This window comes from Pristiophorus japonicus, chromosome 14 (assembly GCF_044704955.1).
Source record: "Pristiophorus japonicus isolate sPriJap1 chromosome 14, sPriJap1.hap1, whole genome shotgun sequence".
Taxonomy (NCBI): Eukaryota; Metazoa; Chordata; class Chondrichthyes; family Pristiophoridae; genus Pristiophorus; species Pristiophorus japonicus.
The window spans coordinates 221,084-293,172 of NC_091990.1; the positions used below are offsets into that span (position 1 = coordinate 221,084).

General features: G+C 51.1%; 1 protein-coding gene across 1 annotated transcript; it reads right to left on the bottom strand.

The window, feature by feature from the left end:
* Positions 1-13,425: 13,425 nt before the first annotated feature.
* fabp10a (fatty acid binding protein 10a, liver basic) lies at positions 13,426-30,831 on the bottom strand. The gene is made up of 4 exons (XM_070898385.1): positions 30,765-30,831; positions 19,369-19,541; positions 16,479-16,568; positions 13,426-13,476 (listed from the first exon to the last, which is right to left on the bottom strand). Exons 1-4 carry the CDS (start codon positions 30,829-30,831, stop codon positions 13,426-13,428), a joined length of 381 nt encoding a protein of 126 aa, XP_070754486.1.
* Between the last annotated feature and the right edge of the window lie 41,258 nt (positions 30,832-72,089).

Sequence of the window (72,089 nt, forward strand, 5' to 3'; positions counted from 1 at the left end):
CAATGGACACATTTGCAGAAAGCTCCTGGACCAAACGAGGTTGCGGTTCACAGACTGCCCTGAACAACCCACAGCAGACACCACCTTTTTCGAGCCTACAACATACACCCAAAGGATCAACGACACCACGCCGGACCAAGAAATCAAACCCATCACAACCAACAGCCCAACAAGGCCAGGCTCACCCAGCAGCCCTGCAGGGCCAACAACACGCCAGCCCAATGAGGGCACAGCCAACACACCAGAACAGACATTTGTACCGATGCGATCCACCAGGGAAAGAAAAGCTCCCGACCGCCTCACCTTGTTAATAGTTTTCACTTTGACTTTGGGGGGGGGAGTGATGTTGTGTATCTGTAAAGCATGCACTCCCATGTTCTGCCACCAGGGCGCGCATCCCCTGAAGTCCCAAGGGATCCCAGCATCCCTTGGGAGCACTGTATATAAGCCGGCCCCTAAGGCCTGTTACTCACTCTGGAGTGTCTTAATAAAGACTGAGGTCACTGTTACTTTAACTTTCCTGTGTGCAGTCTCATCTGTGTTCGGAACACAACACCCAGAATCCAGGAAATGTTGGTAAATTACAACCGGTGTATCCACTATCCCTGCCATTACTTCTCTTAAGATTCTAGTATGCAAGCCATCAGGTCCAGGGGATTTATCTGCCTTTAGTCCCATTATTTTACTAAGTACTACTTCTTTAGTGATTGTGATTGTGTTAAGTCCCTCCACCCCTATAACCCCTTGACTAGCCACTGTTGGGATATTGTTTGTGTCCTCTACCGTAAAGACTGATACAAAATATTTGTTCAGGGTTTCTGCCATCTCCATGTTCCCCATTACTAATTCCCCGGTCTCGTCCTCTATGGGACCAACATTTACTTTAGCCACTCTTTTCCTTTTTATATACCTATAGAAACTCTTGCTATCTGTTTTTATATTTTGTGCTAGTTAACTTTCATAGTCTATCTTCCCTTTCTTAACCATTTTTTTAGTCATTTTTTGCTGGCTTTTAAAAGCTTCCCAATCTTCTGTCCTCCCACTAGTTTTGGCCACTTTGCATGCCCTTGTTTTTAATTGGATACCATCCTTTATTTCTTTCGTTAGCCATGGATGGCTATCTTTTCTCTTACATGCTTTCCTCCTCACTGGAATATATTTTTCTTGAGAGTTGTGAAATATCTCCTTAAATGTACACCACTGTTCGTCAACCGTCCTACACTTTAATCTATTTTCCCAGTCCACTTTAGCCAACTCTGGCCTCATACCTTCATAGTCTCCTTTATTTAAGCTTAGTACGCTGGTTAGAGATCCAACTTTCTCACCCTCCATCTGAATTGGAAATTCAACCATGCTATGATCACTCATTCCGAGGGGATCCTTTACTAGGACATAGTTTATTAATCCTGTCTCATTACACAGGACCAGATCTAAGATAGCCTGCCCCCTGGTTGGTTCCGTTACATACTGCTCAAGGAACCCATCCCTTGTGCACTCTATGAACTTTTCCTCAAGGCTACCCTGACCAATTTGATTTGTCCGATCAATATGGAGGTTAAAATCACCCATGATTATTGCTGTTCCCTTTTTACAAGTCCCCATTATTTCCTGGTTTATGCTCCGACCAGCAGAGTTGCTACTGTTCTGGGGCCTATAGACTACACCCACCAGTGACTTTTTCCCCTTATTATTCTTTATCTCCACCCAAACTGTTTCAACATTCTGATCATTTGAGCCTAGATCGCTTCTCACTATTGCAGTGATTCCATCCTTTATCAATATAGCTACCCCACCTCCTTTTCCTTTCTGTCTGTCCTTCCGGATTGTCAAATATCCCTGAATATTTAATTCCCAGTCCTGGTCACCTTGCGACCACGCCTCTGTAATGGCTATCAGATAAACTCATTTGTATCTATTTGTGCTGTCAACTCATCTATTTTGTTACAAATGCTACATGCATTTAGACAAAGTGCCTTTAAATTTGTTTTTTTAACCTTTTTTCCTGCTTGTTTCCTCTCTCTCTTTCAAACTCACTTTCTTTATTTTTGCTTTCTAATTCCAGCTTTACTCCCCTCCCTACTGAATCTATTTTCAGGTTCCCATTGGAGCTTAGGAAAATGAGAGGTGATCTTATTGAAACATATAAGATACTGAGGGGGCTCAACAAGGTAGATGCAGAGAGGATGTTTCCCCTCGTGGGGGAATCTAGAACTAGGGGCATAGTTTCAGAATAAGGGGTCGCCCATTTAAAACTGAGATGAGGAGGAATTTCTTCTCTCTGAGGGTTGTAAATCTGTGGAATTCTCTGCCACAGAGAGTTGTGGAGGTTGGGTCATTGAATATATTCAAGGTGGAGATAGACAGATTTTTGAGCGATAAGGGAGTGAAGGGTTATGGGGAGCGGGCGGGGAAGTGGAGTTGAAGCCAAGATCAGATCAGCCATGATCTTATTGAATGGCGGAGCAGACTCGAGGGGCTGAATGGCCGATTCCTGCTCCTATTTCTTATGTTCTTGTGTAAACCACCTGACCTCAATGTAAATGTTTAGAGAGCGAGGGTTCTCCCTCCTTGCACTTTCGAAATATTTGGGAGCTTTTAACTGCTAACAGAGAGCTCTGCGAATGATTATATCCAGGCATCATGCTGCTCCCTCCTGGCTGAGACTTCCAGTTCCAGATACGCAGGAACCAGGCAATGTGAATGCAATTCTGGCAGGAAATGCTGGAAACGCTCCTGCGGAGGGAGAAACAAAGTTAATGTTTCAGGTCGATGACCCTTCATCAGAACTGGAAAAAGTTAGAGATGAGATAGGTTTAAGCGAGTTTTAGACTTGCCTCTGCACTTGCTTGAAACCTGTTACATGTCTAACTTTTTCCAGTTCTGACGAAGGGTCATCGACCTGAAACGTTAACTCTGTTTTTCTCTCCGCAGATATTGTGTATTTCCCGCATTTTTTGTTTTCATTTCAGATTGCCAGCATCTGCAGTATTTTGCTTTTGAACACAATGCTGCCTTGGTTAGAGCCAGAACCACAGTCGCCAGTTCCAGAGAGAGAGCTGCATTGTAATGGCATCTTTAGCCGGGTGGGGGGGCGGTTTATGAACATGCTCACTTCCTGAATCAACAGGCAAACAAACAAGAACTTACATTTCTACAGTGCTGTAATGAGTGGGTAGATGTCCTGGGGTCAATATTTATCCCTCAATCAACATAACAAAAACAGATTATCTGGTCATTATCACGTTGCTGTTTGTGGGAGCTTGCTGTGCACAAATTGTCTGCTGCGTTTCCTACATTACAACAGTGACTACACTCCAAAATCACTTCATTAACTGCAAAAGTAAATGTTGGTCCCTTAGAAGATGAGAAGGGGGATTTAATAATGGGAAATGTGGAAATGGCTGAGACCTTAAACAATTATTTTGCTTTGGTCTTCACAGTGGAAGACACAAAAACAAAAACTTACATTTCTACAGTGCTGTAATGAGTGGGTAGATGTCCTGGGGTCAATATTTATCCCTCAATCAAAAATTGCTGGTCACGGGAATGTGGGAAGGGAGGACCTTGAGATAATCACTATCACTAGGGGGGCAGTGCTGGACAGGCTAATGGGACTGAAGGTAGACAAGTCCCCTGGTCCTGATGAAGTGCATCCCAGGGTATTAAAAGAGATGGCAGAAGTTATAGCAGATGCATTCGATATAATCTACCAAAATTCTCTGGACTCTGGGGACGTACCAGCGGATTGGAAAGCAGCTAATGTAACGCCTCTGTTTAAAAAAGGGGGCAGACAAAAGGCAGGCAACTATAGGCTGGTTAGTTTAACATCTGTAGTGGGGAAAATGCTTGAAGCTATCATTAAGGAAGAAATAGCGGGACATCTAGATAGGAATAGTGCAATCAAACAGACGCAACATGGATTCATGAAGGGGAAATCATCTTTAACTAATTTACTGGAATTCTTTGAGGATATAACGAGCATGGTGGATAGAGGTGTACCGATGGATGTGGTGTATTTAGATTTCCAAAAGGCATTCGATAAGGTGCCACACAAAAGGTTACTGCAGAAGATAAAGGTACGCGGAGTCAGAAGAAATGTATTAGCATGGAGCGAGAATTGGCTGGCTAACAGAAAGCAGAGAGTCAGGATAAATGGGTCCTTTTCGGGTTGGAAATCGGTGGTTAGTGGTGTGCCACAGGGATCGGTGCTGGGACCACGACTGTTTACAATATACATAGATGACCTGGAAGAGGGGACAGAGTGTAGTGTAACAAAATTTGCAGATGACACAAAGATTAGTGGGAAAGCGGGTTGTGTAGAGAACACAGAGAGGCTGCAAAGAGATTTAGATAGGTTAAGCGAATGGACTAAGGTTTGGCAGATGGTATACAATGTCGGAAAATGTGAGGTCATCCACCTTGGAAAAATAAACAGTAAAAGGGAATATTATTTTAATGGGGAGAAATTACAACATGCTGCGGTGCAGAGGGACCTGGGAGTCCTTGTGCATGAATCCCAAAAAAGTTAGTTTGCAGGTGCAGCAGATAATCAGGAAGGTGAATGGAATGTTGGCCTTCATTGCGAGAGGGATGGAGTACAAAAGCAGGGAGGTCCTGCTGAAACTGTACAGGGTATTGGTGAGGCCGCACCTAGAGTACTGCGTGCAGTTTTGGTCACCTTACTTAAGGAAGGATACACTAGCTTTGGAGGGAGTACAGAGACGATTCACTAGGCTGATTCCGGAGATGTGGGGGTTACCTTATGATGATAGATTGAGTAGACTGGGTCTTTACTCGTTGGAGTTCAGAAGGATGAGGGGTGATCTTATAGAAACATTTCAAATAATGAAAGGGATAGACAAGATAGAGGCAGAGAGGTTGTTTCCACTGGTCGGGGAGACTAGAACTAGGGGGCACAGCCTCAAAATATGGGGGAACCAATTTAAAACCAAGTTGAGAAGAAATTTCTTCTCCCAGAGGGTTGTGAATCTGTGGAATTCTCTGCCCAAGGAAGCAGTTGAGGCTAGCTCATTGAATGTATTCAAATCACAGATAGATAGATTTTTAACCAATAAAGGAATTAAGGGTTATGGAGAGCGGGCGGGTAAGTGGAGCTGAGTCCACGGCCAGATCAGCCATGATCTTGTTGAATGGCGGAGCAGGCTTGAGGGGCTAGATGGCCTACTCCTGTTCCTAATTCTTATGTTCTTATTTTCTTATGTTCTTATGAGATGCCTGGTGGTCGTGAAAGGCATTATATAATTGCAAGTATTTCTTTCTTCTTGTTATGTAAGTCATTACATTTTGGGAGGAAGAATAGGGAGGTCACTTATTACTGGGAGGGTGCAAGTCTGGGTGGGGTTTGGGAAAAAAGGGATCTCGGATACAAATACACAAATCACTAAAACACTAAACGTTGCGACACGGGTTAGCAAGGCCATGAAAAGCAAACCAAGCACTAGGGTTTATTTCTAGAGAGATAGAATTGAACAGTAGGGAAGTTATGCTAACCCTGTATGGAACCTTGGTTAGACCACACTTGGAGCACTGCGTACAGTTCTGGTCGCCATATTATAAAAAGGATATAGAGGCACTGGAAAGGGTGCAGAGAAGATTTACAAGGATAATACCAGAAATGGGAGGTATACATATCGGGACAAGATGAAAAGGCTGGGTTTCTTTTCTCTTCAAAAGAGAAGGCTGAGGGGTAACCTAATACAGGTCTTTAAAATGATGAAAAGTTTTGATTGTGGGGAAGAGCAAAACTAGAGGCCATCTATATAAGATAGTCACCAAGAAATCCAATGGGTAATTCAAAAGATAATCCTTTACACAGAGTGTCATGTATGTAGACCATGTACACTAACTGTATAGTCACATAAGGTGTGCCACCAAAGGGCACTGTGGTGGGAGACCTGAGGGTCACCTGCCCAGGTGTGCAGGGCCCAGTATAAAAGGCTGCACACCATGCTTGTGCCCCACTCTGGAGTTACAATAAATGGGAGTAAGGTCACAACAGCTCAAGTACAATAGTAGACCTTGTGGAGTCATTCATAAGAATATCAAAGACATAACAATTGGCGATGAGATTACGAACTTTCACGCAAAAATGACTAACATTGGTGCATTAGAAAAGTTCTCAGAGGGTGAAAATTGGGAAGCCTTTATGGAGCGGCTCGACCAATATTTCGTAGCAAACGACCTGGTCAGCGATGATCCGGCCATGCTGCAGATAAGTGCAGAGCTATCCCGTCGACCAGTTGTGGGCCCGCAGTCTACAGCCTTGTCAGGGACGTGCTTGCACCAGAGACAACAATGACCAAGTTGTACGAGGAGCTGAACATGCTAATTCAGGACCAACTCAAACCAAAGGAGAGCATCCTCACGGCAAGGCATCGATTTTATATACACTGCCGCCCCGAGGGCCAGGAAATCGCGAAGTACGCTGCCGACCTCAGGAGGCTGGCAGGACCGTGTGAATTCGGTTTACCCTCGCCGAAGCATTGCGGGACATCTTTGTAATTGGCATCGGTCATGAGGCCCTTCTTCACAGGCTACTGTCTGCCGAAACTATCGTCACTATGCAGAAGGCCATCAGTATCAGCCAGGCATTCATGACCTCAAGCTGCAGCTCCAAGCAGATGATGACTCACTCTCAGGACTCAAACCCGGCAAGTACTGTAAATAGAATGGCGCCTTTCACAGCCAGAACTTTGAACGTGAATCTGCCCAGGGCAGAGTGTACAGGCCCCCGAGTCCTTCAACTCAGAGTACGCCGAGGGGTGCAAACATAAGTTGAGTAGCACCATGCTGGCATTGCGGAGGTAATCACAGGGCTCATCAGTGTTGGTTCAGAGACTATGTGTGCAAAGGCTGCAGCACAAAGGGCCACCTCCAGTGAATGTGCAAAAGAGCTGTGACTCACCACGTGGAAGAGGAGTCAGCAGATGGCTGTGAATCCAGCGCAAATTACGAGGAGATGGCTAGAGAGGCAGCTCAGTCCGAGGACAAAGTGTATGGAGTATATACCTGCACCACAGATTGTCCTCCAGTGCTAATGGAAGTCGAGATAAATGGCGTTCCATAGAAACATAGAAACATAGAACCATAGAAAATAGGTGCAGGAGTAGGCAATTCGGCCCTTCGAGCCTGCACCACCATTCAATAAGATCATGGTTGATCATTTCCTCAGTACCCCTTTCCTGCTTTCTCTCTATACCCCTTGATCCCTTTAGCCATAAGGGCCCATATCTAACTCCCTCTTGAATATATCCAATGAACTGGCATCAACAACTCTCTGCGGCAGGGAATTCCACAGGTTAACAACTCTCTGAGTGAAGAAGTTTCTCCTCATCTCAGTCCTAAATGGTCTATCCCTTATCCTAAGACTGTGTCCCCTGGTTCTGGACTTCCCCAACACCGGGAACATTCTACCCGCATCTAACCTGTCCCGTCCCGTCAGAATCTTATATGTTTCTATGAGATCCCCTCTCATCCTTCTAAACTCCAATGGATAAAGGCCCAGTTGATCCAATCTCTCCCCATATGTCAGTCCTGCCATCCCGGGAATCAGTCTGGTGAACCTTCGCTGCACGTCCTCAATAGCAAGAACGTCCTTCCTCAGATTAGGAGACCAAAACTAACACAATATTCCAGGTGAGGCCTCACCAAGGCCCTGTACATCTGCAGTAAGACCTCCCTGCTCCTATACTCAAATCCCCTAGCTATGAAGGCCAACATACCATTTGCCTTCTTCACCACCTGCTGTACCTGTATGCCAACTTTCAATGACACCCAGGTCTCGCTGCACCTCCCCTTTTCCTAATCTGCCGCCATTCAGATAATATTCTGACTTCACGTTTTTGCTCCCAAAGTGGATAACCTCACATTTATCCACATTATACTGCATCTGCCATGCATTTGCCCACTCACCTAACCTGTCCAAGTCACCCTGCAGCCTCCTAGCGTCCCCCTCACAGCTCACACCGCCACCCAGTTTGGTGTCATCTACAAACTTGGAGATATTACACTCAATTCCTTCATCCAGTCTTCATGGAAATGGACACGGGGCGAGTCAGTCAGTAAGGAGCCAGGAAGCCTTTGAGAGGCTATGGAACGATCAAGCTGAATAACCCAAGCTGGTTCCGGTTCAGGCAAAGCTGCGCACCTACACCAAGGAACTGATGTCATTTGTTGGTAGTGCGGATGTAAGTGTATCCCATGGTTCACAATTTACCATTGTGGATTGTTTCAGGTGATGAACCAACGCTACTTGGAAGAAGATGGATGGGGAAGATTCATTGAAACTGGGAAGACTTCATCCCTCCAGCAATCGACGTCCCCCGTGCTCAGAGGCAGAGCAAGCCCCCACCTTCGGGTGGACCAGGCACCGGAGAGCAGATCCGCGCAGCCCCCGAGGCACAGACCGCTCAGCACGACTGTGTGGTGATGATCCGGCTGAGATGACCCGAACGCACCTTCCCGGTTTCAGTGGCAGGACTCCTGGGGAGGAAGATTGGAACCGAGGGCGCCTTCCCAGCTTCAGTGGCAGAATCCCTGGGAAAGAAGATCGCGGCAGTCGACATCATGGACAGGGAAAAGATGGCGTCCAAACCACGAGGTGCAGCGCTAAAGGAGCAACGACACGTGGTTCCATGCAAGGAAGACGACTGGGGTAAAAGTAGTAAGGCCATTTTAAAGGAGGCCAGCAACCTGCCATTTTTGAATGAACTGCTTGAAATTGGTAACCAATGTAAAAGTCCAGCTGTAATGAGCAAAATGTTGTTGAGCGATGTCGGGTGCAAATTGCAATCAGCCAATGTAGTGGGCGAACACCTAACGGTCATATTCAGGTCCAGCGGACAACCCAATGCTGTAGGCTGTGTCCCCGGGACCAGAACGATGTATCATAAAGTGTCCCCACAGCTGACAGAAGTAGACAAGCCGCAGAGTAAACGATCCCCAGAGAGCAGAGGCACCGGTAGCAATACCCTGCCTCAGATCGGTTTAACATTGCCGGCACCCAATGGCATGAACCGCCACGGGCCAGAAACATTAAACTATGCCTATGCTCGCAGTCGGCTACCGTCGCCCACCACCCGGATGGAAAAGGCGCAGCCCACAAACCCACTCACCACCACGGCAATGCCCAAGAGCGAAGGGTCACCCGCAACGGCTCCTCCGAACGGGACCTGGACCAGCCAGGATCCCAGGATCTGAGAGTGCTCACAATGGTGCCCTCAAGGAAAGCGAGTCAGCAGTCTGCTGCGAACTGCTAGACAAGACGAGGCAGCCCCACTGTCGCTTAGACGAAACGCTCACTCACTCAGATCGCTTCCCAGGGAGCAGCAGCGACACTGTGCAAACGAAAAGGACAGGGAGGTCACAGACACATCAGCTGTCTTTGGGCCTGCCCGACACTAGGAGTAATGGCAAGAGCCCTGAGCTTCGGCAATTGAAGCAAAATGAGCTCACCTCGCCCACAGACCCACCAGCATGGGCCGCTGCACCGTCACCAGACGACCCGGATCTCATCCGGCCGTGCTGGAACTAGACTGTCCTTGTGTACCTGTACTGATATACCTGTACTGATCATGTAAATGTACCACACAAACAGAAACGCAACTGTAATCCACCCAACAACTGTACCAAGATGTAAATGTAAAACCCATGTGATGAACTTGAATGCAACTTGCATGTAACGGGCCATGAGCATGATCTCTGTGTGGGGGTGGGGGAGAATGGAGCAGTCATCGACTCACAACCAGAAACCACTGGAACCTCCACTGGTAACAAATCTCACTACCAACCCACCCAAGCTAAATGCGACCCTCCAATGTTCAACCAGGAAGAGCAAAGCCCAGGTCACCATTAATGTACGAGTCAATTTGCATTAAAGACTTGGAGGGAAGTGATGTCATGTATGCAGACCATGTGTACTAACTGTATAGTCACATAAGGTGTGCCACCAGAGGGCACTGCGGTGGGAGACCTGAGGGTCACCTGCCCAGGTATGCAGGGCCCAGTATAAAAGGCTGCCCACCATGCTTGTGCCTCACTCTGGAGTTACAATAAATGGGACTAAGGTCACAACAGCTCAAGTACAATACTAGACCTTGTGGAGTCATTCATACGTGTATTAAAAGACATAACAGAGAGCGGTGAGAATGTGGAACTCGCTGCCACAGGGAGGGGTTGAAGCGAATAGTATTGATGTATTTAAGGGGAGGCTAGACAAGCATATGGGGGAGAAGGGAATAGAGGGTTATGCTGATAGATTTTGATGAGGAAAGATGGAAGGAGGCTCGAGTGGAGCATAAACGCCGGCATGGACTGGGTGGGAAGAATGGCCTGTTTCTGGGCCGTATATCCTGTGTAATAACTGAGGAAGAAACAGTGGACCACAATGACTTACGTTTATGTAGCGCATTTAACATTCAAAATATCTCAAGGAACTTTACAATAAAGAACACAAAGTAGTGGATGCCGAGCAGGGAGGGAAAAAAGAGGGTTAGGGAGGTTGAATGAAAGTACAGTCAAAGGGAAGAGTTCTGAGGGTGTTTTTTGAAAGTCGGGAGGGAGGTGACAGAGGGAATGGTGCAGGCATTAGGGCAGAAGCATAGTGGTTGGATAAATGGCCACCAGTTGTGAAATGGTGGAAATGAAGAACAAGGAGATAGCCGATGTTAGAGGACAGTACGGTGCATGTGAGGATATCAGGTGCAAGATTACCAAAAACAATTGAGGGGTGGGCGTGGCGGGGGTGGCGTGAGACCATAGAGTGAGTTGAAAGGGAGGACGAATTTTGGTCAACTTGCTGGGCCATGTGGAATTTTGTGAGGTCAGGGGTGATGCAGTTTAGGACTTTGTGTGGGTGAGCATGGGGCTGAGGTACTTTGGAATAAGTCGAAGCTTGTGGAGGTGTGAGGCAGAGAGGCCAGAGTGTGAGACAATGGGAGCCTCAAGTTGGTGAAGACAAGCAGCACAAAGTTTTGTAGGTGGACTGAGAGATGTTGGCAATGTTGTAAATGTAAAAGAGAGTGGTCTCACTAAAGGAGGGAAAGTGGGAGAAGTCACAGAGCTTGGGATGGGGCGGTGTGCCAAGATTTCCCAATCTCCCGACTCAGTCAGAGGTGGCACCTGGGAAGGTTAATAGAATCAAGGCCAGAGGCACAAAGGTGTTAATGAAAGCCAAAACAAATGGCTGAGAAACTTGGGTGCATCCATTTCTGGGCGGGCGGGCGGGCGGGCGAGGTGGAGGGGGGAGGGGGATGGGGGAGTTGGGTAGCACAGGGTACGATCTCTGTGTCTCAATAGTGAGGTCAGAGGAGCCCATGATACTGGGCCTCGAGTCACTTTAGCACCAAGCTGGTATGGCTGGGAACTACCATAGCTGAAGAGTGAGTCCAGATCAGACCAACATAAGAACATAAGAAGTAGGAGCAGGAGTAGGTCATATGACCCCTTGAGCCTGCTCCACCATTCAATACGATCATGGCTGATCATTGACCTCAACTCCACTTTCTCGCCTAATCCCCATATCCCTTGATTGCCCTAAACTCCAAAAACTATCTATCTTGGCCTTGAATATATTCAGAGAGGCCAAAATTGATGGCCTTACCGCCGACTGCTGCCGAGATCTGACGAGATTCCTCTTCGGGTTCCGCCCTGTGCCAGTTTGCACTTGGGCTGGAGCGGGCGGGCGGGGAAACCGTCGGGAACTGGCCGCTGATGTTAGCGGATGGCCAAGTGGCGCGGGTGAGCTCCTACCTGCCGAGATGCCAGATTGGTGCCGGCGGGAGTCGGTGCCAGAACGGGGAAGGACTGTTGTGAGGAGGCGGGTCTGTCCCCGACGGTGAGTGTGTAGAGCTGCAAAAAAAGCTTAGTGAACATTTAAAAAAACATTTCTTTACAACGACTTACCTGCATGGGGTCCCCTGAAGGTGTTCCGTTTTTTTTGCATTGATTTTTCTTTTCAGCCTTTGACCCTCCGTGGGCACGACTCCATCCTCGACAGCACTTGGGCAGAAAGAGCCTTTGCTGCCGAGATTGGGAGCTCCCACCCACTGCTGCCCAGATTGACAGCGTAAGTTCTTCTTTGCCGCCGGGTGCCCTTTCAAGGATCTTTTTGCCGAAACTCCCACCCAAAGTACCGTCAGGTATCTCGGCGGCCATCGGTGGTCCTTTGGTGGCCCTTTGGCACCAATTTCGGTGCCAGAGACCGAGCCCCCACAATCCTCTGGGGCACAGAATTCCAAAGATTCACCACCCTCTGAGTGAAGAAATTCCTCCTCATCTCAGTCCTAAATGGTGGACCCCTTATCCTGAGACTGTGACCCCTGGTTCTAGACTCTCCAGCCCGGGGGAAACATCCTCCCTGCATCTACCCTGTCAATCCCCCTCAGAATCTTGTATGTTTCAATGAGATCACCTCACATTCTTCTAAACTCTAGAGAGTATCGGCCCATTCTACACAATCTCTCGTCATAGGACAGCTCTCTCACCCCAGGAATCAGTCTGGTGAACCTCCGTTGTACGGGTGGGCGCAAGTGGTTTTAGGCCGTGAGGTGGAAGGATCGCTGACCTCGGGGAGTTGGGCAGGGCTGCGATGGTGGGCTTCGGGCTCAGGGATGTCAGCGATCACGGGCCTCGGGAGCAATGGGGTGCGGGTAGCGAGTACTGGGTGTTGGGACAATCAGTGGCGAGGGGGTGATCGGTACCTCCGAGAGGTAGCGGCAGATGGCAGAGGCCCACATTAAATTTAATGTGTGGTCGGGAGGACCATTCCCCCTCCTGGATCCAAATTCAGGCGGGCACGATTCCTGCACACCATATCAGAGGCTTTGGAGGCCGCTTAGCGGCTGAAAAACAGGCGCTGCCTGGCCGATTATCTCGGCTATTGTCTTTGCCAACATTAAGCAGGAGAAACTTTTGCCTCACTCAGTTTTCGATGTCAGACAAGTAGTTGAAGGCCCCAAGCTCGGGAACTCCCTCCTGGATTGATGCAGGAAGCAGGGAGGTAGAGCTGGGTGTAATGCATACATGTTGAAAATGACCATGTGTTTCCATTCACATGATATCCCTGCTGGAGATCCGGGCAAAATGCAGGCATTACATTGCCTCCAGTAGTGTCTCTTCTGCCCTCTGATATCTCATGGAGAAACTGCCCCCTAAAACTTTCCATAAGTGATATATATGTACAGACATAAATGCATATTTACATAGTGTGGAAATAAAAGAATACCAAATGCTACTAGTTGCTATCTGATTGCGACCTTACCCACTGATCTAAATACAGCGACTTTTCATACTCAGGGTTACTTTACCCAGTCCTTTACTGATGTTTGGCTGAAAGATACAAGCACAGCATGATTTATATTTCTTTCATTTATTATAATCAGTCACAGGAGACAGGTTCCATTACGGTTAAATTCGTTTGCTTTTTCGAATCATGGTGGTGGTGCCTGCAGTAAGTTTCTGTAAAACAAATAGGAATCAGATGAGTCAATGCAATGGAAATCACTATCCAGTGCATGCATATTGTTGTCACATTTTAAACTAGAATAAAGCCAATAGGTGACAGCGACAATATATTAGATCACTGTGAGCCTTTCTGCGTTCCTCTAATTCTGGCCTCTTGACCATCCCTGATTATAATCACTCCACCATCGGTGGCCGTGCCTTCAGTTGCCTGGGCCCCAAGCTCTGGAACTCCCTCCCTAAACCTCTCCGCCTCTCTCTACACCTTAAAGACGCTCCTTAAAACCTACCTCTTCAACCAAGCTTTTGGTCATCTGACCTAATATCTCCTAATGCGGCTTAGAGTAAAATTTTGTTTGATAATCGCTCCTGTGATGCGCCATTGGAACGTTTTCCTTTCATTAAAGGCGCTATATAAATACAAGTTGTTGCTGTTATTCTAATGTGATATAAATGAGAAAAATGCACAATATGCCCACTTTCTTTAAGTGTGGGGTCGCTCCTCCTGGATCCACATTCAGGTGCACAAACTTCCTGCCCATTGTACGCTCTGAGCAACACTGGATGCCATGGACACTTGAGTCTCTGATCTCTAGAGTTCCTAGGGATGCAGAATACCGGGACTGCTTTTAAAGTGACTGTGCTGGTTTCAGCTATTTAAAAATTGTTGAAACCAGCAAAAACAAATGAGCTTTTCAAATAAATTTGTGCTCTGCTCTCCCAGAACCCTGCAGAACCCCCACCTCCCTGACTCAGGAGGGCGTCCCAGTTGTATTGGAACTGGCACCAGGCATTCACTCTCACCTTGGGATGTTGGACAAGGTCCTGGATTTCAGTACTGGTGTTCTGCTCCACCCTAGATCTGTCCCAAGTCCTACCCAGGGGTTTAAATCCCACTACTGCATTGGTGAAACATCTTTCCTTTGTAACATCAGCCACCTGTATTGTATGCAGCTGTTTGTAGAGCTGTTACCACCCGGTGCGGAGGGGAGCGGGCAGGTCTGAGGGCATCCTCGTAGGACTGCTCCTGGGCCTGGCCAAGGTGGCCATTAATCGGTCCAGGCAGCGGGCGGTCGAGGGGATCGTTCAGCCCGACTGCCTGCCTCTCTTCTGCGGCTATATTCGCACCAGGGTGTCCCTGGAGACGGAGCTCGCGATGTCCACCGGTGTGCTCAAGAGGTGGACACTGGAGGGACTGGACTGCATCATTTCAACAGGGAACAAAATTTTAATTTAATTTGATTTGTCAAGTTCCCTTTAATGTTTATTAGTTAATTTGTGAATTTTTGTACCCTTACAAAAGGGGAACTTGGCTTAAAAGTATATTAAAATAGTTATAGAGCTATTGCATTGTGAGTGGCTTAGCCGGATTCAATAAAACCCCAGCCAGTTGGGTTCGGGGGAACCACGATGGGGCAGGTGGTTGTGAGCCTGGTGGATGAACCGGTAATGTGTCGTGTGATTGTTAAACCTTTGCTAATAAACCAACTAGTTCTTAATAGCAACGTGTTGCTAGGAATTTTTAAGCAAAGAACACATTACACCACCCTTATCAACTGTCTGCCTGAAACAGTCACTTTATGAGTAGATTTTCCAATTCTGGACTGCAGTGAAAGAAAGCCTTGCGTTTATATAGCGCCTTTCACAACCACTAGATGACCAAAGTGCTTTACAGCCAATGAAGTACTTTTTTGAAGTGCAGTCACTGTTGCAATGTAGGGAACGCAGAAGTCAATTGGTGCACAGCAAGATCCCATAACCAGCAATGTGATAATGGCCAGATCATCTGTTGATTGAGAGATAAATATTGGCCGGGACACCGGGGCTAACTCCCTTGCTTTTCTTCAAAATAGTGCCGTGGAATCTTTTACATCCACCTGAGAGAGCAGACAGGACCTCGTTTTAATGTCTCATCTGAAAGATGGCACCTCCGACAGTGCGGCACTCCCTCAGCACTGCACTGGGAATGTCAGCCTAGATTTTTGTGCTCAGGTCTCTGGAGTGGGACTTAAACCCACAACCTTCTGACTCAGAGGCGAGGGTGCTGCCCCCTGAGCTACGGCTGACACTGTGACATATCTTGCCCTCTGACAACGTGTTGTGGAAAGGTTTTCCAATATGTGCTGGTGTGGGTGAAATATGTCGGCCACAGCTCAAAGACCGTAAATTTAAATTTTAGAGCAAACTTGTACCTGATTGAGAGTTTAATGTTGTGATCCAGCACCCACCGCAGTTGAATTGAAATTGCCAACATATATTTTGCAGGGAGAGGGAATTTCAGGAAAGTTTTAACAAACTTTTATTTGTAAAACAAAATTTTGGGGACCATTTGCTTGGTGAAAGCGGAATCCAGCCAATTGGCTCACAGTCAAATTTAACCAGAGGGCAGTTTTATCCAGCTCAAATTTCCTGCCACAGGCCTGATCTCACCTATAGATAGATAGATCGATAGATTTTTGGACTCTAAGGGAAATCGAGGGATATGGGGATCAGGCGGGAAAGTGGAGTTGAGGTCGAAGATCAGCCATGATCTCATTGAATGGTGGAGCAGGTTTGAGGGGCCGAATGGCCCACTCCTGCTTCTGATCTTATGTTCTACCAATGAGAACCAAACATTTAAGTGTGAAAAACCTGCTCCTGTCACCAAGGAATTTGTAGTATATATTAATAGCAGCTTATAAGGTTCATAGCAGCCAGTGGGAAATAGCGCTGACAGAGCCAGACTTGGTTTTCCCATTAGTAAGGCCACACAATATTCGCATTGGCACAGACAATAGTCAAAAATGAGAGAAAATGATAATTATGCCCCAGAATCCTCCTGAAACTATTTGATGCAGTTGGCAAAGGGTCTTTTTTCAATTATCATTAACTCCGGAATCATTTAATGCAGGGACGTTACACAACTATTGCCTTATACTGAGGTCCAGCTTATCACCTGCAGTTGTCAAGGGTTGCACAAGATGTTGAATATTTGACGGGATTATAGAACTTGTACTTACTTCAATCATTTGCGACCCTTGCACCTCCTGTACATGGAGGAAGTTTTGCAGCTTACAGACGAGCTTCCCTTCATCCATCAGAACAGTGCACTGTGTAAAACAAAGTTACTGTAAATGTGTGCAACAGAGCTCGGGATCGTGCCGTCTAAAAACTGGGAACGTAAATACCCTGTTTACATTGATACCAGGGAGCTCGGCTCATAGGGAATGGAAGGAAGGCTTGCATTTAGTTGGCACCTTTCACAACCTCAGAACAGCCCAACGTACCTGCCGCCAGTGAAGTGTTGTTTAAAGTGTAGTCACTGTTGCAATGTAGGAAACTGAAAACCAATGCCTAACAATACATGTTCACAGCTTGGATTGAGAGAGAGAAACACAGAAAGGAAAAGTACACTTTGTAAAAAGGAGTTGCTGATGTCACACTGAGATATGGATGAGGGATTTGGCAGCAGATGGGCTGAGGTAGTGGTGGAGGCAAAAAGAAAGAAACATAGAAACATAGAAACATAGAAAATAGGTGCAGGAGTAGGCCATTCGGCCCTTCTAGCCTGCACCGCCATTCAATGAGTTCATGGCTGAACATGCAACTTCAGTACCCCATTCCTGCTTTCTCACCATACCCCTTGATCCCCCTAGTAGTAAGGACTTCATCTAACTCCTTTTTGAATATATTTAGTGAATTGGCCTCAACAACTTTCTGTGGTAGAGAATTCCACAGGTTCACCACTCTCTGGGTGAAGAAATTCCTCCTCATCTCAGTCCTAAATGGCTTCCCCCTTATCCTTAGACTGTGTCCCCTGGTTCTGGACTTCCCCAACATTGGGAACATTCTTCCTGCATCTAACCTGTCTAACCCCGTCAGAATTTTAAACGTTTCTATGAGGTCCCCTCTCATTCTTCTGAACTCCAGTAAATACAAGCCCAGTTGATCCAGTCTTTCTTGATAGGTCAGTCCCGCCATCCCGGGAATCAGTCTGGTGAACCTTCGCTGCACTCCCTCAATAGCAAGAATGTCCTTCCTCAGGTTAGGAGACCAAAACTGTACACAATACTCCAGGTGTGGCCTCACCAAGGCCCTGTACAATTGTAGCAACACCTCCCTGCCCTTGTACTCAAATCCCCTCGCTATGAAGGCCAACATGCCATTTGCTTTCTTAACCGCCTGCTGTACCTGCATGCCAACCTTCAATGACTGATGTACCATGACACCCAGGTCTCGTTGCACCTCTCCTTTTCCTAATCTGTCACCATTCAGATAATAGTCTGTCTCTCTGTTTTTACCACCAAAGTGGATAACCTCACATTTATCCACATTATACTTCATCTGCCATGCATTTGCCGACTCACCTAACCTATCCAAGTCGCTCTGCAGCCTCATAGGATCCTCCTTGCAGCTCACACTGCCACCCAACTTAGTGTCATCCGCAAATTTGGAGATACTACATTTAATCCCCTCATCTAAATCATTAATGTACAGTGTAAACAGCTGGGGCCCCAGCACAGAACCTTGTGGTACCCCACTAGTCACTGCCTGCCATTCTGAAAAGTCCCCATTTACTCCTACTCTTTGCTTCCTGTCTGACAACCAGTTCTCAATCCATGTCAGCACACTACCCCCAATCCCATGTGCTTTAACTTTGCACATTAATCTCTTGTGTGGGACCTTGTCGAAAGCCTTCTGAAAGTCCAAATATACCACATCGACTGGTTCTCCCTTGTCCACTCTACTGGAAACATCCTCAAAAAATTCCAGAAGATTTGTCAAGCATGATTTCCCTTTCACAAATCCATGCTGACTTGGACCTATCATATTACCTCTTTCCAAATGCACTGCGATGACATCCTTAATAATTGATTCCATCATTTTACCCACTACCGATGTCAGGCTGACCGGTCTGTAATTCCCTGTTTTCTCTCTCCCTCCTTTTTTAAAAAGTGGGGTTACATTGGCTACCCTCCACTCCATAGGAACTGATCCAGAGTCAATGGAATGTTGGAAAATGACTGTCAATGCATCCACTATTTCCAAGGCCACCTCCTTAAGTACTCTGGGATGCAGTCCATCAGGCCCTGGGGATTTATCGGCCTTCAATCCCATCAATTTCCCCAACACAATTTCCCGACTAATAAGGATTTCCCTCAGTTCCTCCTCCTTACTAGACCCTCCGACCCCTTTTATATCCGGAAGGTTGTTTGTGTCCTCCTCAGTGAATACCGAGAAGACTTGCATTTATATAGCGCCTTTCATGACCATGGGACGTCTCAAAGTGCTTTACAGCCAATGAAGTACTTTTGGAGTGTAGCCACTGTTGTAATGTGGGAAACGCGGCAGCCAATTTGCGCACAGCAAGCTCCCACAAACAGCAATGTGATAATGACCAGATAATCTGTTTTTTAGTGATTTTGATTGAGGGATAAATATATTGGATAGAAAACCGGGGATAACTCTAAAAACTTCAAAATAGTGCAGTGGAATCTTTTACATCCACCTGAGAGAGCAGACGGGGCCTCGGTTTAACGTCTCATCTGAATGATGGCATCTCTGACAATGCAGCACTCCCTCAGCACTGCACTGGGTGTGTCAGCCTGGATTTTTGTGCTCACGTCTAAGTGGATTTACTGAAACTGTCCTGGTGATACTCAGGGACAGGTCAACTAAATGCATGCATTCATTTAGAAAGGAAGTCTCTGCTGTGCAAAACCGTGTATGTGCACATATTAGGCCAACATTCCCAGCTTATGGATCAGAGCAAAATATTTATAAAATCCATTTTCTACCATGCTCTAGAATTTGAAATAAGCTATGGATGTATAGGTGCACTGCTCCATATCTGACAGTGATACAGGAGGCAGCACAGGGGATCAGAATCAAAAAAGGGGTTCAAAATACCTTTAGCTTTTTGCCATCCATGGAAGTGATTTCCGCTTCTTTTCCGATGGTAAACTGATTTGTTACTGACTGGCGTGGATTTTTTGTTGTGATGACAAAGTCGTCTCCAGTTTGTTTAATTTCAATGGTTGGCTTGATGTCTTTTCCAATTTTTATTACATCTTCTGGAAGAGCTTCAGGATTGAACAAATAGAACTATTGTTACTGAAATGGGCTTTACAGGCATATATCTATTTTTTTTATTCATTCCTGGGATGTGGGCATCACTGGCAAGGCTGGCATTTATTGCCCATCCCTAATTGCCCCTTGAGAAGGTGGTGGTGAACCGCCTTCTTGAACCGCTGCAGTCCGTGTGGTGAAGGTGCTCCCACAGTGCTGTTAGGGAGGGAGTTCCAGGATTGTGACCCAGCGACGATGAAGGAACGGCCGATATATTTCCAAGTCAGGATGGTGTGTGACTTGGAGGGGAACGTGGAGGTGGTAGTTTTTACACAGGATATACGGCCCAGAAACAGGCCATTCGGCCCAACCTGTCCATGCCGGCATTTATGCTCCACTCGAGCCTCCTCCTGTCTTTCCTCATCGAACTCTATCAGCATAACCCTCTATTCCCTTCTTCCTCATGCTTATGTAACCGCTCCTTAAATGCATCGATACTATTCGCTTCAACACCTCCCTCTGGCAGCGAGTTCCACATTCTCACTGCTCTCTGGGTAAAGAAGTTTCTCCTGAATTCCCTACTGGATTTCTTGGTGACGATCTTATATTGATGGCCTCTAGTGATGCTCTTCCCCACAAACATTCTCTCTGTATCCACTCTATCAAAACCTTTGATGGTGTTCCCATGCGCCTGCTGCCCTTGTCCTTCTAGGTGGTGAGGTTCCCATTTGTAAATACAGTTTTGAAGAGGAGGTGAGGGAGTGTTAGGGGGAGACACTATCAAACATCAGAGGCCAGCTATAATCCATTTATCAGATCGTACCTGGCCCAGCGGGAAAAGTAATAGTTTATCATTCTAAAGCACAGTGATTGAGATTTTAACTAAGAAGTGGGGCAGTGATAGTGGCAACTCAAAGCTGTCCTAACTATCCAACCTGCAACAGGTTTCCGCAAAAGCTCAGCCACTTTATCCAATGAGCACCTGACCAATACAGACCATGGAGCTTCCTGCTACAATCCCCATTCTGTGCTGAATTATTCAACCCATGTACATAGATCATTAAAATATCATGGACAGAAGCAAAAAATAATCAAAAAGGCTAATAGAATGTTGGCCTTTCTAGCTAGAGGACTAACATACCAGGCGTTAGAAGTCATGCTACATCATTCCAAAGCCCTGGTTAGACCCCACCTGGAGCACTGTGAGCAGTTCTGGGCATCACACCTTAGGGCAGATATATTGGCCTTGGAGGGAGTGCAGTGTCAATTTATTAGAATGATACCCGGACTCCAAGGGTTAAATTACGAGGAGAGATTACACAAACTGGAATTTAGAAGGTTAAGGAGTGATTCGATCCAAGTTTTCAGGATATCAAGGAGAACTGATAGGGTAAATATTCCCGCTGGTTGTGGAATCTAGGACTAGGGACATAGTCTAAAAATTAGAGCCAGACCTTTCAGGAGTGAAGTTTGGAAACATTTCTCCACATAGAGGGTAGTAGAAGTTTGGAACTCTCTTCCACAAATGGCCATTGATGCTGGGTCAATTGTTAATTTTAAATCTGAGATTGAAGATTTCTGTTAGCCAAAGATATTAAGGATATGGGCCAAAGGCGGGTATATGGAGTTAGGTTGCAGATCAGCCATGATCTCATTGAATGGCAGAACAGACTCGAGGGGCTAACTGGCCTCCTCCTGTTCCGATGTTCCTGATCTTAGCTCGGGTGGTGTTAAGGGTGCTAAAGTTGGCTTCGGAATGAGTGTGTTAGGGAGGGGAAAATTAGTCCAATTTCCGCCTCGGTGCAGAAAGGGGACATCATCGGCGGTTGTGCAGCTACCATCTCAGCTCCTTCACTAAATTCCGCAGGAGGCCACTCCCTCCGGTGAAAACAGTTTCACGCCCTGTTAGTGCCCCTAAGAGGCGCTAATGGGCACCGCAAAACAGAGTAATTTATGGATGCACGCATATATGAAAGAACAGAGTCCCAACAATTAGCTGTATGGATATTTGAATTGTTGAATTATTTAAATACTGATTCTAGATTGTGGCTTGAAAAAATACTCTGGCAAAATAATTCTTCAGTAGGGCCACATTATACATTGAGGTATCAGTCACTGGTCTGGTCAGTCACTGAGTTCGGTTGGTAATGTTGATACTCACCACACATAAAAATAATTATCTGTTTATTAAATAACTATTACAATTTTAATTTTCTATGCCCTGCCCCCTCCACAGATATATTCATTTCATTCTTTAGCGATTCCAATCACACCACAGGCTAAATGTCCTCCAGTATTTCCTGTTCGATAGCTCTCATCTTTTGCACTTTTGCCCAAGTCATCTTCCTTCTCATAAACTACAAGTGCATGTTCAATTAAGGACCTTTCTCCTGAGAGATGGACCATTTTATCCTTCACACTATAACGACTGTCTTATAAATTGGCCAGCCAGATCATCACTGGATTGTCCAGAGATTCCCCTTCCCTTCCCTTCCCCAAACACACAGGGACCTCACAGCTAAAACACAGATGTACAACACACACATGCACATGCACAGATGCAATGCCTATACATGTACCGTATATATGTATGTAGTATCAGTTCATAGAATCAAAGGGCTCAATTTTCCCCAAAGCATTTTTTTGCTGTACTTGAAGAGTTACGCCTGATTTTATTGGGGGGTAAGTACGTCAAAAAAAATGCTCTAAGTTTCCCCGTTGGATTTCTTCATTTTGGTGCGGCGTAACCCGACCTTTAGTTTTGGGGGTGAAGCCTTGATCTGCACCAAAAAGATGGGGTTGCCATGGTAACCAGGGATACAATGTGAGCTGAGGCTGCAAAGTGAAGCATACAGCCAGCTCCCATCACATTGAAAGAATGGAAAACACATAGCAGCAACTTACCTCCAACCCCGCCCGAAGGGCTTGCCGGTCCGTTCTCATTCTCGGTCCCCATTCTCCCAGTCCGGTCTCATTCTCGGTCCCCAAATATTTCTCTCTCTCTCTCTCTCTCTCTCTCTCTAAACTGGCCTAAAGAAATCGTAACTAACTGAGTTACACTGGTGCAAACTGATTGGGGCAACTGTGGTTTTTCAACTTAGGCCAAAAAGAGCGACCTGCTCAAAAAAACCGACGCAAATCACCGGGGGAAATTGAGCCCTTAGAATTACAGAACAGTACAGCACAGAGGAGGCCATTCGGCCCATCGAGTCTGCGCGGCTCTTTTGAAGAGTGATCCCGTCAGTGCCCTTTCCCCGCTCTTCCCCCATATCCTGCAATTTGTTCTCCTTCAAGTATTTATCCAAGTATTTATTCAGTTCAGCTTATACCAAACTGAGCCAAGTCCATTGCAATTGAACCTGGATGGGCTTGCTAAACTTCCAGCTCCCTCCTTCAGCTCAATGACAATGTTTTTGTGCCTTAGTGCAAATCAAAGTTTCTTTCCACATTATCTTTGGAAAGAGATTATATGAACTTCGTCTAAATAAGGAGCGCTTGTGCTTCATTCATTCACATTGAAACAGATTGTGATCTGCTCACCTCTGATGTACAGATAAATATGCCGAGCTTAAGAGCTCAAGAAAGGCTTTAGGCAAGAGTATCAGTGGTTTAAAGAAAAAAAACTGGATTTTCGGCTTTTAGGATTTCGGGGCGTTAATGGCGGCAGGGCGATCCTGATAGCGACCGGGAACAGTTTGCGCCTCAGTCAGCAAAATTCATCCGCTGGGGAGTGTGGGGCGGGGCCCTGAGATTGGGGCGTGGCCTGAGTGTGGGGCGGGGGCGGCGCCCTGAGTGTGGGGCGGGGCCCTGAGTGTGGGGCGGGGGCGGGGCCCTGAGTGTGGGGCGTGGCCTGAGTGTAGGGCGGGGCGGGGCCATGAGTGTGGGGCGAGGCCTGGGCCCTGAGTGTGGGGCAAGGCCCTGAGTGTAGGGAGGGGCCCTGAGTATGGGGCGGGGGCAGGGCCCTGAGTGTGGGGCGTGGCCTGAGTGTGTGGCGAGGCCTGGACCCTGAGTGTCGGGCGGGGCCCTGAGTGTGGGGCGAGGCCCTGAGTGTGGGGCGGGGGCGGGGCCCTGAGTGTGGGGCGTGGCCTGAGTGTGTGGCGAGGCCTGGGCCCTGAGTGTAGGGCAAGGCCCTGAGTGTGGGGCGGGGGCGGGGCCCTGAGTGTCGGGCGGGGCCCTGAGTGTGGGGCGAGGCCCTGAGTGTGGGGCGGGGCCATGAGTGTGGGGCGAGGCTTGGGCCCTGAGTGTGGGGCAGGGCCCTGAGTGTAGGGAGGGGCCCTGAGTATGGGGCGGGGGCAGGGCCCTGAGTGTGGGGCGTGGCCTGAGTGTGGGGCGAGGCCTGGGCCCTGAGTGTCGGGCGGGGCCCTGAGTGTGGGGCGAGGCCCTGAGTGTGGGGCGAGGCCTGGGCCCTGAGTGTCGGGCGGGGCCCTGGGTGTGGGGCGAGGCCTGGGCCCTGAGTGTAGGGCAAGGCCCTGAGTGTGGGGTGGGGGCGGGGCCCTGAGTGTGGGGCGAGGCCTGGGCCCTGAGTGTCGGGCGGGGCCCTGGGTGTGGGGCGAGGCCTGGGCCCTGAGTGTCGGGCGGGGCCCTGAGTGTGGGGCGAGGCCCTGAGTGTGGGGCGGGGGCGGGGCCCTGAGTGTGGGGCGGGGCCCTGAGTGTGGGGCGTGGCCTGAGTGTGGGGCGAGGCCTGGGCCCTGAGTGTCGGGCGGGGCCCTGAGTGTGGGGCGAGGCCCTGTGGGGCGGGGGCGGGGGCGGGGCCCTGAGTGTGGGGCGTGGCCTGAGTGTGGGGCGAGGCCTGGGCCCTGAGTGTCGGGCGAGGCCCTGAGTCTGGGGCGGGGGCGGGGCCCTGAGTGTGGGGCGAGGCCTGGGCCCTGAGTGTAGGGCGGGGCCTTGAGTGTGGGGCGAGGCCCTGAGTGTGGGGCGAGGCCTGGGCCCTGAGTGTAGGGCGAGGCCCTGAGTGTGGGGCGGGGGCGGGGCCCTGAGTGTGGGGCGGGGGCGGGGCCCTGAGTGTGGGGCGGGGGCGGGGCCCTGAGTGTGGGGCGGGGGCGGGGCCTTGAGTGTGGTGCGGGGGCGGGGCCCTGAGTGTGGGGCGGGGCCCTGAGTGTGGTGCGGGGGCGGGGTCCTGAGTGTGGGGCGGGGGCGGGGCCCTGAGTGTGGTGCGGGGCCCTGAGTGTGGTGCGGGGGCGGGGCCCTGAGTGCGGGGCGAGGCCCTGAGTGTGGGGCGGGGGCGGGGCCCTGAGTGTGGGGCGGGGCCCTGAGTGTGGGGCGTGGCCTGAGTGTGGGGCGAGGCCTGGGCCCTGAGTGTCGGGCGGGGCCCTGAGTGTGGGGCGAGGCCCTGTGGGGCGGGGGCGGGGGCGGGGCCCTGAGTGTGGGGCGTGGCCTGAGTGTGGGGCGAGGCCTGGGCCCTGAGTGTCGGGCGAGGCCCTGAGTCTGGGGCGGGGGCGGGGCCCTGAGTGTGGGGCGAGGCCTGGGCCCTGAGTGTAGGGCGGGGCCCTGAGTGTGGGGCGAGGCCCTGAGTGTGGGGCGAGGTCTGGGCCCTGAGTGTAGGGCGAGGCCCTGAGTGTGGGGCGGGGGCGGGGCCCTGAGTGTGGGGCGGGGGCGGGGCCCTGAGTGTGGGGCGGGGGCGGGGCCCTGAGTGTGGGGCGGGGGCGGGGCCTTGAGTGTGGTGCGGGGGCGGGGCCCTGAGTGTGGGGCGGGGCCCTGAGTGTGGTGCGGGGGCGGGGTCCTGAGTGTGGGGCGGGGGCGGGGCCCAGAGTGTGGTGCGGGGCCCTGAGTGTGGTGCGGGGGCGGGGCCCTGAGTGTGGGGCGGGGCCCTGAGTGTGGTGCGGGGGCGGGGTCCTGAGTGTGGTGCGGGGGCGGGGCCCAGAGTGTGGTGCGGGGCCCTGAGTGTGGTGCGGGGGCGGGGCCCTGAGTGTGGGGCGGGGCCCTGAGTGTGGTGCGGGGGCGGGGTCCTGAGTGTGGTGCGGGGGCGGGGCCCTGAGTGTGGTGCGGGGCCCTGAGTGTGGTGCGGGGGCGGGGCCCTGAGTGCGGGGCGGGGGCGAGGCCCTGAGTGTGGAGCGGGGGCGGGGCCCTGAGTGTGGGGCGTGGCCTGGGCCCTGAGTGTGGTGCGGGGGCGGGGCCCTGAGTGTGGGGCGGGGGCGAGGCCCTGAGTGTGGAGCGGGGGCGGGGCCCTGAGTGTGGGGCGTGGCCTGGGCCCTGAGTGTGGGGCGTGGCCTGAGTGTGGGACAATCTCGGGCTAAACAGCCGGCCTTGGAGCGCCCTGAGAGAGGCCTGAGGAGAAAACCGGCCCCTCCATCAAAATCATTCCCAAAAAATAACATAAATCACATAAAATATAAGATAAAACCCAACCACACTGACCCGAGGTGGACATCACTGACCTCACTGTGGCCACTACAGCTCCGGCCGCCCACGTTCCCAGGCGGTCCCACCAGGAGGCACTACAGGTCGGGCGGGAGCCGAATATCAATCCGGTGTCACAACCCGGGCCGTTGTACACCGGCTCACCTCCCGGGGGGTAACACTCCGCGCCCCACCGATACCGGCCCCGAAAACCCCACGGGGCGCTGGGAGCTGGTCGCCCGCCCGGGAGAGCTCACCGCCGCCATTGCCCCTCCTCTGGGGCGCTAACAGAGCAGGCAGGACGGGAAATCCAACCCTTAAGGTTGACTAGCCTCTGTAGTCTTCCCAGCTGTCATTGAAAGTGGGCATGCAGGTACAGCAAGCGATAAAGAAGGCAAATGGCATGTTGGCCTTCATAGCTAGAGGATTTGACTATAGGAGCAGGGAGGTCTTACTGCAGTTGTACAGGGCCTTGGTGAAACCTCACCTGGAATATTGTGTACAGTTTTGGTCTCCTAATCTGAGGAAGGACGTTCTTGCTATTGAGGGAGTGCAGCGAAGGTTCACCAGACTGATTCCAGGGATGGCTGGGCTGTCATATGAGGAGAGACTGGATCAACTGGACCTTTATACATTGGAGCTTAGAAGGATGAGAGGGGATCTCATAAAACATATAAACTTCTGATGGGACTGGACAGGTTAGATGCGGGTAGAATGTTCCCGATGTTGGGGAAGTCCAGAACCAGGGGACACAGTCTAAGGATAAGGGTAAGCCATTTAGGACTGAGGTGAGGAGAAACTTCTTCACTCAGAGAGTTGTTAACCTGTGGAATTCCCTGCCGCAGAGAGTTGTTGATGCCAGTTCACTGGATATATTCAAGAGGGAGTTAGATATGGCCCTTACGGTTAAGGGGATCAAGGGGTATGGAGAGAAAGCAGGAAAGGGGTACTGAGGGAATGATCAGTCATGATCTTATTGAATGGTGGTGCAGGCTCGAAGGGCCGAATGGCCTACTCCTGCACCTATTTTCTCTGTTTCTATATTTCTATCAGCCTTCGTCTATCTGGCTGGTTTACTTTAGGCATATCGATTGCTGTATGAAACCCATGAGTTGGGAGTTGGCGGCAATAACATCAGTTCCATTCCTTAAATACAGCTTTTGCTGCACAAGTCTGGCTTTAATTCAGTTTCCAGGAGACCACCATCAGTGAGACAGCCTGTACTGTGAGCACTGCGAGATCTGGCTCCCTTATCCTGGCAGCAGAGTCAAAGCGTGGAAACTGTGCAGGTAGGCGGTTAAATTTACCAATCCACCTTGGAGCAGCCAGCAGCTGCCAGTTTACCATTCTCACCTGTCCTTTTTAACGTAGGACACGGGGGCTGCTGAGAAACAAACTCAGTCGTTGCCTGGGCACAGACCCATGGCTGCTTCCTGCTGGTTTTCGCCAGAGGAGATTTATCAGGATGTTGCCTGGACTGGAGAATTTTAGCTCTGAGCAAAGATTGGATAGGCTGGGGTTGTTTTCTTTGGAACAGAGGAGACTGAGGGGAGACCAGATTGAGGTGTATAAAATTAGAGGGGCCTGGATAGAGTGGATAGGAAGGACCTGTTTCCCTTAGCAGAGGGGTCAACAACCAGGGGGCATAGATTTACAGTAATTGGTAGGAGGTTTATAGGGAATTTGAGGAGAACATTTTTCACCCAGAGGGTGGTGGGGGTCTGGAACTCACTGCCTGAAAGCGTGGTAGAAACATAGAAACATAGAAAATAGGTGCAGGAGCAGGCCATTCAGCCCTTCCAGCCTGCACCGCCATTCAATGAGTTCATGGCTGAACATGAAACTTCAGTACCCCCTTCCTGCTTTCTCACCATAACCCTTGATCCCCCGAGTAGTAAGGACTTCATCTAACTCCCTTTTGAATATATTTAGTGAATTGGCCTCAACTACTTTCTATGGTAGAGAATTCCACAGGTTCACCACTCTCTGGGTGAAGAGGTTTCTCCTCATCTCGGTCCTAAATGGCTTACCCCTTATCCTCAGACTGTGACCCCTGGTTCTGGACTTCCCCAACATTGGGAACATTCTTCCTGCATCTAACCTGTCTAAACCCGTCAGAATTTTAAACGTTTCTATGAGGTCCCCTCTCATTCTTCTGAACTCCAGTGAATACAAGCCCAGTTGATCCAGTCTTTCTTGATAGGTCAGTCCCGCCATCCCGGGAATCAGTCTGGTGAATCTTCGCTGCACTCCCTCAATAGCAAGAATGTCCTTCCTCAAGTTAGGAGACCAAAACTGTACACAATACTCCAGGTGTGGCCTCACCAAGGCCCTGTACAACTGTAGCAACACCTCCCTGCCCCTGTATTCAAATCCCCTCGCTATGAAGGCCAACATGCCATTTGCTTTCTTAACCGCCTGCTGTACCTGCATGCTAACCTTCAATGACTGATGTACCATGACACCCAGGTCTCTTTGCACCTTCCCTTTTCCTAATCTGTCACCATTCAGATAATAGTCTGTCTCTCTGTTTTTACCACCAAAGTGGATAACCTCACATTTATCCACATTATACTTCATCTGCCATGCATTTGCCCACTCACCTAACCTATCCAAGTCACTCTGCAGCCTAATAGCATCCTCCTCGCAGCTCACACTGCCACCCAACTTAGTGTCATCCGCAAATTTGGAGATACTGCATTTAATCCCCTCGTCTAAATCATTAATGTACAATGTAAACAGCTGGGGCCCCAGCACAGAACCTTGCGGCACCCCACTAGTCACTGCCTGCCATTCTGAAAAGTACCCGTTTACTCCTACTCTTTGCTTCCTGTCTGACAACCAGTTCTCAATCCACGTCAGCACACTACCCCCAATCCCATGTGCTTTAACTTTGCACATTAATCTCTTGTGTGGGACCTTGTCGAAAGCCTTCTGAAAGTCCAAATATACCACATCAACTGGTTCTCCTTTGTCCACTTTACTGGAAACATCCTCAAAAAATTCCAGAAGATTTGTCAAGCATGATTTCCCTTTCACAAATCCATGCTGATTTGGACCTATCATGTCATAATTTTCCAGATGCACTGCTATGACATCTTTAATAATTGATTCCATCATTTTACCCACTACTGAGGTCAGGCTGACTGGTCTATAATTCCCTGTTTTCTCTCTCCCTCCTTTTTTAAAAAGTGGGGTTACATTGGCTACCCTCCACTCCATAGGAACTGATCCAGAGTCAAAGGAATGTTGGAAAATGACTGTCAATGCATCCGCTATTTCCAAGGCCACCTCCTTAAGTACTCTGGGATGCAGTCCATCAGGCCCTGGGGATTTATCGGCCTTCAATCCCATCAATTTCCCCAACACAATTTCCCGACTAATAAAGATTTCCCTCAGTTCCCCCTCCTTACTAGACCCTCTGACCCCTTTTATATCCGGAAGGTTGTTTGTATCCTCCTTAGTGAATACCGAACCAAAGTACTTGTTCAATTGGTCTGCCATTTCTTTGTTCCCCGTTATGACTTCCCCTGATTCTGACTGCAGGGGACCTACGTTTGTCTTTACTAACCTTTTTCTCTTTACATACCTATATACCTGCAAACTTCTTCTCATACTCCATTTTCCCTGCCCTAATCAAACCCTCACCACATTTAAACAAATACTTGGATGTGCACTTGAAGTGTCGTAACCTACAGGGCTACGGACCGAGAGCTGGAAAGTGAGATTAGGCTGGGTAGCTCTTTGTCGGCCGGTGCAGACACGATGGGCCGAATGGCCACCTTGTGTGTCAGACATTAAGCTGCACCTTTTAAATATTAAAATCTTTTAAATATCATTTTTTTCCCCATAATTTTCTAAGAAACTGACCAGTGTAACTAGTAAATGGATCTGTATCATTTTTTAAAGTCATTTCCAGTGGCTTAAAATCAGGTTAGTCCCAGGTGGTAGACAAGTCTAACTCTGATTAATGTAGATATTAGACACTTCAAATCACTGGAGAAATACCACCAACGATGTCTCCGCAAGATCCTGCAAATCCCCTGGGAGGACAGACGCACCGACGTCTGTGTTCTCGCTCAGGCCAACATCCCCAGCATCGAAGCACTGACCAAACTCGACCAGCTCCATTGGGCAGGCCACATTGCCCGCATGCCCGACACAAGACTCCCAAAGCAAGCCCTATACTCAGAACTCCTACATGGCAAGCGAGCCCCAGGTGGGCAGAGGAAACGTTACAAGGACACACTCAAAGCCTCCCTGATAAAGTGCAACATCCCCACCGACACCTGGGAGTCCCTGGCCAAAGACCGCCCTAAGTGGAGGAAGAGCATCCGGGAGGGCGCTGAGCACCTCGAGTCTCGTCGCCGAGAGCATGCAGAAACCAAGCGCAGGCAGCGGAAGGAGCGTGCGGCAAACCAGACTCCCCACCCACCCTTTCCTCCAACCACTGTCTGTCCCACCTGTGACAGAGACTGTAATTCCCGTATTGGACTGTTCAGCCACCTGAGAACTCACTTTTAGAGTGGAAGCAAGTCTTCCTCGATTCCGAGGGACTGCCTATGATGATGATGATCAAAAATGATCATTTTTGGTGATTAAACGCATTTTCAGCTACATTAATAAAGCTGCACCAAGTTACCACTCTTCAACACATCAATGACTATTTTTTAATGTAAAAAAAATTACGTTCTAAAATGCCGCCCGATTGCACTGGTTCATGGCAGATTTTGATGTTCGGTGAGATGCAAATGGGTTTCAGCCGAATCTTAAGCAAAAATACCACTGCGGAAAAGCAGCGGAATTCCGAGCACAATTTGCACCGGATCACCGTGACGCCCAAAGCGGAAACTCTTGGCCCAGATCGTTAGTCATTACTCACAGTCGTTAGTATAACTTACAGAGAGCTCGCAGAAAGTCTTCAATGTTCTCCTGGGAGTAGACCTGCCATGTTCCAGAGAATGCCATTTCCTCAGAGACTTGATTACACTATGCTGCAGGCAAATGGGAAAATGGTTAGCAAAGTAGAACGTGGCTTTTATTTGACCAGTATTTATATCCGGCAGTGAGAATGGGCAGATGCAGATTTGTTAATAATTTGGCTACAAAACGGGTCTAAAGGTTTGAGTCTAATCATTAACTGAAAAGTAATCAAGTAAGGCCGCTTTGAACAAACAAAAAGATAGATTCTTGATGTAAGTAACCTAACATTCATTCTAACTCATTCAATGCTCAAAGTCAGGTGGAAGATTCACTTTTCTTTCAAGGCCAATGCACTTTTTCTAGGAGTACAGGATTAGGATCAGGTAATATCCTGCTTTGTGTTTAGTGGAATATTTTTTGATTTAAACTTATATCTATCAGGAAAGGATGAACAGGCTGGGTCTCAAGGCTGAGGGGTGACCTAATAGAGGTCTTTAAAATGATGAAAGGTTTTGATCGAGTGGATACGGAGAGAATGTTTCCACTTGTGGGGAAGAGTATAACTAGAGGCCATCAATATAAGATAGTCACCCAGAAATCCAATGGGGAATTCAGGAGAAACTTCTTTACCCAGAGAGTGGTGAGAATGTGGAACTCGCTGCCACAGGGAGGGGTTGAAGCAAATAGTATCGATGTATTTAAGGGGAGGCTGGACAAGCATATGAGGGAGAAGGGAATAGAGGGTTATGCTGATAGATTTAGATGGGGAAAGACGGGAGGAGGCTGGAGTGGAGCATCAAAGTCTGCACTGGAAGACTGTTATTTGAGGCATTTCTGGTTGGAGATGATCTTGGTACACGTGGTATGCCTGCAGCAGCCAGGAGCAGCCAAACCCCATTTCTGGCACAATTTGTCAACATAGTAAAGAAAGGGTGGAGGTCCCGACGCACTGGGGTTCAGCCCCCTATTCTGGCTCACACTAAGTGCTCTGCCCCCCGCCTCTCCGCCCACCCCCCAGCCCTAGTCATTGTGGGCCTACAGCTTTTAACTGTGGAACTCGATGGCAATTTACCAGAACGAAAGATTTATTTTGAGGTAAGTTGACGGCATAGCATATTTTGCTGCACAGAATCACAAAAAAAACACATCAAAGATTCACTCTGTTGCTATAGCGATGCGATTCAGCCATTTTTTTCTCCCATTTTACCCCCTCTGCTCTCCTCTGTCCTGAAGAACTGATTGAAATACCTTCCTCTTGTCACTATTACTTAGCAACATTGCAAATAAATGCAAGAATAGTTTTCCTGGCTGGTAGTTCTAGTTAAATTGTAAACGTGTTCTGTTTGAAGGGTTTTTTGTCAACAATTATGCTGGCATAATTTTTTTAAATCTATTTTGAAAAATGAAGGCACCAAATAAACAATTAAAATCTTTGCACTGGATTTTCGACCTTCTGCCACCCCTGTTAGTGCCCCGGGGGGAGTGGCAATAGCGGCGGTGAGCTCGCCCGGGCGACCAGCTCCCGCGGGGTTTTCGGGGCCGGTATCGGTGGGGCGCGGAGCGTTACCGCCCGGGAGAGGCGAGTGGGTGTACAACGCCCCGGGTTGTGACACCGGATCGATATTCGGCTCCCGCCCGACCTGCAGCGCCCCCTGGTGGGACCGCCTGGGAAAGCGGGCGGCCCGAGCTGTAGCGGCCGCAGTGAGGTCAGTGATGTCCACCTCGGGTCAGTGTGGTTGGGTTTTATTTTATATTTTATGTGATTTATGTTGTGTTGGCGTGGGCTATTTATTCGGAATGTTTTTGGTGTTTTTTTCAGGGTTTTATCCCCCCAGACCTCTCTCAGGGCGCTCCGAGGCCGGCTGTTTAGCTCGGGATTGTCCCATGCTCAGCCGGCCTAGCGACCTGAGAGAGGTGTGTAACCCCTCCCCTAGAGCCCCACCCACACTCAGGGCCCCGCCCCACACTCAGGGCCCCGCCCCCGCCCCACACTCAGGGCCCCGCTCCACATTCAGATCCCCGCTCCGCCCCACACTCAGGCCCCGCCCCACACTTGGAGCCCCGCCCACACTCAGACCCCATCTGACACTCAGGGCCCCACCCATACTCAGACCCCGCCCCACACTCAGGGCTCCGCCCACAATCAGGGCCCCGCCCCACACTCGGGGCCCCGCCCACACTCAGGCCCCGCCCCACACTCGGGGCCCCGCCCACACTCAGGGCCCCGTCCGACACTCAGGGCCCCACCCATACTCAGACCCCGCTCCACACTCTGTGCCCCGCCCACACTCAGGCTCCGCCCCACACTCAGGGCCCCGCCCCACACTCAGGGCTCCGCCCACACTCAGGCCCCGCCCCACACTCAGGGCCCCGCCCACATTCAAGCCCCGTCCACACTCAGGTCCCGCCCCACGCTCAGGCACAGCAGATGAATTTTGCTGACTAAGGCACAAACTTTACCGCCCTGCCGCCATTTGGTTGCCTGCTTTTGGCACTGCCTGATATCTGCTTCGGGCCAACACTCTGCTCCATTGTGCATCCCAGCATAGAAAGGAATTTACAAGCGGGGTGGAGTCACAGATACAATAAGCGTTCCTTATCGTGCTGCTTGAACAAAGGAAAAAGCTTATATTTATACACTATTCTCTTTATCAAACTTACCTTATCTTGCCAAACTTGTCAGCTGTGGCTCAGTGGGCAGCCCCTCGCCTCTGAGTCAGAGGGTTGTGGGTTCAAGTCCCACTCCAGGGACTGGAGCACAAAAATCTATGCCAACACTCCCAGTGCAGTGCTGAGGGAGCGCTGCACTGTCGGAGGTGCCACCTTTTGACTGAGACGTTAAACCGAGGCCCTGTCTGCTCCCATGACACTATTTCGAAGAAGAGCAGGGGAGTTATCCCCGGTGTCCTGGTCAATCATCATCATAGGCAGTCCCTCGGAATCGAGGAAGACTTGCTTCCACTCTTAAAATGAGTCCTTAGGTGACTGAACAGTCCAATACGGGAACCACAGTCCCTGTCACAGGTGGGACAGATAGTCGTTGAGGGAAGGGGAGGGTGGGACAGGTTTGCCGCACGCTCCTTCCGCTGCCTGCGCTTGATTTCTACATGCTCTCGGCGATGAGACTCGAGGTGCTCAGTGCTCTCCCAGATGCACTTATCCCACAATCAACATAACAAAAACAGATTATCTGGTCATTATCACATTGCTGTTTGAGGGAGCTTGCTTACAACAGTGACTACACTCCAAAAGTATTTCATTGGCTGTAAAGCACTTTGAGACATCCGATGGTCATGAAAGGTGCTATATAAATGCAAGTCTTTCTTTCTTTTTGCCTCCGCCACTACCTCAGCCCATCTGCTGCCAAATCCCTCATCCATATCTCAGCGTGACATCCGGTGCTTGTGAAAGGCGATATATAAATCTAAGTCTTTCTTTCTCCAATGCCCCTGCGTTGTCAGACTACATACAGTCCTTGATGAGCAGCAATCTCCTCCAGTTAAACATTGGGGAGACCAGATCCATTGTCTTCGGTCCCTGTCACAAACTCCGTTCCCTTCCCACTGATCCCACTTTCCGGCTGTCATGTATCTTACATTATTATATATAACTGTATCCTAGCATGCTATACATGACTGTAATAAGATATGACCTGTAACCACCAGCATACCTTACCAACAGGGGTGCACTTGCAAGAGACAGGTATATAAGGACAGGTCTCAGGCAAGTGCAGTATTCCAGAGCTGTGAAATAAAGGTGCAGGTCCAGAGTGACCTTGACTTCACTACATGCCTCGTGTGAATCTGCACTGAGGGAACAGGACTTTACAGTGGCGACGAGTTACGTGATTACAGAATCCACAGAATGGCGAACAACGGATCAGATGAAAAGTACAATGCGGGAGACAATTTGGAGCACTTTATAGAAAGGCTCCAGCAAAGCTTTGTAACCAAAGACTGGTTAGGCGACGATATGGCAGACAAGAGAAGAGCCCATCTCTTGATCAGCTGTGGCTCGAAAACATACGCTTTAATGAAGGATCTGTTGGCACCCGAGAAACCAGCAAGCAAGTCGTTTGAAGAATTGAGCACGCTGGTAAGAGACCACCTGAAGCCAACGAGCAGCCTACACATGGCCAGATACAGGTTCTACAACTACAGATGCTGTGTGGGCCAGAGCATACCCGACTTCGTGGCGGAACTTCGGAGGTTGGCTAGTTTATGTGAGTTCTCCGATGAACTGAGGAGAGAAATGCTGAGAGACTTTATCATTGAAGGAATAGGCCACGCAGGAATATTCCGGAAGCTCATAGAGACCAAGAACCTGACCTTAGAGGCAGCAGCACTGGTTGCACAGACATTCTTGGTAGGGGAAGAAGAAACGAGCTTGATTTACAATGCAGGTACGACAACTAACGAAATATCGGAAGAAGAAGTTCACAGCAGTAAACAAGCTGCCATCCCCACACACAGACAAAACTGGGAGAACAGGCTCTCGACAGCAGGCAGAGGCCATCAAGCTGCTACCCCCACACACAGACAAAACCGGGAGAACAGGCTCTCGATAGCAGGCAGAGGCCATCAAGGGCCACAGGAACGGCCGTTCACACCTCATCAACCCACAATGCGAGCAATCAACTACAAACTGAGAGAAGCTCAAGAGAGATCAGCCAGACGCAGCTCATTCTTTAGGAACTCTTTGAACAATGGAACAGGTCTGTGCTGGAGGTGTGGGGGTGGGCACTCATCAAGGGGATGTCGATTTCAGCAGGCTGTTTTCAGAAATTGTGAATATACAGGGCATTTGGCCCGCATGTGCAAACAAACGGCAGCTCGGCTGGTATACGAATCGGATGGGTCGGAAAGCGGACCAGAAGTTGGTGGGGACAGTACCCGGAACACCGGTGTACAGCGGGTCAACACAATAAATGGCCGCTGCTCCTACAACAGGATGCCTCCTATAATGCTGAGGGTCCTACTCAACGGGATATCTGTCAACATGGAGCTGAATATGGGAGCGAGTCAATCTCTCATGGGCACTCAACAATTTGAACAACTGTGGCCACATAAAAGAGACAGACCAAAACTCACAAGGGTCGACACCACACTAAGGACCTACCAGTCCTCGGCAGCGCCATACTCTCAGTCACACACAAAGGGACAGGGAACCGACTTCCCCTGTGGATTGTCCCCGGAAACCCCCCAGCACTGCTGGGGAGAAGCTGGCTGGCAAAACTAAACTGGAAATGGGATGATGTTCACGCCATGTCGTCAGAGGAACGGACCTCCTGCTCAACAGTTATAAAGCGATTTGAACATCTCTTTCAGCCAGATGTGAGCACTTTCAAAGGGGCCAAAGTCAAAATCTACATCACACAGGATGCTAGACCGGTCCATCACAAGGCCAGAGCTGTACCCTATGTGATGAGGAAAAAGATTGAACATGAACTAGACAGGATTCTGCGGGAAGGCATTATATCACCTGTGGAATTTAGTGACTGGGCAAGTCCCATCATCCCAGTCATGAAGCCTGATGGATCCATACGAATCTGTGGGGACTACAAATCTACCATAAACAGAGTCTCCCTACAGGACCAGTACCCGCTGCCCAAAGCGGAGGACTTATTTGCCACATTGGCTGGAGGTAAACTTTTCTCAAAATTAGACCTCACATCTGCATATATGACGCAAGAATTGACCGAGGAATCCAAGCTACTCACCACCATCAACACACATCGAGGCCTTTTCATGTACAATCGATGCCCATTCGGCATCAGGTCGGCAACTGCCATATTCCAGGGCAACATGGAGAGTCTGCTCAAGTCCATCCCGGGGACGGTTGTATTTCAAGACGACATACTTATCACGGGCAGGGACACTGACTCCCATCTCCGCAATTTGGAGGAAGTACTAAAGCGGTTGGATCGGGTAGGCATACGAGTCAAGAAATCCAAGTGCCTGTTTCTCGCACCCGAAGTTGAATTTTGAATTTTTGGGCAGAAGGATTTCCGCTGATGGAATCCGCCCAACAGAGTCCAAGACAGAAGCAATTCACCTGGCACCCAGGCCCCGGAATGTCTCAGGACTGCACGCCTTTCTCGGGCTACTCAATTACTTTGGGAACTTTATGCAGAACTTAAGCACGCTGCTGGAGCCCCTCCACGTGCTACTCAGGAAGGGGTGCGATTGGTTTTGGGGGGACGCCCAGGAACGCGCCTTCAATAAGGCACACAACCTTCTGTGTTCCAACAGTGTTTTGACTTTCTTTGACCCAGGTAAAAAGCTAGTTCTCACATGCGATGCGTCAGCGTATGGGGTCGGGTGCGTTTTGCAACATGTCAATAGTGCGGGCAAATTACAACCCATAGCTTATGCCTCCAGGTCACTTTCGCGGGCGGAGTGCGGGTACGGAATGGTAGAGAAGGAGGTGCTCGCGTGCGTTATGGTGTCAAAAAGATGCACCAATACCTTTTCGGGGCCAAGTTTGCATTAGTAACCGACCACAAGCCCCTCATGTCCCTCCTATCCGAGAACAAGGCAATAAACGCCAATGCCTCGGCACGAATTCAACGGTGGGCACTCATGCTGGCGTCCTACAACTATACCATAAGGCATAGACCAGGCACAGACAACTGTGCCGACGCGCTCAGCAGGCTACCCCTGGAGACCACGGAAGGGTCTGATGAACAGGACTGTGAGATAGTCATGGCAATCAATGCCTTTGAGTCCACAGGTTCACCCATGACGGCTCGTCAAATCAGAGCCTGGACGGCCAGCGACCCCACGTTATCCTTAGTAAAAGGATGTGTCCTAACCGATGACTGGGCAGAGGCTCGCGATGCCTGCCCTGAGGAATTAAAACCCTTTCACAGGCGCATGCATGAGCTATCACTACAAGCAGACTGCCTGATGTGGGGCAGTCGAGTAGTCATGCCTCTGCGAGGCAGAGAGGCATTTGTCCGGGAGCTCCACCGCGAGCACCCGGGGATCGTTCTCATGAAGGCCATAGCCAGATCCCACGTCTGGTGGCCTGGTATTGACGCGGACTTGGAGCTCTGCGTCTGAAGGTGCACCATTTGTGCCCAACTCAGCAATGCCCCCAGGGAGGCTCCACTGAGCCCCTGGCCCTGGCCTACCAAACCGTGGTCGCGGGTGCACGTAGACTATGCGGGCCCATTCATGGGCAAAATGTTCCTCGTAGTTGTCGATGCATTTTCAAAATGGATCGAATGTATCATTTTAAACTCGAGCACAACCTCCACCACTGTGGAGAGCCTCGAAACCATGTTTGCAACGCACGGAATCCCTGACATATTGGTCAGTGACAATGGTCCGTGCTTCACCAGCGCAGAATTCCAAGACTTTATAATTGACCACGGCATAAATCACGTCAAGACGGCACCGTTCAAGCCGGCCTCCAATGGCCAGGCGGAGAGAGCAGTGCAAATCATTAAACAAGGCATGCTTAAAATCCAAGGTCCCACGCTGCAGGGTCGCCTGTCGTGACTGCTGCTGGCATACAGATCTCGTCCGCACTCATTGACTGGGATCCCCCCCGCGCAACTGTTGATAAAAAGGACTTTAAAAACAAGGCTCTCATTAATCCTCCCAGACATGCACGAAATCGTTGAGGCAAAGCGCCGTAAGCTGACTGAGTACCATGACAGAAATTCGAGGGGGAGATGGGATGAGATAGGGGACAAAGTGTTTGTACTAAACTATGGCTGGGGTCCCAAATGGCTTGCAGGGACAGTAACGGGCAAGGAAGGAAACAGGCTACTGGTAGTACAAATGGACAATGGCAAAACCTGCCGGAGGCATGTAGACCAAGTCAAAAGCAGATTTACCAACAACACTGCGGAACCAGAGGCAGACTACAATGTGGAACTCGCACCACACCTGGTGGGCAGACAGAGGGAACAACCTGAGGAAAGGGCAATCCAAACAGACAGCCCAGGTGAGTCAACAACAATCACACCAATCGAAACAGACAGCCCAGGCGAGATACCAGCAGCCACATCCAAAGAAAAACAGATACCAAGGCAAACAACTGAACCACAACTCAGACGCTCCACGCGAGAGCGTAGACCACCTGAGAGACTGAACCTATAAAGACAATAAGACCTTGGGGAGGGTGATGTCATGTATCTTACATTATTATATATAACTGTATCCTAACATGCTATACATGACTGTAATAAGATATGACCTGTAACCACCAGCATACCTTACCACCAGGGGTGCACTTGCAAGAGACAGGTATATAAGGACAGGTCTCAGGCAAGTGCAGCATTCCAGAGCTGTGAAATAAAGGTGCAGGTCCAGAGTGACCTTGACTTCACTACATGTCTCGTGTGAATCTGTACTGAGGGGACAGGACTTTACAATGGCCTGTGTCAGCGGCTGAACCAGACGGTTCGCAACCTGGCCTCCCACTTCACCATGTGCTGAGCTTCCCACGTCCCCACCACAAATAATGTCTACTCCTGCCTCCGTCACATCGCCCATCGCCACACCTTGTCGCAGCTCATCTACTGCTGCAACCTTCATCAATTCCTTTACTTCTGGATTCAACTATTCCAATGTTGTCATGGTCAGCCTCCCATCCTCCATCTGCCATAAACATGAGCTCACCCAAAGCTCTACTGCCCATATTCTACCTGTGCTAAGTCCTGCTTGCTGACCACCCCTGGGCTCGTTGACCTACATTGACTCCCAATCCACCAAAACCTCAATTTTAAAATTCTCATCTGTCATGTATCCTACATGGTTATTGTTTGTACTATCAGAAGGTGTGCCACCAGAGGGCACCGCAGTGGGAGACTTGTAGGTTACCTGTACAGGTGTGCCACCAGGTGTGATCCTCACTCTGGAGTTATCAATAAAGGACTAAGGTCACTACAGTTCAACGACAACACATTGCCTCGTGGAGTCATTATCAGAGCATCCAAGGACATAACAATTGGCGATGAGATTACGGACTTTCACGCAAAAATGGCTAACCTTGGTATGTTGCAGCAGTTCGCCGATGGTGATGATTGGGATGCCTTTGTGGAGAGGCTAGACCATTTCTTCACAGCAAACGACCTGGCAGGAGACAAACCGGCCACACTGGCTGATAAGCGCAGAGCTATATTGCCAACCAGTTGTGGGCCCACAGTCTATGGCCTCGTCAGGGACTTGCTGGCACCAGCGAAGACAATGACCAACACATACGAGGAGCTTGTAACACTGATCGAAGAACAACTCAAGCCGAAGGAGAGCATCCTCACAGCCAGACACCGGTTCTAAACCCACCGACGGCCCGAAGGCCAGGAAATCGCGAAATATGCTGCAGACCTCAGGAGGCTGGCGGCACCGTGTGAAGACCATCGCCGTGAGTCAAGCATTCATAGAAACATAGACAATAGGTGCAGGAGTAGGCCATTCGGCCCTTCGAGTCCACATCGCCATTCAATGAGTTCATGGCTGAACATGCAACTTCAGTACCCCATTCCTCCTTTCTCACCATACCCCTTGATCCCCCGAGTAGTAAGGACTACATCTAACTCCTTTTTGAATATATTTAGTGAATTGGCCTCAACAACTTTCTGTGGTAGAGAATTCCACAGGTTCACCACTCTAGGTGAAGAAGTTTCTCCTCATCTCGATCCTAAATGGCTTACCCCTTATCCTTAGACTGTGACCCCTGGTTCTGGACTTCCCCAACATTAATAAGAACATAAGAACATAAGAATTAGGAACAGGAGTAGGCCATCTAGCCCCTCGAGCCTGCTCCGCCATTCAACAAGATCATGGCTGATCTGGCCGTGGACTCAGCTCCACTTACCTGCCCGCTCCCCGTAACCCTTAATTCCCTTATTGGTTAAAAATCTATCTATCTGTGACTTGAATACATTCAATGAGCTAGCCTCAACTGCTTCCTTGGGCAGAGAATTCCACAGATTCATAACCCCCTGGGAGAAGAAATTCCTTCTCAACTCGGTTTTAAATTGGCTCCCCCGTATTTTGAGGCTGTGCCTCCTAGTTCTAGTCTCCCCAACCAGTGGAAACAACCTCTCTGCCTCTATCCTGTCTATCCCCTTCATGAGTAAAGACCCAGTCTACTCAATCTATCATCATAAGGTAACCCCCTCATCTCCGGAATCAGCCTAGTGAATCGTCTCTGTACCCCTTCCAAAGCTAGTATATCCTTCCTTAAGTGTGACCAAAACTGCACGCAGTACTCCAGGTGCGGCCTCACCAATATCCTATACAGTTGCAGCAGGATCTCCCTGCTTTTGTACTCCATCCCTCTCGCAATGAAGGCCAACATTCCATTCGCCTTCCTGATTACCTGTTGCACCTGCAAACTAACTTTTTGAGATTCATGCACAAGGACCCCCAGGTCCCTCTGCACTGCAGCATGTTGTAATTTCTCCCCATTCAAATAATATTCCCTTTTACTGTTTTTTTTCCCAAGGTGGATGACCTCACATTTTCCGACATTGTATTCCATCTGCCAAACCTTAGCCCATTCGCTTAACCTGTCTAAATCTCTTTGCAGCCTCTCTGTGTCCTCTACACAACCCGCTTTCCCACTAATCTTTGTGTCATCTGCAAATTTTGTTACACTACACTCTGTCCCTTCTTCCAGGTCATCTATGTATATTGTAAACAGTTGTGGTCCCAGCACCGATCCCTGTGGCACACCACTAACCACCGATTTCCAACCCGAAAAGGACCCATTTATCCCGACTCTCTGCTTTCTGTTAGCCAGCCAATTCTCGATCCATGCTAATACATTTCCTCTGACTCCGTGTACCTTTATCTTCTGCAGTAACCTTTTGTGTGGCACCTTATCGAATGCCTTTTGGAAATCTAAATACACCACATCCATCGGTACACCTCTATCCACCATGCTCGTTATATCCTCAAAGAATTCCAGTAAATTAGTTACACATGATTTCCCCTTCATGAATCCATGTTGCGTCTGCTTGATTGCACTATTCCTATCTAGATGTCCCGCTATTTCTTCCTTAATGATAGCTTCAAGCATTTTCCCCACTACAGATGTTAAACTAACCGGCCTATAGTTACCTGCCTTTTGTCTGCCCCCTTTTTAAAACAGAGGCGTTACATTAGCTGCTTTCCAATCCGATGGCACCTCCTCAGAGTCCAGAGAATTTTGGTAGATTATAACGAATGCATCTGCTATAACTTCCACCATCTCTTTTAATACCCTGAGATGCATTTCATCAGGACCAGGGGAATTGTCTACCTTGAGTCCCATTAGCCTGTCCAGCACTACCCCCCTAGTGATAGTGATTGTCTCAAGGTCCTCCCTTCCCACATTCCCGTGACCAGCAATTTTTGGCATGGTTTTTGTGTCTTCCACTGTGAAGACCGAAGCAAAATAATTGTTTAAGGTCTCAGCCATTTCCACATTTCCCATTATTCAATCCCCCTTCTCATCTTCTAAGGGACCAACATTTACTTTAGTCACTCTTTTCCATTTTATATATCGGTAAAAGCTTTTACTATCTGTTTTTATGTTTTGCGCAAGTTTACTTTCGTAATCTATCTTTCCTTTCTTTATTGCTTTCTTAGTTATTCTTTGCTGTCTTTTAAAATTTTCCCAATCTGCTAGTTTCCCACTAACCTTGGCCACCTTATACGCATTGGTTTTTAATTTGATACTCTCCTTTATTTCCTTGGTTATCCACGGCTGGTTATCCCTTCTCTTACCGCCCTTCTTTTTCACTGGAATATATTTTTGTTGAGCATTATGAAAGAGCTCCTTAAAAGTCCTCCACTGTTCCTCAATTATGCCACCGTTTAATCTGTGTTCCCAGTCTACTTTAGCCAACTCTGCCCTCATCCCACTGTAGTCCCCTTTGTTTAAGCATAGCATGCTCGTTTGAGACACTACTTCCTCACCCTCAATCTGTATTATAAATTCAACCATACTGTGATCACTCATTCCGAGAGGATCTTTTACTAGGAGATTGTTTATTATTCCTGTCTCATTACACAGTACCAGATCTAAGATAGCTTGCTCCCTTGTAGGTTCTGTAACATACTGTTCTAAGAAACAATCCCGTATGCATTCTATGAATTCCTCCTCAAGGCTACCCCATGCGATTTGATTTGACCAATCGATATGTAGATTAAAATATACCCCATGATTACTGCCGTTCCTTTTTCACATGCCTCCATTATTCCCTTGATTATTGTCCGCCCCACCGTGAAGTTATTTTTTGGGGGCCTATAAACTATGCACACCAGTGACTTTTTCCCCTTACTATCTCTAATCCCCATCCACAATGATTCAACATTTAGTTCATTAGAGCCAATATCATCTCTCACAACTGCCCTGATATCATCCTTTATTAACAGAGCTACCCCACCTCCTTTCCCTTCTTGTCTATCTTTCCGGATTGTCAGATGCCCCTGTATGTTTAATTCCCAGTCTTGGCCACCCTGCAACCACGTTTCTGTAATGGCCACTAAATCATACCCATTTGTAATGATTTGTGCCGTCAACTCATTTACTTTATTTCAAATGCTGCGTGCATTTAGGTAGAGTGTTTTAATACTAGTTTTTAAACCATGATGTTTAGTTTTGACCCCTCCTGCAGCCCCTTTATATTCATACATATTGTCCCTTCCTATCATCTTGTGGTTTACACTTACCCCAGTGCTACTCTGCTCTGTTGCCTCCTGCCTTTTACATTCTTTCTTGGGGTTCTGTTCATCTGAGCTCTCACCCACTCTAACTATCTCAGAGCCCTCTCCTGGGTTCCCATCCCCTTGCCAAGCTAGTTTAAAGCCCTCCCAACCGTACTATCAAAACCACCCGCGAGAACATTGGTCCCGTCTCTGTTGAGGTGTAACCTGTCCGACTTGTACAGGTCCCACCTTCCCCAGAAGCGGTCCCAATTGTTCAGGAAACTAAAGCCCTCCCTCCTACACCAACGGGAGAGTGGAGAGCACCAGTTCCCACTGTCACAGGAGAGAGGGTGGAGAGCACTAGTTCCCACTGTCACAGGACGGGAGAGTGGAGAGCACCAGCTCCAACTGTCGCAGGACGGGAGAGTGGAGAGCACCAGTTCCAACTGTCGCAGGACGGGAGAGTGGAGAGCACCAGCTCCAACTGTCGCAGGACGGGAGAGTGGAGAGCACCAGTTCCAACTGTCGCAGGACGGGAGAGTGGAGAGCACCAGTTCCCACTGTCACAGGACGGGAGAGTGGAGAGCACCAGTTCCCACTGTCACAGGACAGAGAGTGGAGAGCACCAGTTCCCACTGTCACAGGACGGGAGAGTGGAGAGCACCAGTTCAAACTGTCACAGGAGAGAGAGTGGAGAGCACCAGTTCCCACTGTCACAGGACAGAGAGTGGAGAGCACCAGTTCCCACTGTCACAGGAGAGAGAGTGGAGAGCACCAGTTCCCACTGTCACAGGAGAGAGAGTGGAGAGCACCAGCTCCAACTGTCGCAGGACAGAGAGTGACCTCGACCTGCGGCTCTAGGCAGATGACTCACCCTCAGGACTCAAACCCGGCAAGTACTGTGCACAGAGTGGCGCCTTTTAGAGGCTGGACTGTAGAATGCGAACCCTCTCAGGGAAGAGAGAACACGCCCCTGAGTCCCTTAACTCAGAGTCTGCCGAGGGGAATTAATCGAGTAGCTCCATGCTGGCGTTGCAAAGGGAATCACAGGACTTACCAGTGCCGTTTTAAAGACTATGTATGCAAAGGCTGCAGCACAAAGGGCCACCTCCAGTGAATGTATAAGAGAAATATGACTCACTGTCGATGAAGAGTCTTCAGGTGGCCATGAATCCAGCATGGATTATGAAATGATAGGCATAGAGGCAGCTCAGCCCCATGATGAGGTATATAGCATGTTTACCTGCACCACCGAATGTTTCCCATTGAGGATGGAAGTCGAGATAGATGGCGTTCCAGACTTCGGGAGTGTTTAAACTAATATGGCAGGGGGATGGGAACCTATGCAGTGAGACAGGACGAAGTAATATGGAGTCAGAAACAGATGGTAGAAAGGTAAAAAGCAATAGTGGAAGGCTGAGTAAACAAAGACAAGAAACAAAAAGGGTCACACTACATCATAATTCTAAAAGGACAAAGGGTGTTAAAAAAACAAGCCTGAAGGCTTTGTGTCTTAATGCAAGGAGTATCCATAATAAGGTGGATGAATTAACTGTGCAAATAGATGTTAACAGATATGATGTGATTGGGATTACAGAGACGTGGCTCCAGGATGATCAGGGCTGGGAACTCAACATCCAAGGGTATTCAACATTCAGGAAGGATCGAATAAAAGGAAAAGGAGGTGGGGTAGCATTGCTGGTTAAAGAGGAGATTAATGCAATAGTTAGGAAGGACATTAGCTTGGATGATGTGCAATCTATATGGGTAGAGCTGCAGAACACCAAAGGGCAAAAACGTTAGTGGGAGTTGTGTACAGACCTCCAAACAGTAGTAGTGATGTTGGGGAGGGTATCAAACAGGAAATTAGGGGTGCATGCAATAAAGGTGCAGCAGTTATCATGGGTGACTTTAATATGCACATAGATTGGGCTAACGAAACTGGAAGCAATACGGTGAGGAGGATTTCCTGGAGTGCATAAGGGATGGTTTTCCAGACCAATATGTTGAGGAACCAACGAGGGGGTAGGCCATCTTAGACTGGGTGTTGTGTAATGAGAGAGGATTAATTAGCAATCTCGTTGTGCGAGGCCCCTTGGGGAAGAGTGACCATAATATGGTGGAATTCTACATTAGGATGGAGAATGAAACAGTTAATTCAGAGACCATGGTCCAGAACTTAAAGAAGTATAACTTTGAAGGTATGAGGCGTGAATTGGCTAGGATAGATTGGCGAATGATACTTAAACGGTTGACTGTGGATGGGCAATGGCAGACATTTAGAGACCGCATGGATGAACTACAACAATTGTACATCCCTGTCTAGCGTAAAAATAAAAAAGGGAAGGTGGTTCAACCGTGGCTATCAAGGGAAATCAGGGATAGTATTAAAGCCAAGGAAGTGCCATACAAATTGGCCAGAAATAGCAGCGAACCCGGGGACTGGGAGAAATTTAGAACTGAGCAGAGGAGGACAAAGGGTTTGATTAGGGCAGGAAAAATAGAGTATGAGAGGAAGCTTGCAGGGAACATTAAGATGGATTGCAAAAGCTTCTATAGATATGTAAAGAGAAAAAGGTTAGTAAAGACAAACATAGGTCCCCTGCAGTCAGAATCAGGGTAAGTCATAATGGGGAACAAAGAAATGGCAGACCAGTTGAACAAGTACTTTGGTTCGGTATTCACTAAAGAGGACACAAACAACCTTCCGGATATAAAAGGGGTCAGAGGGTCTAGTAAGAAGGAGGAACTGAGGGAAATCTTTATTATTCAGGAAATTGTGTTGGGGAAATTGATGGGATTGAAGGCCGATAAATCCCCAGGGCCTGATGGACTGCATCCCAGAGTACTTAAGGAGGTGGCCTTGGAAATAGCGGATGCATTGACAGTCATTTTCCAACATTCCATTGACTCTGGATCAGTTCCTATCGAGTGGAGGGTAGCTAATGTAACCCCACTTTTTAAAAAGGAGGGAGAGAGAAAACAGGCAATTATAGACCGGTCAGCCTGACATCAGTAGTGGGTAAAATGATGGAATCAATTATTAAGGATGTCATAGCAGCGCATTTGGAAAGAGATGACATGATAGGTCCAAGTCAGCATGGATTTGTGAAAGGGAAATCATGCTTGACAAATCTTCTGGAATTTTTTGAGGCTAGAAACATAGAAACATAGAAAATAGGTGCAGGAGTAGGCCATTCAGCCCTTCTAGCCTGCACCGCCATTCAATGAGTTCATGGCTGAACATGCAACTTCAGTACCCCCTTCCTGCTTTCTCGCCAAACCCCTTGATCCCCCTAGTAGTAAGGACTTCATCTAACTCCCTTTTGAATATATTTAGTGAATTGGTCTCAACTAATTTCTGTGGTAGAGAATTCCACAGGTTCACCACTCTCTGGGTGAAGAAGTTTCTCCTCATCTCGGTCCTAAATGGCTTACCCCTTATCCTTAGACTGTGACCCCTGGTTCTGGACTTCCCCAACATTGGGAACATTCTTCCTGTATCTAACCTGTCTAAACCCGTCAGAATTTTAAACGTTTCTATGAGGTCCCCTCTCATTCTTCTGAACTTCAGTGAATACAAGCCCAATGTTTCCAGTAGAGTGGACAAGGGAGAACCAGTTGATGTGGTGTATTTGGACTTTCAGAAGGCTTTCGACAAGGTCCCACACAAGAGATTAATGTGCAAGGTTAAAGCACATGGGATTGGGGGAAGTGTGCTGACGTGGATTGAGAACTGGTTGTCAGACAGGAAGCAAAAAGTAGGAGTAAATGGGTACTTTTCAGAACGGCAGGCAGTGACTAGTGGGGTACCGCAAGGTTCTGTGCTGGGGCCCCAGCTGTTTACATTGCACATTAATGATTTAGACGAGGGGATTAAATATAGTATCTCCAAATTTGCAGATGACACTAAGTTGGGTGGCAGTGTGAGCTGCGAGGAGGATGCTATGAGGTTGCAGAGTGACTTGGATAGGTTAGGTGAGTGGGCAAATGCATGGCAGATGAACTATAATGTGGATAAATGTGAGGTTATCCACTTTGGTGATAAAAACAGAGAGACAGACTATTATCTGAATGGTGACAGATTCGGAAAAGGGGAGGTGCAACGAGACCTGGGTGTCATGGTACAACTGTCATTGAAGGTTGGCATGCAGGTACAGCAGGCGGTTAAGAAAGCAAATGACATGTTGGCCTTCATAGTAAGGGGATTTGAATACAGGGGCAGGGAGGTGTTACTACAGTTGTACAGGGCCTTGGTGAGGCCAAACGTGGAGTATTGTGTACAGTTTTGGTCTCCTAACTTGAGAAAGGCCATTCTTGCTATTGAGGGAGTGCAGCGAAGGTTCACCAGACTGATTCCCGGGATGGCGGGACTGACATATCAAGAAAGAATGGATCAACTGGGCTTGTATGCACTGGAGTTCAGAAGAATGAGAGGGGATCGCATAGAAACGTTTAAAATTCTGACGGGTTTCGACAGGTTAGATGCAGGAAGAATGTTCCCAATGTTGGGGAAGTCCAGAACCAGGGGTCACAGTCTAAGGATAAGGGATAAGCCATTTAGGACCAAGATGAGGAGCAACTTCATCACCCAGAGAGTGGTGAACCTGTGGAATTCTCTAGCACAGAAAGTTGTTGAGGCCAATTCACTAAATATATTCAAAAAGGAGTTAGATGGAGTCCTTACTACTAGAGGGATCAAGGGGTATGGCGAGAAAGCAGGAATGGGGTACTGAAGTTGCATGTTCAGCCATGAACTCATTGAATGGTGGTACAGGCTCGAGGTGCCGAATGGCCTACTCCTGCATTTATTTTCTATGTTTCTATGTTTCTATCGACACGGGGGCGAGCCAGTCAGTAATGAATCAAGAAGTCTTTGAGAGGCTATGGGACAATCAAACTGAACGACCCAAGTTGGTCCCGGTTCAGGCAAAGCTGTGCACCTATACTGATTAACTTATCCCAGTCGTTGGTAGTGCGGATGTTAAGGTATTCCATGATGGCGCGATGCACAAGTTACCTCTGTGGATTGTTGCAGGTGTTGGACCAACGCTACTCAGAAGAAGGTGAAGACTTCACTCCTCCAGCGATCGACGTTCCCCGCGCTCAGAGGCAAAGCAAGCCCTCACCTGAGGGTGGACCTGGCCCCGGAGAGCAGACCAGCACAGCACCCGAGACACAGACCGCTCAGCACAACTGTGTAGAGATGATCCGAACGCACCTTCCAGGCTGCACCTGGCAGGACTCCGGAGGAAGAAAATCGGATCCAGAGGCGACTTCCCAACTTCGGTGTCAGAACCCGGGGAGAAGAGAATCACCGCAGTCGGCATCGGGATGGAGGAAAGATGGCGCCCAAACCACAAGGTGATGCGCAGAAGACAAAGATGGCCGCGGTCAGACCACGAGGTGCAGCGCTGATGGAGCAACACGTGGTACCAAACGGAGAAGCGGATTGGGGTAAAGATAGTAAGGCTCTCTTAAAGGAGGCCTGCAACTCACCACACTTAAAGGGACAGTTCCACATTCTCAATCAATGTAAGATCAAATGTGTAACTGTTGATCAGAGCTGTGTACATGCAATAAGCGAGGAAAAGTCGCGCGATCACGATTGGAGCTGCAGGGTATTCACAATAAGTAATGAAACGTTGTATGATGTAGGATTTCAACTGCACACAGCCAATGCAGTGGCAAACATCCATTGGGAGCACACCGGTCCAGCGAGCTACCCAATGTCCCTGCGTCCCTGGGACCAGAGTGATGCACCACAGAGTGTGGCCACAAGCAGCTAATATATACAAGCTGCAGAGCAAGCGATCTCAAGAGGGCAACGGCTCCGCTATCGATACCCTGCCCCTGATCGGCTCCGCCTCTCATGCACCCGATGGCACCAACCGCCACGAGCCTGAAAGAGCAAACTGTGCTAAGGCGCAGCCCCCAGACCCCATCGCCACCAAGGCCATACCCGGGAACAAAGGGTCACCCGCTACAGTTCTCCCAAAGGGGATCAGGACCAGCCTGGATCCAAACCAAACAACGCCCAGACTAACGAGTCAGCAGTTCCCTGTGCACTGCTAGACGACTGCCCCTCAGGGAACAGCAGCGACCCAGGGCGTAAGGAAAGGACAGGGAGGTCACAGGCATCTGTGAACCTGTCCGACACTAGGAGCAACGGCATCAGCCCTGAGAGCAGGCAACTTGAGACAACCAGGTTCCCACTGCCAGCACTGGGCACCACGCCGTCACCAGACTGCAGGGACACTATCCAGCAGTTCTGGAACTAGTTTGTCCTTACGCACCGGTAACCGATCCCCAGAACGTATCGATAATGTATCTCACCACTCGAATGTATTTGTCCCACAACTGAACCACAAATGTAATGCAAACTTGTTTTTCTGAACTTGAATGTATATGAATGCAATGAACCTCCGGCATAATCTATATGTGGGGGGGGTGGGTGGGGGTGGGGGGGAGAGAATGGAGTGGTCAGGGACACACACAAACAGAAACCACCAGCACTCTACTGCCAACAAAACACCAACCACTCACCAAAGATTGAAACGACCCGCCAAGGGTCAACCAGATAGAGCTAAGCCCAGCGCACAGTCAATGCAGAGGCGATTTACACTAAAGGCTTGGGGGAGAGTGATGTCATGTATCTACATGGTTACTGTTTGTACTATGACAAGGTGTGCCACCAGAGGGCACTGCAGTGGGAAACTTGTAGGTTACCTGTACAGGTGTGCCTGGCCTAGTGTAAAAGGCAGGCCACCAGGTGTGATCCTCACTCGGGAGTTATCAATAAAGGACTAAGGTCACTACAGTTCAAGTACAACACACTGCCTCGTGGAGTCATTGCTGGAGTATCCAAGGACATAACTTCATCCTCATGTTTGTATCCCTCCATGGCCTTATCTCACCGTATCTCTGCAAACTCCTCCAGCCCTGGAACCCTCCAAGAACTCTACGTTCCTCTATGTTCATCTATCCTTTGCATATACCCTATTCCTTTAGTCCTGCCATTGGTGGCCGTGCCTTCAGCTGCCTAAGCCTTAAGCTCTAGGATTCTCTCCTAAACCTCTCTGCCTTCACCTCCCGCTCCCCCTTTAAGATCCTTCTAAAAACTCACCTCTTTGACCAAGCTTTTGGTCAACCATTCTAATATCTCCTGCTTTGACTCTGCGTCAATTTATGTCGGATTGGATTACGCTCCTGTGAAGCGCCTTTGGACGATTTATACATTGAAGGTGCTATATAAATGCGCATTATTGTTGGAATGTATTTTTGACTTGAACATAATAAACATGAATGGTTTCAACAATGAGGCACACATCAAAGAAACCATTGAAAGTTGTGGCCACATCTTTTATTGGCAAGTATTTGATGTAGAGCAAAGTAGAGTATCAATGATTGAGACTGTAATTAACAGATAGGGATCTACGAGTGACGGAAATGAAGGGTTTTTGTAGCTGTATTATTTGTGTATTTTAGTCATTTCTTCCAAAGATTAACTTTTTGATGTTCAGTATTTAATTTTTTAAATGGTTAGTGGAGAAAGTGGGATTTAAACAATTGGGTTACTTAAGATTTCATTTAATATCTTGTATTTCCTAATTAGGTTTGTAGGCTAAAATAAAAGGTGATTTACCTGGTACTGAAGCCAAGTTTCAGTAAGTGGTCTGCTATGAAAGTCTCTGTTTGCTGAACCTAATCTGCACTGGGTGAATAACCTTGTGAGTCAAAATCCTCCTGGTTAAATGCATAATGTTGAAAGAAATGGGGTCACCTTCCCCGTCTGCCTCTCAGGTGGATGTAAAAGATCCCAGGGCACTATTTTGAAGAAGAGCAGGGGAGTTATCCCCTGTGTTCTGGGCCAATATTTATCAACATCACTAAAACTGATTGTCTGGTCATTATCACATTGCTGTGTGTGGGAGCTTGCTGTGCACAAATTGGCTGCCACGTTTCCCACATTACAACAGTGACCACACTCCAAAAAGTACTTCATTGGCTGTAAAGTGCCTTGGGACATCCTGAGATTGTGAAAGGTGCTATATAAATGCAAGTCTTTTGTTCTTGCAGCTAAAGAAAGCGTCAGACAGTGGAAGCTGTGGGACATAGATTTAACAGTGAAATATAACAACATCAGAAATAGGAGCAGGAGTCGGCCATTAGGCCCCTCGAGTCTGCTCCGCCATTCAATAAGATCACGGCTGATCCGGTATTGGCCTCAACTCCACTTCCCTGCCTGCTCCCTATAAACCTTTATTCCCTTATCGCTCAAAAATCTGTCTATTTCCACCTTAAATATGACTCAATGACTCAGCCTCCATAGCTCTCTGGGGCAGAGAATTCCACAGATTTACAACCCTCCGAGAGAAGAAATTCCTCCTCATCTCAGTTTTAAATGGGTGGCCCCTTAGAATGAGACTGTTTTGTCTTTAGATGGTCTGATAATGACTCCACGAGGCAATGTGTTGCACTTGAACTGTAGTGACCTTAGTCCTTTATTGGTAACTCCAGAGTGAGGATCACACCTGGTGGCCTGCCTTTTATACTGGGCCTGGCACACCTACAAGGTAACCTACAAGTCTCTCACTGCTGTGCCTTCTGGTGGCACACCTTGTAATAGTACAAGCAGTAACCATGTAGGATACATGACATCACTCTCCCCCAAGCCTTTAGTGCAAATCGCCTTCATGCATTGACTGTGCTCTGGGCTTAGCTCTATCTGGTTGACCTTAGGTGGGTCGTTTCAATCTTTGGTGAGTGGTTGGTGTTTCGTTGGCAGTAGAGTGTTGGTGGTTGCTGTTTGTGTGTGTCCCTGACCACTCCATTCTCTCACCCCTACCCCCCCCCCCCCTCCCACCTACAGATTGTGCCAGGGGCTCATTACATTCATGACCAAAGAAAAGAAAAATTGCATTCACAGTGTTGCAGTAGTGGTGCATGCTTGGAATATTCCTGGTGAGGACAAACTAGTTCCAGAACTGCTGGATAGTGTCCCTGAAGTCTGGTGATGGCGTGGTGCCCAGTGCTGGCAGTGGGAACCTGGTTGTCTCAAGTTGCCTGCTCTCAGGGCTGTTGCCGTTGCTCCTAGTGTCGGACAGGTTCACAGATGCCTGTGACCTCCCTGTCCTTTCCTTATGCCCTGGGTCGCTGCTGTTCCCTGAGGGGCAGTCGTCTAGCAGTGCACAGGGAACTGCTGACTCGTTAGCCTGGGCGTTGTTTGGTTTGGATCCTGGCTGGTCCCGATCCCCTTTGGGAGAACTGTAGCGGGTGACCCTTCGTTCCCGGGTATGGCCTTGGTGGCGATAGGGTCTGGGGGCTGCGCCTTAGCACAGTTTGCTCTTTCAGGCTCATGGCGGTTGTTGCCATCGGGTGCCTGAGAGGCGGAGCCGATCAGGGGCAGGGTATCGATAGCGGAGCCGTTGCCCTCTTGAGATTGCTTGCTCTGCAGCTAGTGTATTGGCAGCTTGTGGCCACACTCCATGGTGCATGATTCTGGTCCCAGGGACGCAGGCTACTACATTGGATAGCTTGCTGGACCGGTGTGCTCCCGATGGGTGTCTGTCCGCTGCATTGACTGAATGCAGTTGAAATCCTACAGCACACAATTTTTCACTATTCATGGTAAGTAACCTCTAGCTCCGATTGCGATCACGTGACTTTTCTTTGCTTATGACATGTACACAATTCCGATCATTAATTGCACATTTTACATCTAACTCACATTTGCTCTTACATTGATTGAGAGTGTGGGACTGTCCCTTTAAGTGTGGTGGGTTGCAGGCCTCCTTTAAGGGAGCCTTGCTATCTTTACCCCAATCCTCTTCTCCGTTTGGTGCCACGTGTTGCTCCCTCAGCGCTGCCCCTCGTGGTCTGGCTGCCGCCATCTTTCCTCCATCCACGATGTCGACTGTGGTGATCCTCTTCACCCCGGGTTCTGCCACCGAAGCTGAGAGGTCGCCTCTGGATCCGATTTTCTTTCTCCGGAATCCTGCCACTGGAGCCTGGAAGGTACATTCGGGTCGTCTCAGCTGGATCATCTCCACGCAGTCGTGCTGAGCGGTCTGTGCCTCGGGTGCTGTGCTGGTCGGCTCTCTGGGGCCGGATCCAACCTCAGGTGAGGGCTTGTTTTGCCTCTGAGCATGAGGGACGTCGATCGCTGGAGGGGTGAAGTCTTCCCAGCTCCAATGGATCTTCTCCATCCACCTTCTTCCCAGTAGCGTTGGTCCATCGCCGACAATAATCCACAGAGGTAACCTGTGCACCGTGCCATCATGGAGTACCTTTACATCTGCACTACCAACGACTGGGATAAGTTCATCCGTGTAGGTGCGCAGCTTTGCCTGAACCGGGACCAACTTGGGTCGTTCAGCCTGATTGTCCCTTGGCCTCTCAAAGGCTTCTTGATTCATCACTGACTGGCTCGCCCCCGTGTCCACTTCCATGAAGTCTGGAACACCATCTATCTCAACTTCCATCCTCAATGGGGAACACTCGATGGTGCAGGTAAACATGCTATATACCTCATCGTGGGGCTGAGCTGCCTCTCTGCCTATCGTTTCATAATCCACGCTGGATTCATGGCCATCTGCAGATTCTTCATCAACACAGAGTCATATTTCTTTTACACATTCGCTGGAGGTGGCTCTTTGTGCTGCAGCCTTTACACACACAGTCTTTAAAACGGCACTGGTGAGCCCTGTGATTCCCTCCGCAAAGCCAGCATGGAGCTACTCGGTTAGCCCCCCTCGGCGGACTCTGAGTTAAGGGACTCGGGGGCATGTTCTCTCTCCCCTGAGAAGGTTCACATTCTACAGTCCAGCCTCTAAAAGGCACCACTCTGTGCACAGTACTTGCTGGGTCCTGAGGAAGAGTCATCTGCCTAGAGCCGCAGGTCGAGGTCATGAATGCCTGGCTCACAGAGATGGCCTTCAGCAGTGTGACTGTGGTATCCGCAGACAGTAGCTTATGAAGAAGGCTCTCATGGCCGATTCCGATGACAAAGATATCCCGCAGCGCTTCGGTGAGGTGGTCGCCGAAATCACACAGTGCCGCCAGCCTCCTGAGGTCTGCAGCATATTTCCCGATCTCCTGGCCGTCGGTGTGTATAAAACCAGTGTCTGGCTGTGAGGATGCTCTCTTTGGGCTTGAGTTGTTCTTGGATCAGCGTTACAAGCTCCTCGTACGTCTTGGTCGTTGTCTTCGCTGGTGCCAGCAAGTCCCTGACGAGGCCATAGACGGTGGGCCCACAACTGGTTCGCAGGATAGCTCTGCGTTTGCCAGACAGTGTGGCCGGGTTGTCTCCTGTCAGGTCATTTGCTGTGAAGAAATGGTCGAGCCTTTCCATGAAGACGTCCCAATCATCACCATCGGCGAACTGCTGCAATGTACCAAGGGTAGCCATTTTCGCGTGAAGGTCCATAATCTCGTCGCCAATTGTTATGTCTTTAGATGCTCCAGCAATGACTCCACGCGGCAGTGTGTTGTACTTGAACTGTAGTGACCTTAGTCCTTTATTGATAACTCCAGAGTGAGGATCACACCTGGTGGCCTGCCTTTTATACTAGGCCAGGCACACCTGTACAGGTAACCTACAAGTCTCCCACTGCTGTGCCCTCTGGTGGCACACTTTCTGATAGTACAAACAGTAACCATGTAGGATACATGACAAAGACTATGTTCCCTAGTTTTAGTTTCCCCTATGAGTGGAAATATCCTCTCTGCATCCACTCTGTCGAGCCCCCTCATTATCTTATACATTTCAATAAGATCACTTAAGAACATAAGAACATAAGAAATAGGAACAGGAGTAGGCCATACATCCCCTCGAACCTGCTCCGCCATTTAATACGATCATGGCTGATCTGATCATGGACTCAGCTCCACTTCCCCGCCTGCTCCCCATTACCCCTTATCCCCTTATCATTTAAGAAACTGTCTATTTCTGTCTTAAATGTATTCAATGTCCCAGCTTCCACAGCTCTCTGAGGCAGTGAATTCCACAGATTTACAACCCTTTGAGAGAAGAAATTTCTCTTCATCTCAGTTTTAAATGGGCGGCCCCTTATTCTAAGATCATGCCCTCTAGTTCTAGTCTCCCCCATCAGTGGATACATCCTCTCTGCATCCACCTTGTCAAGCCCCCTCATAATCTTATACATTTCCATAAGATCGCCTCTCATTCTTCTGAACTCCAATGAGTAGAGGCCCAACCTACTCAACCTTTCCTCATAAGTCAAGCCCCTCATCCCCGGAATCAACCGAGTGAACCTTCTCTGAACTGCCTCCACAGCAAGTATTTATTGAACTTTTGCCTTTGGTCTTTTCCTTATTTAATTTCATCTGCTTTTACCTCAGCTGTGATATTTTATTCTTTCCATTGTCCATGACTGTCAGCAACAGAACAAGGAGACACAATCCATGTCCTGCTTCTCATCTCTCTAACCACGAGCCTGAGCCATTCTCTTTACTTTGGGAAGCTGTTTGGGTGTCAGACGGACTTTATGCAATACTGTGGACCAACAGATCCTTGATCGACACAAATCTATTATCCTTTCATTCCTTACTCTAATCCCCCTCTTTCCCACCAGCGTACTCCCTATAATTCAAAAGCAAAAATGGTTATCGATCTGAAACAGTAACTCTGCTTCTCTCTCCACAGATGCTGCCTGACCTGCCAAGTATTTCCAGCCTTTCCCTGTAACTGTCCGGTATTGGCACTCTACCAGAAGCTTTTAGCATTAACACTATTCTTCTTCTCCTTATGCCGTCCCCGGGAGTCGGGATGACTTGCTTCCACACTATGAGTTCCCAGGTGCCTGAAGCATGGGCCCCGAACTTCATTCTAGAGGGTGAAAGGTGTCCGTGTGTGAATTATTTTAACGTAGGGTGGCCATTGCACACCAGCTACCACACGGGCTTGACAGAGTACCTTGATATTGCATTAAATATTAAATATTTCAAATCAGAAATCTTTGGCATTGTATCTGAGAACACATACAGCATCCTTGGCCAAGAACCAAAATAGTATTGACTGGATCAAGTTTTATTTGGCCTTAAAACCCTTTCAATGACCGTTGTGCTGAGCTGTGCGTATTACAGTCTGCTTGTTCATTTATGACCACTCCTCAACAAAACGCCTTTTGTAAATTTTAAAATCTAAAGGCCCCGATATTGGCCCACAGCCACCGAGCTTCCGCTGGAAATGTTTTTTTTTTGGCGATTCCTCCGGTGCCACCCACATTCCACCCACTGCAAGATTGGTCCTGGTGTTCCCCTGGCGTGCTGACCTGCTACCTGTCCGTGCCAGAGGCTGGAAATCCGGCTTTTCCCTCATTGAAGACCATCTACGATCGCTCTGCCGCCCGCCAGGCAGACCACTGGGGAAAAACTGGTCTGAGCTGGTGTGAGTCGCGGGCAGAGAGATTCGCTCAGAGTGCTGCAATGCTGCACTTCCCGGATATCGGCACTTCCCGGATATCGGCACATCCCGGATATCGTCACATCCCGGATATCGGCACATCCCGGATATCGTTCACTTCCCGGATATCATTCACTTCCCGGATATCGGCACATCCTGAATATCGTTCACTTCCCAGATATCGACACATCCCAGATATCTGCACATCCTGGATATCGTTCACATCCCGGATACCGTCACATCCCAGATATCTGCACATCCTGGATATCGTTCACTTCCCGGATATCGGCACATCCCAGATATCAGCACATCCCAGATATCGTTCACTTCCCGGATATCGTTCACATCCCACATATCGTTCGCTTCCCGCATATCGTTCACTTCCCGCATATCGTTCACTTCCCGGATATCGGCACATCCCAGATATCGTTCACATCCTGCAGCATTATCAGTAACACATCAATAATGAGGTGATGGACATTAACCCGCCCAGAGAGAGTTCCGGTATGTGACTCCCTCTGACTCTGTTGAAGGGAAGGTGTGGTCAAGGAAGCAGCAATGCGTTGCAGAAGATGAAATGGAGTTGTTCTGCAAGAGTTTGGAGACCATTTCATGCGGAACCTATTTAGTGACCGATGTGACTGTGCAGATTGTATGAGCTTATTATGCGAAAGTGATAAGGGGCCAAGCGATGGCACATAGCTGCAACTGATACTGAGAACATCATGACATGAGGTGTGGAAGAGGGGAAAATACATATAAAGGACTGCAATGTAGCTGATGAACATGTCGTCTCAGGGTTGGCACTCCGCCATGTTTGGCATCTTAAAAAGTGCCTTGACCTGCAAGCATTAATGTGTGCCCTTCAAGTAGTTTAAGTGACTCTGACTGAATGGCAGACCCTAACTTGTGGTACTGCAATGACCTGATGACAGGACCCATTATACAGTGCAATCATATGTGGTGCGCAATATATTCCTCATACAGCGGGACCCCTGAGGTATAGCTTGTGTTTCTCACAAGGCATCACACATAACATGGAAATGAGACACTGACCAAGAGAGGGTGAACATTGTGACTGTATTTAAATGTGCATCATTACAAAAGTGACATAATCATATAGAATCTACGAACATCTCCACCACCAACACCCATCCCTCTGCCTGTTAGCACCACCTCTCTTACCTCCTTGATGCGAGTCCCATCGTCCTCTTCTTTGCCCGCCTTCACCACGGCGCCCCTCCCCCTCTCCGCCTCTGCTTGAGCAGGTTGTGCAGGGAGGCAGCCAGATCTCTGCAGACTTGTCCATCTTGGCGAGCAGGTAGGGGTCGTCACTGCATCTCCGGCTCCTCAGGATCTGTGTGTCTTGAGAGTGTGGGCTCGGGGGCAGGCACCACCTGCCCAGAAGCCATCACTTGCCTCATCGCCTGAGCAGATAGGGTGCTCCACCGCACTGATGAGCCACTCCATTCGGTCAGAATGATGCTGAGCAAGGGATTCGATGCTGGCAGCTATCCCAGCCATGGTCTGCAGCAGCTGGCAACCTAGGTCGACACTTGTCCTCGATAGCTGGACCACCTCGTGAATAGCCGCAAGCCGTCCTGCAGCCTCAGCAGCTTGTTGGGTCGTTGTGGGTCACTGGGTCACTGGGTCGGTGTGGGTCACTGGGTCGGTGTGGGTCACTGGGTCACTGGGTCGGTGTGGGTCACTGGGTCACTGGGTCGGTGTGGGTCACTGGGTCACTGCGTCACTGGGTCAGTATGGGTCACTGGGTCGGTGTTGGTCACTGGGTCACTGGGTCGGTGTGGGTCACTGGGTCACTGCGTCACTGGGTCAGTATGGATCACTGGGTCACTGGGACGGTGTGGGTCACTGGGTCGGTGTGGGTCACTGGGTCACTGGGTCGGTGTGTGCCACTGGGTCCCTGGGTCACTGGGTCACTGAGTCGGTCTGGGTCACTGGGTCACTGGGTCGGTGTGGGTCACAAGGTCACTGAGTCACTGGGTCGGTCTGGGTCACTGGGCCACTGGGTCACTGGGTCAGTGTGGGTCACTGTGTCACTGGTTCGGTGTGGGTCACTGGTTCACTGGGTCGGTGTGGGTCACTAGGTCACTGGGTAACAGGGCCGCTGTGGGTCACAAGGTCACTGAGTCAATGGGTCGGTCTGGGTCAATGGGTCGGTCTGGGACACTGGGTTACTGGGTCACTGTGCCGATCTTGGTCAATGGGTCACTGGGTCATTGGGTCAGTCTGGGTCGGCCTGGGTCAGTCTGGGTCACTGGATCACTGGGTCGGTGTGGGTCACTGGGTCACTGGGTCGATGTGGGTCACTGCGTCACTGGGTCAGTATGGGTCACTTGGTCGGTGTGGGTCACTGGGTCACTGGGTCAGTGTGGGTCACTGGGTTACTGGGTCACTGGGTTGGTGTGGCTCACTGGGTCACTGGGTCATTGTGGGTCACTGGGTCACTGGGTCGGTGTGGGTCACTGCGTCACTGGGTCAGTATGGGTCACTGGGTCGGTGCGGGTCACTGGGTCACTGGGTCAGTGTGGGTCACTGGGTCACTGGGTCACTGGGTCGGTGTGGATCACTGGGTCACTGCGTCACTGGGTCAGTATGGGTCACTGGGTCACTGGGTCGGCGCGGGCCACTGGGTCACTGGGTCGGTGTGGGTCAGTGTGGGTCACTGGGTCACTGGGCTGGTGTGGGTCACTGGGTCACTGAGTCACTGGGACAGTATGGGTCACTGGGTCACTGGATCAGTGTGTGTCACTGGGTCACTGGGTCAGTGTGGGTCGGTGTGGGTCACTGGGTCACTGAGTTGGTGTGGGTCACTGGGTCAGTATGGGTCACTGGGTGACTGGATCAGTGTGGGTCACTGGGTCACTGGGCCGGTGTGGGTCACTGGGTCACTGGGTCGGTGTGGATCACTGGGTCCCTGGGTCACTGGGTCAGTGGGTCACTGAGTCGGTGTGTGTCACTGGGTCACTGGGTCGCTGTGGGTCACTAGGTCAGAGTCACTGGATCGGTCTGGGTCACTGGGTCACTGGGTCACTGGGTCAGTGTGGGTCACTGGATCACTGAGTCACTGGGTCAGTATGGTTCACTGGGTCAGTGTGGGTCACAGCGTCACTGGGTCGGTGTGGGTCACTGGGTCACTGAGTCGATATCGGTCACTTGGTTACTGGGTAACTGGGTCGCTGTGGGTCACTAGGTCACTGAGTCACTGGGTCGGTCTGGGTCACTGGGTCGGTCTGGGTCACTGGGTTACTGGGTCACTGGGTCGGTGTGGGTCACTGGGTCACTGGGTCAGTGTGGGTCACTGGGTCACTGGGTCACTGGGTCGGTGTGGATCACTGGGTCAGTGTGGGTCACTGGGTCACAGGGTCGGTGTGGGTCACTGGATCACAGCGTCACTGGGTCAGTATGGGTCACTGGGTCACTTGTTCAGTGTGGGTTACTGGGTCACTGGGTCGGTGTGGGTCACTGGGTCACTGGGTCGGTGTGGGTCACTGGGTCACTGGGTCGGTGTGGGTCACTAGGTCACTGGGTAACAGGGCCGCTGTGGGTCACAAGGTCACTGAGTCACTCGGTCGGTCTGGGTCACTGGGTCGGTCTGGGTCACTGGGTTACTGGGTCACTGGGCCGATCTTGGTCACTGGGTCACTGGGTCACTGGGTCAGTCTGGGTCGGCCTGGGTCAGTCTGGGTCACTGGGTCACTGGGTCGATGTGGGTCACTGGGTCACGGGGTCGGTGTGGGTCACTGCGTCACTGGGTCAGTATGGGTCACTGAGTCGGTGTAGGTCACTGGGTCAGTGTGGGTCATTGGGTCACTGGGTTGGTGTGGGTTACTGGGTCACTGGGTCACTGGGTCGGTGTGGGTCACTGGGTCACTGGATCGGTGTGGGCCACTGGGTCACTGGGTTGGTGTGGGTCACTGGGTCATGGTCAGTGGGTCACTGGGTCGGGGTGTGTCGGTGTGGGTCGCTGGGTCACTGGGTTGGTGTGGGTCACTGGGTCACTGGATCACTGGGTCGGAGTGGGTCAATGGGTCAGTGTGGGTCACTGGGTCGGGTGTGTCGGTGTGGGTCACTGGGTCACTGGGTCACTGGGTTGGTGTGGGCCACTGGGTCACTGGGTTGGGGTGTGTCGGTGTGGGTCACTGGGTCGGTGTGGGTCACTGGTTCACTAGGTCACTGGATCACAGGGTTATTGGGTCACTCGGTCATTGGGTCACTGGGTCACTGGGTCACTGGGTCGGTCTGGGTCACTAGATCACTGGGTCACTGGGTCGGTCTGGATCGGTCTGGCTCACTGGGTCACTGGGTCAGTGTGGGTCACTGGTTCACTGAGTCACTGGGTCAGTATGGGTCACTGGGTCAGTGTGGGTTGGTCTGGGTCTGTCTGGGTCACTGGTCACTGGGTCGGTGTGGGTCACTGGGTCACTGGGTCAGTGTGGGTCACTGGGTCACTGGTCACTGGGTCAGTGCGGGTCACTGGGTTACTGGGTCATTGTGGGTCACTGGGTCAGTATGGGTCACTGGGTCGGTGTTGGTCACTGGGTCACTGGGTCAGTGTGGGTCACTGGGTCACTGGGTCTGTGTGGGTCACTGGGTCACTGCGTCACTGGGTCAGTATGGGTCACTGGGATGGTGTGAGTCACTGGGTCAGTGTGGGTCACTGGGTCACTGGGTCGGTGTGGGTCACTGGGTCACTGGGTTGGTGTGTGCCACTGGGTCCCTGGGTCACTGTGTCACTGGGTCACTGAGTCGGTCTGGGTCACTGGGTCACTGGGTCGGTGTGGGTCACAAGGTCACTGAGTCACTGGGTCGGTCTGGGTCACTGGGCCACTGGGTCACTGGGTCAGTGTGGGTCACTGTGTCACTGGTTCGGTGTGGGTCACTGGTTCACTGGGTCGGTGTGGGTCACTAGGTCACTGGGTAACAGGGCCGCTGTGGGTCACAAGGTCACTGAGTCACTGGGTCGGTCTGGGTCACTGGGTCGGTCTGGGTCACTGGGTTACTGGGTCACTGGGCCGATCTTGGTCACTGGGTCACTGGGTCAGTCTGGGTCGGCCTGGGTCAGTTTGGTTCACTGGGTCACTGGGTGGGTGTGGGTCACTGGGTCACTGGGTCAGTGTGGGTCACTGCGTCACTGGGTCAGTATGGGTCACTGGGTCGGTGTGGGTCACTGGGTCACTGGGTCAGTGTGGGTCACTGGGTTACTGGGTCACTGGGTCGGTGTGGGTCACTGGGTCAGTGTGGGTCACTGGGTCACTGGGTCGGTGTGGGTCACTGCATCACTGGGTCAGTGTGGGTCACTGGGTCACTGGATCGGTGTGGGTCACTGGGTCACTGCGTCACTGGGTCAGTATGGGTCACTGGGTCACTGGGTCGGTGTGGGCCATTGGGTCACTGGGTCGGTGTGGGTCAGTGTGGGTCACTGGGTCACTGGGTTGGTGTGGGTCACTGGGTCACTGAGTTGGTGTGGGTCACTGGGTCAGTATGGGTCACTGGGTCACTGGATCAGTGTGGGTCACTGGGTCACTGGGTCGGTGTGGGTCACTGGGTCACTGGGTCACTGGGTCGGTGTGGATCACTGGGTCACTGGGTCACTGGGTCAGTGGGTCACTGAGTCGGTGTGTGTCACTGGGTTACTGGGTCACTGGGTCGCTGTGGGTCACTAGGTCAGAGTCACTGGACCGGTCTGGGTGACTGGGTCACTAGGTCACTGGGTCGGTCTGGGTCCGTCTGGCTCACTGGGTCACTGGGTCAGTGTGGGTCACTGTGTCACTGAGTCACTGGGTCAATATGGGTCACTGGGTCAGTGTGGGTCACTGGGTAACTGGGTCGCTGTGGGTCACTAGGTCACTGAGTCACTGGGTCGGTCTGGGTCACTGGGTCGGTCTGGGTCACTGGGTTACTGGGTCACTGGGCCAGTCTGTGTCACTGGGTCAGTGTGGGTCGGTCTGGGTCTGTCTGGGTCACTGGGTCACTGGGTTGGTGTGGGTCACTGGGTCACTGGGTCAGTGTGGGTCACTGGGTCACTGGGTCACTGGGTCGGTGTGGGTCACTGGGTCAGTGTGGGACACTGGGTCACTGGGTCGGTGTGGGTCACTGGGTCACAGCGTCACTGGGTCAGTATGGGTCACTGGGTCACTGGTTCAGTGTGGGTCACAGGGTCACTGGGTAGGTGTGGGTCACTGGGTCACTGGGTCGGTATGGGTCACTAGATCACTGGGGAACTGGGTTGCTGTGGGTCACTAGGTCACTGAGTCACTGGGTCGGTCTGGGTCACTGGGCCGGTCTGTGTCATTGGGTCAGTGTGGGTCGGTCTGGGTCTGTCTGGGTCACTGGGTCACTGGGTCGGTGTGGGTCATTGGGTCACTGGGTCAGTGTGGGTCACTGGGTCACTGGGTCAGTGTGCGTCACTGGGTCACAGCGTCACTGGGTCAGTATGGGTCACTGGGTCACTGGGTCAGTGTGGGTGACTGGGTCACTGGGTCAGTATGGGTCACTGGGTCACTGGGTCAGTGTGGGTCACTGGGTCACTGGGTCAGTGTGGGTCACTGGGTTACTGGGTCACTGGGTCGGTGTGGGTCACTGATCACTGTGTCAGTGTGGGTCACTGGGTCACTGAGCCAGTGTGGGTCACTGCGTCACTGGGTCAGTATGGGTCACTGGGTCGGTGTGGGTCACTGTGTCATTGGTTCGGTGTGGTCACTGGGTCACTGGGTCGGTGTGGTTCACTGGGTCACTCGGTCGGTGTGGGTCACTGGGTCACTGCGTCACTGGGTCGGTGTGGGTCGCTGCGTCACTGCGTCACTGGGTCAGTATGGGTCACTGGGTCGGTGTGGGTCACTGGTTCACTGGATAGGTGTGGGTCACTGGGTCGGTGTGGGTCACTGGGTCACTGGGTCGGCGTGTGCCACTGGATCTCTGGGTCAGCTGGTCACTGGGTCACTGTGTCGGTCTGGGTCACTGTGTCACTGGGTCAGTGTGGGTCACCGTGTCACTGGTTCGGTGTGGGTCACTTGTTCACTGGGGCACTGGATCGGTGTGGGTCACAAGGTCACTGGGTCACTGGGTTGGACTGGGTCACTGGGTCACTGGGTCAGTGTGGGTCACCGTGCCACTGGTTCAGTGTGGTCACTTGTTCACTGGGTAACTTGGCCAGTGTGGGTCACAAGATCACTGAGTCACTGGGTCGGTTTGGGACACTGGGTCGGTCTGGGTCACTGGGATACTGGGTCACTGGGCCGATCTTGTTCACTGGGTTACTGGGTCACTGGGTCAATCTGGGTCGGCCTGGGTCAGTCTGGGTCACTGGGTCACTGGGTCGGTGTGGGTCACTGGTTCACTGGGTCAATGTGGGTCACTGGGTTACTGGGTCACTGGGTCGGTGTGAGTCACTGGGTCACTGGATCAGTGTGGGTGACTGGGTCACTGGGTCGGTGTGGGTCACTGCGACACTGGGTCAGTTTGGATCATTGGGTCGGTGTGGGTCACTGGGTCACTGGGTCAGTGTGGGTCACTGGGTCACTGGGTCGGTGTGGGTCACTGGGTCACTGGGTCGGTGTGGGTCACTGGGTCACTGGATCGGTGTGGGTCACTGGGTCGGTGTGGGTCACTGGGTCGGTGTGGGTCACTGGGTCAGTGTGTGCCATTGGATCTCTGGGTCACTGGGTCACTGAGTCGGTCTGGGTCACTGGGTCACTGGGCACTGGGTTGGTGTGGGTCACTGTGTCACTGGTTCGCTGTGGGTCACTGGTTCACTGGGTCAATGGGTCATTGTGTTGGTGTGGGTCACTGTGTCACTGGGTCACTGGGTCAGTGTGGATCGGTGTGGGTGACTGTGTCACTGGGTTGGTGTGGTTCACTGGGTCACTGTGGTTCACTGGGTCACTGTGGGTCACTGGGTCGGCGTGTGTCACTGGCTCACTAAGTCGCTGGGTCAGTATGGGTCACTGGGTCACTGGGTCGGTGTGGGTCACTGGGTCGGTGTTGCTCACTGGGTCACTGGGTCACTCGGTCACTGGGTCGGTGTGGGTCACTGGGTCACTGTGTCACTGGGTCGCTGTGGGTCATTTGTCACTGCGTCGGTCTGGGTAACTGGGTCGCTCTGGGTCACTGGGTCACTGGGCCAGTCTGGGCCACTGGGTCACTGGGTCACTGGGTCGGTCTGGGTCACTCGGTCACTGGGTCACTGGGTCGGTGTGGGTCATTGTGTCACTGGTTCATTGGGTTGGTGCGGGTCACTGTGTCACTGGGTCACTGGGTAAGTGTGGGTCGCTGTGGATCACTGGGTTGGTGTGGGTCACTGGGTCACTGGGTCAGTGTGGGTCACTGGGTCACTGAGTCAGTGTGGGTCACTGCGTCACTGGGTCAGTATGGGTCACTGGGTCGGTCTGGGTCACTGTGTTACTGGGTCACTGGGCCGATCTTGTTCACTGGGTTACTGGGTCATTGGGTCAGTCTGGGTCGGCCTGGGTCAGTCTGGGTCACTGGGACACTGGGTCGGTGTGGGTCACTGGTTCACTGGATAGGTGTGGGTCACTGGGTCGGTGTGGGTCACTGGGTCACTGGGTCGGCGTGTGCCACTGGATCTCTGGGTCACTGGGTCACTGTGTCGGTCTGGGTCACTGGGTCACTGGGTCAGTGTGGGTCACCGTGTCACTGGTTCGGTGTGGGTCACTTGTTCACTGGGTAACTTGGCCAGTGTGGGTCACAAGATCACTGAGTCACTGGATCGGTCTGGGTCACTGGGTCGGTCTGAGTCACTGGGTTACTGGGTCACTGGGCCGATCTTGTTCACTGGGTTACTGGGTCACTGGGTCAGTCTGGGTCGGCCTGGGACAGTCTGGGTCACTGGGTCACTGGGTCGGTGTGGGTCACTGGTTCACTGGGTCAATGTGGGTCACTGGGTTACTGGGTCATTGGGTCATTGTGGGTCACTGGGTCACTGGGTAGGTGTGGGTCACTGCGTCACTGGGTCAGTACGGGTCATTGGGTCGGTGTGGGTCACTGGTTCAGTGGGTCAATGTGGGTCACTGGGTCACTGGGTCACTGGGTCGGTGTGGGTCACTAGGTCACTGGGTCGGTGTGGGTCACTGGGTCACTGCGTCACTGGGTCGTGTGGGTCACTGGGTCAGTATGGGTCACTGGGTCGGTGTGGGTCACTGGGTCACTGGATCGGTGTGGGTCACTGGGTCGGTGTGGGTCACTGGGTCGGTGTGGGTCACTGGGTCAGTGTGTGCCACTGGATCTCTGGGTCACTGGGTCACTGAGTCGGTCTGGGTCACTGGGTCACTGGGGCACTGGGTCGGTGTGGGTCACAAGGTCACTGGGTCACTGGGTCATTGTGGGTCAGTGTGGGCGACTGGGTCACTGGGTCAGTGTGGGTCACTGGGTCTTTGGGTCGGTGTGGGTCACTGGGTCACTGGGTCAATGGGTCATTGGGTTGGTGTGGGTCACTGTGTCACTGGGTTACTGGATCACTGGGTCGGTGTGGGTCACTGGCTCACTGGGTCAGTGTGGGTCACTGGGTCTTTGGGTCGGTGTGGGTCACTGGTTCAATGGGTCATTGGGTCAGTGTGGCTCACTGTGTCACTGGGTCAGTGTGGGTCACTGGGTCACTGGGTCGGTGTGGGTCACTGGTTCAATTGGTCATTGGGTCGGTGCGGGTCACTGTGTCACTGGGTCACTGGGTCAGTGTGGGTCGGTGTGGGTCACTGGGTTGGTGTGGTCACTGGGTCACTGGGCCGATCTTGGTCACTGGGTCACTGGGTCACTGAGTCAGTCTGGGTCGGCCTGTGTCAGTCTGGGTCACTGGGTCACTGGGTCGGTGTGGGTCACTGGGTCACTTGATCAGTGTGGGTCACTGGGTTACTGGGTCACTGGGTCGGTGTGGGTCACTGGCTCACTGGGTCAGTGTGGGTCACTGGATCTTTGGGTCGGTGTGGGTCACTGGTTCAATGAGTCATTGGGTCAGTGTGGGTCACTGTGTCACTGGGTCAGTGTGGGTCACTGGGTCACTGGGTCGGTGTGGGTCACTGGTTCAATGGGTCATTGGGCCGGTGCTGGTCACTGTGTCACTGGGTCACTGGGTAAGTGTGGGTCGGTGTGGGTCACTGGGTTGGTGTGGGTCACTGGGTCGTTGTGGGTCACTGGGTCAGTGTGGGTCACTGGGTCACTGGCTCGGTATGGGTCACTGCGTCACTGTGTCAGTAAGGGTCACTGGATCACTGGGTTGGTGTGGGTCACTGGGTCACTGGGTAGTTGTGGGTCGGTGTGGGTCACTGGGTCACTGGGTTGGTGTGGGTCACTCGGTCACTGAGTCACTGGGACAGGATGGGTCACTGGGTCAGTGTTGGTCACTGGGTCACTGGGTCAGTGTGGGTCACTGGGTCACTGGGTCACTGGGTCGGTGTGGTTCACTGGGTCACGGCGTCACTGGGTCTGTATGGGTCACTGGGTCAGTATGGGTCACTGGGTCACTGGGACGGTATGGGTCACTGGGTCACTGGGTCAGTGTGGATCACTGGGTCACTGGGTCGGTGTGTGCCACTGGGTCCCTGGGTCACTGTGTCACTGGGTCACTGAGTCGGTCTGGGTCACTGGGTCACTGGGTCACTGGGTCAGTGTGGGTCACTGTGTCACTTGTTCGGTGTGGGTCACTGGTTTACTGGGTCTGTGTGGGTCACTAGGTCACTGGGTAACTGGGCCGCTGTGGGTCACAAGGTCACTGAGTTACTAGGTCGGTCTGGGTCACTGGGTCGGTCTGGGTCACTGGGTTACTGGGTCACTGGGCCGATCTTGGTCACTGGGTCACTGGGTCACTGAGTCAGTCTGGGTCGGCCTGTGTCAGTCTGGGTCACTGGGTCACTGGGTCGGTGTGGATCACTGGGTCACTGGGTCAGTGTGGGTCACTGGGTTACTGGGTCACTGGGTCGGTGTGGGTCACTGGTTCAATGAGTCATTGGGTCAGTGTGGGTCACTGTGTCACTGGGTCAGTGTGGGTCACTGGGTCACTGGGTCGGTGTGGGTCACTGGTTCAATGGGTCATTGGGCCGGTGCTGGTCACTGTGTCACTGGGTCAGTGTGGGTCAGTGTGGGTCACTGGGTTGTTGTGGGTCACTGGGTCACTGGATCGTTGTGGGTCACTGGGTCACTGGGTCAGTGTGGGTCACTGGGTCACTGGCTCGGTGTGGGTCACTGGGTCACTGGGCCGGTGTGAATCACTGGGTCCCTGGGTCACTGGGTCAGTGGGTCACTGAGTCGGTGTGTGTCACTGGGTCACTGGGTCGCTGTGGGTCACTGGGTCGGTCTGGGTCACTGGGTCGGTCTGGGTCACTGGGTTACTGGGCCGGTCTGGGTCACTGGGTCACTGGGTCACTGAGTCAGTCTGGGTCGGCCTGTGTCAGTCTGGGTCACTGGGTCACTGGGTCGGTGTGGGTCACTGGGTCACTTGATCAGTGTGGGTCACTGGGTTACTGGGTCACTGGGTCGGTGTGGGTCACTGGCTCACTGGGTCAGTGTGGGTCACTGGATCTTTGGGTCGGTGTGGGTCACTGGTTCAATGAGTCATTGGGTCAGTGTGGGTCACTGTGTCACTGGGTCAGTGTGGGTCACTGGGTCACTGGGTCGGTGTGGGTCACTGGTTCAATGGGTCATTGGGCCGGTGCTGGTCACTGTGTCACTGGGTCACTGGGTAAGTGTGGGTCGGTGTGGGTCACTGGGTTGGTGTGGGTCACTGGGTCGTTGTGGGTCACTGGGTCAGTGTGGGTCACTGGGTCACTGGCTCGGTATGGGTCACTGCGTCACTGTGTCAGTAAGGGTCACTGGATCACTGGGTTGGTGTGGGTCACTGGGTCACTGGGTAGTTGTGGGTCGGTGTGGGTCACTGGGTCACTGGGTTGGTGTGGGTCACTCGGTCACTGAGTCACTGGGACAGGATGGGTCACTGGGTCAGTGTTGGTCACTGGGTCACTGGGTCAGTGTGGGTCACTGGGTCACTGGGTCACTGGGTCGGTGTGGTTCACTGGGTCACGGCGTCACTGGGTCTGTATGGGTCACTGGGTCAGTATGGGTCACTGGGTCACTGGGACGGTATGGGTCACTGGGTCACTGGGTCAGTGTGGATCACTGGGTCACTGGGTCGGTGTGTGCCACTGGGTCCCTGGGTCACTGTGTCACTGGGTCACTGAGTCGGTCTGGGTCACTGGGTCACTGGGTCACTGGGTCAGTGTGGGTCACTGTGTCACTTGTTCGGTGTGGGTCACTGGTTTACTGGGTCTGTGTGGGTCACTAGGTCACTGGGTAACTGGGCCGCTGTGGGTCACAAGGTCACTGAGTTACTAGGTCGGTCTGGGTCACTGGGTCGGTCTGGGTCACTGGGTTACTGGGTCACTGGGCCGATCTTGGTCACTGGGTCACTGGGTCACTGAGTCAGTCTGGGTCGGCCTGTGTCAGTCTGGGTCACTGGGTCACTGGGTCGGTGTGGATCACTGGGTCACTGGGTCAGTGTGGGTCACTGGGTTACTGGGTCACTGGGTCGGTGTGGGTCACTGGTTCAATGAGTCATTGGGTCAGTGTGGGTCACTGTGTCACTGGGTCAGTGTGGGTCACTGGGTCACTGGGTCGGTGTGGGTCACTGGTTCAATGGGTCATTGGGCCGGTGCTGGTCACTGTGTCACTGGGTCAGTGTGGGTCAGTGTGGGTCACTGGGTTGTTGTGGGTCACTGGGTCACTGGATCGTTGTGGGTCACTGGGTCACTGGGTCAGTGTAGGTCACTGGGTCACTGGCTCGGTGTGGGTCACTGGGTCACTGGGCCGGTGTGAATCACTGGGTCCCTGGGTCACTGGGTCAGTGGGTCACTGAGTCGGTGTGTGTCACTGGGTCACTGGGTCGATGTGGGTCACTGGGTCGGTCTGGGTCACTGGGTCGGTCTGGGTCACTGGGTTACTGGGCCGGTCTGGGTCACTGGGTCAATGGGTCAGTGTGGGTCACTGGGTCAGTGTGGGTCACTGGGTCACTGTGGGTCACTGGGTCACTGGGTCGGTGTAGGTCACTGGGTCACTGCGTCACTGGGTCAGTATGGGTAACTGGGTCACTGGGACGGTGTGAGTCACTGGGTCACTGGGTCAGTGTGGGTCACTGGGTCACTGGGTCGGTGTGTGCCACTGGGTCCCTGGGTCACTGTTTCACTGGGTCACTGAGTCGGTCTGGGTCACTGGGTCACTGGGTCACTGGGTCGGTGTGGGTCACAAGGTCACTGAGTCACTGGGTCGGTCTGGGTCACTGGGTCACTGGGTCAGTGTGGGTCACTGCGTCACTGGGTCAGTATGGGTCACTGGGTCGGTGTGGGTCACTGGGTCACTGGGTCAGTGTGGGTCACTGGGTTACTGGGTCACTGGGTCGGTGTGGGTCACTGGGTCAGTGTGGGTCACTGGGTCACTGGGTCGGTGTGGGTCACTGCATCACTGGGTCAGTGTGGGTCACTGGGTCACTGGATCGGTGTGGGTCACTGGGTCACTGCGTCACTGGGTCAGTATGGGTCACTGGGTCACTGGGTCGGTGTGGGCCATTGGGTCACTGGGTCGGTGTGGGTCAGTGTGGGTCACTGGGTCACTGGGTTGGTGTGGGTCACTGGGTCACTGAGTTGGTGTGGGTCACTGGGTCAGTATGGGTCACTGGGTCACTGGATCAGTGTGGGTCACTGGGTCACTGGGTCGGTGTGGGTCACTGGGTCACTGGGTCACTGGGTCGGTGTGGATCACTGGGTCACTGGGTCACTGGGTCAGTGGGTCACTGAGTCGGTGTGTGTCACTGGGTTACTGGGTCACTGGGTCGCTGTGGGTCACTAGGTCAGAGTCACTGGACCGGTCTGGGTGACTGGGTCACTAGGTCACTGGGTCGGTCTGGGTCCGTCTGGCTCACTGGGTCACTGGGTCAGTGTGGGTCACTGTGTCACTGAGTCACTGGGTCAATATGGGTCACTGGGTCAGTGTGGGTCACTGGGTAACTGGGTCGCTGTGGGTCACTAGGTCACTGAGTCACTGGGTCGGTCTGGGTCACTGGGTCGGTCTGGGTCACTGGGTTACTGGGTCACTGGGCCAGTCTGTGTCACTGGGTCAGTGTGGGTCGGTCTGGGTCTGTCTGGGTCACTGGGTCACTGGGTTGGTGTGGGTCACTGGGTCACTGGGTCAGTGTGGGTCACTGGGTCACTGGGTCACTGGGTCGGTGTGGGTCACTGGGTCAGTGTGGGACACTGGGTCACTGGGTCGGTGTGGGTCACTGGGTCACAGCGTCACTGGGTCAGTATGGGTCACTGGGTCACTGGTTCAGTGTGGGTCACAGGGTCACTGGGTAGGTGTGGGTCACTGGGTCACTGGGTCGGTATGGGTCACTAGATCACTGGGGAACTGGGTTGCTGTGGGTCACTAGGTCACTGAGTCACTGGGTCGGTCTGGGTCACTGGGCCGGTCTGTGTCATTGGGTCAGTGTGGGTCGGTCTGGGTCTGTCTGGGTCACTGGGTCACTGGGTCGGTGTGGGTCATTGGGTCACTGGGTCAGTGTGGGTCACTGGGTCACTGGGTCAGTGTGCGTCACTGGGTCACAGCGTCACTGGGTCAGTATGGGTCACTGGGTCACTGGGTCAGTGTGGGTGACTGGGTCACTGGGTCAGTATGGGTCACTGGGTCACTGGGTCAGTGTGGGTCACTGGGTCACTGGGTCAGTGTGGGTCACTGGGTTACTGGGTCACTGGGTCGGTGTGGGTCACTGGGTCACTGGGTCAGTGTGGGTCACTGGGTCACTGAGCCAGTGTGGGTCACTGCGTCACTGGGTCAGTATGGGTCACTGGGTCGGTGTGGGTCACTGTGTCACTGGTTCGGTGTGGTCACTGGGTCACTGGGTCGGTGTGGTTCACTGGGTCACTCGGTCGGTGTGGGTCACTGGGTCACTGCGTCACTGGGTCGGTGTGGGTCGCTGCGTCACTGCGTCACTGGGTCAGTATGGGTCACTGGGTCGGTGTGGGTCACTGGTTCACTGGATAGGTGTGGGTCACTGGTTCGGTGTGGGTCACTGGGTCACTGGGTCGGCGTGTGCCACTGGATCTCTGGGTCAGCTGGTCACTGGGTCACTGTGTCGGTCTGGGTCACTGTGTCACTGGGTCAGTGTGGGTCACCGTGTCACTGGTTCGGTGTGGGTCACTTGTTCACTGGGG

Excerpts from the sequence above, each read along its gene's own strand:
- fabp10a (XM_070898385.1), bottom strand. The coding sequence starts at position 30,831 with ATGGCATTCTCTGGAACATGGCAGGTCTACTCCCAGGAGAACATTGAA. Across the intron at positions 19,542-30,764 it reads AGACTTTCTGCGAGCTCTCT|CTCTTCCAGAAGATGTAATA; the intron begins GTAAGTTATACT and ends TCAATCCTGAAG. Across the intron at positions 13,477-16,478 it reads AAGGGTCGCAAATGATTGAA|AAACTTACTGCAGGCACCAC; the intron begins GTAAGTACAAGT and ends TTTGTTTTACAG.